The sequence below is a fragment of the Haliotis cracherodii genome, unplaced genomic scaffold, assembly GCF_022045235.1.
Source record: "Haliotis cracherodii isolate W230 unplaced genomic scaffold, xgHalCrac1.p SCAF_24, whole genome shotgun sequence".
Lineage (NCBI taxonomy): Eukaryota > Metazoa > Mollusca > Gastropoda > Lepetellida > Haliotidae > Haliotis > Haliotis cracherodii.
Window position 1 is genome coordinate 7,602,820 of NW_027266280.1, and position 56,156 is coordinate 7,658,975.

The 56,156-nt window shown below is 39.9% G+C and overlaps 3 protein-coding genes and 1 pseudogene across 3 annotated transcripts; 2 read left to right on the forward strand and 2 right to left on the reverse strand.

The window, feature by feature from the left end:
- Window positions 1-6,014: 6,014 nt before the first annotated feature.
- On the forward strand, window positions 6,015-20,991 carry LOC139472232 (aggrecan core protein-like). The gene is made up of 4 exons (XM_071254611.1): window positions 6,015-6,072; window positions 15,048-15,186; window positions 18,205-18,425; window positions 20,690-20,991. Exons 1-4 carry the CDS (start codon window positions 6,015-6,017, stop codon window positions 20,917-20,919), a joined length of 648 nt encoding a protein of 215 aa, XP_071110712.1. The 3' UTR covers window positions 20,920-20,991.
- Window positions 20,992-23,714: 2,723 nt separating this feature from the next.
- Window positions 23,715-29,263, reverse strand: LOC139472198 (uncharacterized). Its single transcript, XM_071254574.1, has 4 exons — window positions 29,139-29,263; window positions 26,480-26,712; window positions 25,016-26,224; window positions 23,715-23,794 (listed from the first exon to the last, which is right to left on the reverse strand). Exons 1-4 carry the CDS (start codon window positions 29,261-29,263, stop codon window positions 23,715-23,717), a joined length of 1,647 nt encoding a protein of 548 aa, XP_071110675.1.
- A 115-nt stretch (window positions 29,264-29,378) lies between these two features.
- Window positions 29,379-33,426, reverse strand: LOC139472199 (uncharacterized). The gene is made up of 4 exons (XM_071254575.1): window positions 33,357-33,426; window positions 30,466-30,758; window positions 29,835-30,305; window positions 29,379-29,663 (listed from the first exon to the last, which is right to left on the reverse strand). Exons 1-4 carry the CDS (start codon window positions 33,424-33,426, stop codon window positions 29,379-29,381), a joined length of 1,119 nt encoding a protein of 372 aa, XP_071110676.1.
- Window positions 33,427-45,976: 12,550 nt separating this feature from the next.
- On the forward strand, window positions 45,977-46,889 carry LOC139472200 (uncharacterized; annotated as a pseudogene).
- The last annotated feature ends 9,267 nt before the right edge of the window (window positions 46,890-56,156 follow it).

The following is a 56,156-nucleotide window of genomic DNA, read 5'->3' on the forward strand; positions in this document are numbered from 1 at the left end:
TTTCTGCTCAGATATTGATGGGTGCAGGTACTGCAAAGGACCCTCTATTCATACAAGTTGATGATGTAAATCAATCTCTCACTCCAGATGTTGTAGCAGCTCTACCAGCATTCCATGCGGTCATGGTTGTGACACAACAAGCCAGTTCAGTGGTTATGGCAAGACGTCGACCTGGAACATATTTATCGCACAACCAGATTTGTTGTAACCAACAGAAGAAACTGGTGCCTTCAACATGAAAAAGACAGAAACAGTTGTTGTCAAAGTGTACAATCCAGCATCAACTGCAACTAGCATTAATACACTTAAAGCTGACATGTTCCACGGAGTTGGAGACATAGAGGAACTCCCACCACACAACCTCTACTCAGATGTCAGCACTAGTGCATTACATGGTGTTCTGCACACAAAGGAAAGGCTGACATTCACCACCAGAAGGGTATAGTGGTCGTCCACTAAGAACCCATCCCAATGACCCAGAAACGAATGCCAGCACTGTGTCTAGAATTGCTCACCTGTAAATGCACAACAGGCAGATGCTCCTCATCCAGGTGTAGCTGCGCCAAGAACATCATGGGATGTTCCCTTGGATGCAGTTGTGCTATGTCATGTCTAAACAGAAACAATTTACCTACCTTTCCAGAAGAGATGGACTCTGACGGTGACTAGAGGTGGCATTATTTCACAGCCCATGACTCTGTGATAGAATCTTTAATACTTCATAATATTAGAAGTATTCTCATGTTTTTTTCACTCAAACGATAAACTAGTGAAATGCTCAGACAAAATTGCAGTATATCTACAATTATGAGTGAAACGATGTCCATCTTATTGAAATACAACTTTGGAGGTTGGTTGGTTTTGCTAGAGAAATTAGCTTTTGATGTATCATGTGTTGTATTATTAGGGGATAAGATTACCACAGAAGTAATTGAATAAAGTACATCATTGAAAAGACAATGTAAAAAAGCTTTCATGTGATATATTACATGACCATGTTGAAGAAAAGTGCTGTATATCTACAATTTTGAGTGAAAATATGTCCATTTTAATTTACATCTAAATTTGGGTTTGGGTTGAAGTTGCGAGAGAAATTAGATTTCAATATTTCCTTTTTTCATTGTTGGGGATCTATGTACCACAGGAGTCAGTGAATTATGTACATCATTGAAAAGACAATGTAAAAGGCTTTCATATGATATATTACATGACCATGTTGAAGAACTATATAAGATCTTGATTTCGAAAACAGGTCAAAATGGCGGCCATCTTGATATTCAAGATGGCCACCATAAATGCTCACAGAAAAACTTGAAACATCATTTTTCTTTATGAGCTTACTATTTCGGTGTTTTTAAGCATTGTTGAAATTATCCCACTCATCCACTACAGCGGCATCATCTACCACCATATCTCAATAAGCAATTTTCGTCAAATTTGTTTTTTTGGGGGGTGGGGTAACATTGTATACAATATCTCAACCCCTATGTAATATATTTTCATTTTGTTTTTTGTATAGGACAGTACAGTGGTTAAGGCAAATTTTAATACCCAGTTATAGTGGTTTTATGGTCACAATTCAATGGAATTAGTGTTTTACCTACTCACAAGATTTAAAAATGAAGAAAAAAAACATGATTTTTACCAATGTTTCCAATGATAATTAAAATAACAATTAAATGAAACAAAATGTTTGCCAAATTCAGATAACCGAACATATTACCTGTAATCAAAGACATAATTGGGATAGTTTAATGACTTAATAAAAATGTTACAGCCAATTTTGTCAAATTATGCATTTTTCCTTCAATTTATGCAATTTTGACCCCTTGAAATTCCTGCACACACTTGCAAGCTTACTACCCAATGAAAATTGTGTACAGATACCTCCTTTATGCAATAGAAAAGGTTTAAGGTATACAGGAAAATGTGGGAACGAAAATCTAAACTAAGCCTCTTTTCCGCTGGTGGCCAACTGACTAAGAAGGCAATTAGAATTTATCCGAAATTTCAATGTTTATCGATATGGAATGGCAGTTGATAAAACTAGACAGTAGCAATGGATCTCATATTTACATATTTTATAAATAGAAATGTAATTATTACTAATTATTATTAAATTATATGATATTAAATAATATTGCATGTAAAACATTATTTTTTTGTGTCACATGTTGAATCTTCAAGCTACTCCACTTTTTATTTGCAAGAATTAATGTGTCAAGATAATAGTTCATGTGGTGTTAATACTGAAATATCCTTATGTAGTCAACTATGATGTTTTAAATTTGCAGAAATGTCATTCTTATTGCTTGTGCCTAGTATGACAGGATAGTAGTCTCTTTTGAAAATGGTCCGACAACAGAAATAAACACTTATGACTTTGGTGAAACCCACGAGTACGAGAATGACCAGAGAAAAAAAATATAATCAGGGATGTGAAAATCATATGGGGTTTGAAGAGGGTGGTTTCACACCGGTTTCAGCAATATTCCACAATATGGAAATGTGCTTTGTCGCTTTTATTTTACTTTTAAACTTCGATCAATTATTTCATGCATTACGAAAGCTATGGTCTTTGACGAATTCTGATCTCCAAATACATGAAGAATATTTTGTACATCGGCTCGAAGGTAACAGTAATATTACAATACGTTTTTTAGAAAATAACAGTTTTGAAGGGGGTAGGGGTGGAAGTCTTACCTGTATGCTTCAGTTTGTTTGTTTGTTTGTTGTTTAACGCCGCACTCACCAATATTCCAGCTATATGTCGGCGGTCTGTAAATAATCGAGTCTGGACCAGACAATCCAGTGATTGATATCATGAGCATCGATCTACGCAACTGGGATATAATGACATGCATCAACCAAGTCAGTGAGGCTGACCACCCGATCCCGTTAGTCGCCTTTTGAGACAAGCATACTTCAGCACAATAAAGTAATATTGCAATCATGTAACACAGTCAAATAGGCTCAGCCATGAACTGGACTATGGTAAATAACTGTTTGTATATAGATTCTCGTAACTCAGCAGGGTACAAATAAGCTAAGCGGCAAAAGAAAGTATAGGTTGGCAATTTGTAATTTTCCTAAAAACAGCGATAACTAGTGGAAAGTGGGTATTGGGAATATGACTGCCCAGGAACAGGTACCAAAAAACACCTCACAAGAACGCACCACCTTTGACGGCGCTCGTGCGGTGACAAAACAATGGTGAAACAGCTTTCTCGCGTATGGCATGAACTGCATGTGCATGTTAGCTGTATAAATGCGTTCGTCTGCAGGGTATAACCACACGTAATGAAAGCACACAAAAGAAATGCCACGACTGTCACAGGAGCAGAGAGAGAGAGAGCCATCGGTATGGCCGAAATGGGGGCAACACAGGTCCAAATTGCCAGAAGGTTTGGTTGTACACCATTGACAGTAGCCAGGCTGATCCAACGGTACAGGCAGACAGGGAGGACACAGAACAGGCCTAGAACCGGATGACCCTGAGTGATAACACCACTGGATGACAGTCAGATACGGCTCATTCACCTGCGAAACCGATTCGTAACGGCGACGGCGACGGCAGCAACAGCGTTGGGACATCCCATTAACCAACGTACAGTTCTACGACGACTTCGTGCTGCTGGAATCCGAGCGTATCGTCCTTTCCGAGGCATGGTACTGACTGCTCAACATCGACGCCTGAGACTGCGATGGGCGAGGCAGGTACGACGCTGGCAAGTGAGAAATTGGCGTCGTGTGCTGTTTACTGATGAAAGTCGGTTTAACTTGTTTCGAAATGACGGCAGAGAACGAGTTTATCGACGCAGAGGGGAACGTTTGGCTCCGGCGTGTATTCGAGAGGTCCATCCGTTCGGCGGGGGAGGTGTCATGGTGTGGGGCGGTATTTGTGGAGATCGGAAGACTGATTTGGGGATTATACAGGGAAACCTGAACACTGTGCAGTACAGAGACCAAATGTTGCAGCTAGTTTTGCTTCCGTTCTTACAATACCAACAGCAGGGACATTGTTTCAACACGACAATGCCAGGCCCCATACTGCAAGACTGACTCGGAACTTTCTAAACCAGCAGAACGTTGACGTTTTGCCCTGGCCTGCCCACTCACCCGATATGAATCCTATTGAACTTCTTTGGAACCATCTGGACAGATAGATTAGAGCACGCCATCAGGCCCCGTCAACAGACAAGAATTGCAGCAGGCCCTGAGAGACGAGTGGCAACGGATTCCAGTCCACGTACTACGCGTCATCAGAAGACTGACATCATCGATTAGGCGTCATATCACAGCATGCATTGAGGCAGCTGGACGTCATACACGCTATTGAAGGCAACTGTGTCGACAATGAACTTGTAGGGTGTCTGACAATTTTTTGGTGACATTTCAGACAACTTTTGAAAATTAAATTTCTTACCCCTCCTTTGTTTGCCTTGAGCTAACATTACCTGTGATTGCACAATTTCATTCAAACTGTGGTTGATCAATCATTTGTTACCTCTCCCTAGATTATATTATAATTCACAACAAAATCTCTTCTTGTTATTTTTTTATCGATCATGGAACTCGACCTATACTTTCTTTTGCCGCCCAGTTTAGATCAGCACAATAAAGCAGTATTCCAACAGCATATAAATAAAAGCGACAAAAAACATTTCCATATTCATATGGATTATCGAAACCCGATATGGCTAACTCAGCATGAGCCATCTACAAATGTGACCTTCTACATGTACGAACATCGATTAATAAGTTGTAAAAATATGAATCATATATGTGCAAAAAACTCAAATTATAATCAATAAATAATGCTGAAGAAATAAACACAACACACCCAGCTACGCTGTAGTACGGATCATATTGAGCATTTCTGTGTAGTCAATACTGAAAACAATATTATTTCAGTTGTGGTCTAGTCAGAGATATCGGCAATCTATAGTTGGTCCCTCAATCGTACATATTCACGCTTTTGAATGTATCAGCAACTCAATATAAGTCGATATAGGACAACCCAGCGTTCCGGTAAGACAACTCTCGGCCTTCACAGCTCATGACAGACGATTTCAACTATATATCAGGGTACATGTTTGACGTCTCACGTCAGACGCTTACTGATGTTGAATCTGTGTACCCTAAAGATACAGAAGCGGTTCAGCGTACCACTGCGGATACCGAAAGCGGTTTTACTTTGCAACTGTGGATAACTGAAGCGGTTCTTATCACAACTGTTGGTAAAACAAGGGATTCATTGAAGCACCCTTCAGATCAGAAAACGATCGTTACCAGTGGCTCCTCAGATTGCACATTAGTTTGTCTGGTTTTCTAATTTTATATAGCTATATCATACAAGACCAAATTTCAACGTCCATGGCAAGACAATTATCTTTGGCAACACTTATCCACTGCTTGGTACCCGGTACATCTGAAGTGGCACGGAACCACTGCAAGATACCCAGTATATTTGAAGCACACCTTAACCGGTGAACGGTACCAGTTACAGCTTGGATAACGCCTCAACCACTTCAAGGTATCCGACAGGCTTAGGAAAGACCCGAACCACTTCAAGGTATCCGACAGGCTTAGGGAAGACCCGAACCACTTCAAGGTATCCCACACGGCTTAGGGAACACCCGAACCACGCCAAGGTGCCCGGCACCAATGAAGCAACACTTGAACCGTGCAGGTATCCAGGATAGATTACGAAAACATCCGATTCAACCTAAGTAATCCGACGCGACTGAAGCAAAACCCTAACCACTTCATTGTACCAAGTACAGTTCAGGGACCACTTGAACCACTGCTTGGTACAAAGTACAGTTTAGGGAACCACTACAGGGTGCCGGGTACAATTGAAGCAACACCTGAACCATCGGAGCACTCAAGAGACCAGGAGGAGCAAACCACGGGTTAGAAAACCGTCCAGGAGGTCACTGGGTCAGCTGGACTGTCCTGTGTTCCATTGTGGCCAGCTGAAGTTGCTTCTGTTTCACAACAAAGAATATTGCATGGCTACACATAGCTTGCTGGTGGTTCTGTACCATGCCTTTCAAATAATGCAGACAAGTAAGTGTATATCTTTCTGGGTTTATGATTGTCATTATACATTTACACTTAAATATTATGCAAGTATAAATGAAGGTGTACAGAACTACCCAAGACAAAGAATCGGAACGGTTATATTAGGCTTATCAAATATATGTAAAACTGCAACAAAGATCGGAAGATTATATAAGTTGAATACATTTTAGTGAAACAAACGAAAGTTTTAAGGCCGAAATGTCTTAAGGTCGAAAGGTTATAAAGGTTATAAAGGATGCAAATGTCTAATTGTAACAAAATGAAGAAGGTTACACGGGCAAATTATTTATATATCAAAACCCATTCCATCTTCACTAGAAATCTCTGTTAAAAGCAGACTCGAGTCAAACATCTTTTGAGCACGGGTAGCCGAGTCGTCTAAGGCGCCGCTGTGCAGAGTTGTGTCCCTTGGGCACGCCAGGAACCAATGATCGTGGGTTCGAATCCCGGTTCGCCCCGATTATGTTTCAAGGTTTGTCAGCACCTAGCTTTCTTCCCACATTAAGTTATATAAATGGAATAATGTTATAAGCGGTGTTAAACCCAACTCACTCACTCCGTATGACGCTCGTTGAAATATTAAATACCAGATTATATAGGTCGAAAGTTAAAAAGGACCGGAAGGTGATAATAGGTTGAATTGTTATTAAAGCGGGGTCAGATGGGGTTTTATGTCGGGTTTGATCTTATTTCTATTACATATCGTCGTTTATGCACGTGGGTGGCTTTGCTATACCGGACTTATGTTGGTTTTATTGTGCTACCCCGCTGAAAGACCATGCCGCGGTTTTAACATGGGTAGCTGACTCAGACACACAATGCTGACTCCGAGCCGACGAGTCTGTGTTTTATCGCCTTACTGTCGAGCGTCTGGCAAAAACAAGTGCTATCTTTTAACGCAGCCAGTGGATCGAAACACCGACCTTCCGCCCTTGAATAGTTAGTAATGCCTAATAATAGTAAAGGCCGAAGTTTATTACCTCTAAATAGTTTGCGAAGCCTGAAATGCTATAAGGACGAATGGTTACGAAGCCTGAATGGTCACGAATGCCGAAAGGTTATTGAGGTCTAAGAGGTTCTCATGCAGAATAGTTATAAATGCAGAATGGTTATAAAGCCTGAAAGGTTATAAAGACTGCAAGGTTATAAAGACTGCAAGGTTATAAAGGCCAAACGGTTATAAAGGCCAAACGGTTATAAAGGCCAAACGGTTATGATAATATACTACTCAAAAGACGTCAACGAACACCCATGACATGATAGATTAACTACAGTAATGTCAAAGAATCGTTTGAGTAGTTTTATATGTCTTGAGGTTAGTGTTAGAGCTGTTGTCCTTTGGTTACATTGGATTTATTATTCGATCTAACTGTGTAGTTGTAATTTGGTGGCCGAGGTGAAATAGGTGCAGGTAAATACACATTGATCACAGACTGATATCAGAGGTAAATCGGGTCTAAGTACAGATGTTTCAATAGTTTGGCGTTCATGTGCTAGCTCTTAAATAATGACTGCTTCCTTCGTGACTTCCTGTAAACATGCTGGCTGCAGTCAATCCGTCCATTCCGGTTCCTACATATATACATGGTAAAACATCAATAATCGTAATTAAAGATAATATTCCGTTCAACAAGTAAGCATATTTCTCTGTCCACAACTGCCGAGTGTCAACACTTTCCATCGACTGATTTGTGTTCATAGGCGTAACGTCTACATGGTTTTCATATTACACGCGTTCATGAACATTGCATTGTTTCTTGGGAAAATATGGCTTGCTGAAAAGATGCGTGATCAGGATTACAACATTCAAGGCCTCGAAACGTTGTATGATAGACACCTCGGGGACATTACATATTCCATCAGTGACAAAAATAATGTCCGATTCAATTCCAAATTTTGACTTGTTCCACACGTTTTCCGTGTTTTCAGGTGATCATTTGATTTGCCTTTCCATATATTTGTGACGGGTGCCACCAGTGGAGCTGGACACACCCATCTCTTCATGAACACATGGTATCATCATTATTTAATTGTGATTTATAAACACATGCTCACAATAGGATCTTCTTTTAGTAGAGATTTCCTCTGAGTGAGGAAAGGAATATATATGAGTTGATATATTTTATATCAAAAGACACGAGGGTGAGATTTTATTTATCATCCAACATCATTCTTCCAACTTTTTCAGTTTGTAGACATTATAAGCAGTGTATTAAGTATAAAAAGTACTGCTAACAGCTTCAGTAGCAGAGCCATTAGTGATGTAATTTGATTGGGACGTCATGGTAACCAACGATGTCACAATGGTCTGCATAGCATTGTGATGCAATTTCATTGCAGCGATATCTACAATGTAGATATCGCTTGATCTCACCCAAGCATTATCTTTTTTGGGAGCCTGTTTGGGGTGCTAAAGTCGCTCTGTGTCTGTGTTGGTACCTCTGCCAAAATAATTGGCCTCGTATCACGAAAAGATGGCCTTGCATGGCATGAAAACTTAAATCTTATTTTCGTATAATTTCGAGTATTTGATATTCATACTTTAGTTTATGGGATAGATTTATATTCAAGAACTACAAATATGGTATGTGTGCATTTACAAAAAAATTTATTTTCGTTGATTTATTTTAGCTGTTGTGATATCCCCATGTCCTTATACCACATACCATGAAGTGAGAGAAGCATTAAAACGACTTAAAATTGTCAAGCGTCAGCCTTTGATGGAGTCCCACTAGTTTTTTGCAAACTATCAGGAGATTTGTTTGATACCATATTGTTGCTTTCGTTCAATAAAACCCTTGACACAGGTACTTTACACGATGCATGGAATATTGAAATTGCAATGCCTCTGTATGAGTAAGGAAACGTTAGTCAACCTCACAATTACAAAGGTATATCTGTTTTGAATGTCATATAACTCCTTGTTTTAATAATGGTGGATGTGTTCGACAAGGTTGCATTTTAAGGCACGGTTTTTTTATACACAAACTTGTCACTGATATTTGCAAAGAATGCCTTGTTGGTGTGCTTAATATGCTATTGCTGTTCTCGGATGAAGTTGCTCTGGTGTCCTTGCAGAAACAGCTTATTTTATTGCATTCCTTTTGTATTAAGTAGGGTTTAGAAGTGAACCTTGAGAAAAACCAATATTATTGTTTTAGGAAATGGTAGAATTGTAACGAAGCATGAAAACTGGATATATTGGTATAAACATTTGAAAGTTGTAAGTTATTATCAGTATATAGGACTATTAATGTTCTCTACCTAAATTGGTCCATGGGCTTCTAAATAAGCACTTTGCGCTTCAGGTATCAAAGACATTGTATTTATGATAAATTTGTTGTAAACTGACAGCCAAATTAATTTTTGCCATAGTATAAATCATAATTTACCATAAATAACTTCAGTTGCCCGAAGTTATGTACGAGATCGAGCTGTATGAGGCCTGGCGTTGTCGTGCCGATAAAGTATACCACGTGGCAGTTGTTGTAGAATTTGTAGGACAATCGGACGAAGAATATCATCCATGTAACGCTGAACTGTCTGAACGGCTGGAGTGACTCGTTAAACAACAAACAAACAAACGAGATCATTGTACAATCAGGACTTGGTCACGGGCCAATCACGGACGGGGAGGTGTAGGAAATGTTGTTCCCATCCAAATGTCTCTTTCTCTGTTTTGCTGAAATGTCAGCTTAAAGTTCCCGTATACTTTGTTTTGGTATCATATATTTATTGACCTCTGATTTCATGGAAGTAAAGTAATGAAAAAATCTGTAGCTGACATGTTGTGCTAAAGGTGATTCTTTATATAGTCATAACGTGGGAAAAAGACGAATGAATACGAGACCAAGTTATTTATTGATTGCGTATATGTTATTCAATATTGATTATCAATAACATTAAACGTAGGCATTATTGTTTGCAGTTTACGCATATGTTAGTGATTCTACTATCCTCGTGGTGCTGTTGTTCAGGACAATCGTCACAGTTGTGTGAGAACATCGATCACTTTCTTCACACACTCACGATGGTCTGTTCGACGGGTAATAGCTTTTGTTCATAAACTGTTCGGTGTTAAATTATGCATACAAAATACATTGGGGATATTTACCTTAATTTGCTTGTTAAGTACATGAACTATTTTTGTCAATGGCCTTTACAGCGGTGTACTGCTGCAAAAATACACCTTGCCGTCAAGGATCTGCAATCCAAGCTCCTTACAGCGAAACGGCCTCTCGCAATGTATATTAAGCTTGACTTTAGATGTACATGATGCACAGAGTCTAAACATATGCAAATCATCACCTGGCAAAATGGCAGGACATAGGACAAAACATATTTCTTATGGTCGGAAATTCATTGGGACAATACCAACGAAATTAAAAGAAGGTACAGCCTATGCAACGATACATTATCAGATTTATGACAGTCTGAACCCCCTGGATGCCAGAGGGACATATATGTCCCTACACAAAACGCAGTGGCTGTGCCAGAGGGTCATATATGTCCCTACACAAAACGCAGTTGCTGTGCCAGAGGGTCATATATGTCCTTCTGAAACATCCTGTTAAAGAAATTGAAATAAAATCTATTTTGACTTCCCCAAGCCCATATCAAATGCAAAAATGCAACAAAAAGTACATTTCAAGCACGTTTGTGTCATTTTTACAACTATACTTATATAGAGAGTTAGTCAAATTCCCCTTGTTTAAACTTCCGCTCAAATGTGCCGCCATTGAAATATATTTTTCAGTTTGAGCATATTGCACCGACTGATTGAAAATGCACATGCGAAGGTATATTTAAAACCTTCAAAAATATATTGGTTTAAAGTTTTAAAAGGATCAAATCTCTACGCATCTACTCGTATGTATGTATTAAAAAGGTTATGAAACCTACTAAATGTCCAGTTTATCGATGTCGAAATGAGTGTATTTTGTCTTCACTGTATTTGTACTAGACATCGTTCTTCACATCACGTCACAAAGCTTGATATAAAACAACCAAGCAGCATTACATACTTTCTGACATCTGTAGAAAATAGAAAATACAGTCTGTGTTATGCTTCTTAAACCTCACATTCTGAGAAAACACAGAAAAAGTGCCGCAACATCTTTTAGGCAACTTTACACAAAATGGCGACCGAAGGTGAAGGTCGCTCAGCGGTACTTTCCATGAGAGAAAAAGGCTGAACGCATGTTCCTCAAAAGAAGCTAAACCACACATGATAAACATTGCCCCCCCCCCCCCCCCCCCACACACACACACACACACACACCTTTCGGGTCTGTGTTGTCATACATGTGTTGTGACATATTATTTGTTAGTCACCTTTCTATATGTTTAAGGAGACGTATAATTTTTTTACAAATGTTGAAAAGTAATGATCTCTTAACAACGGCATATGTACAGTGCTAAATATTGAATATTTATTGGTCATGTCAGTGCAACAACAACTTAAATGTGAATTATGAACGTGTAAATGTGAGTTAGAATTGCTCAATAAGTATATTTGTTTCCCATTATAACTCATAAATATATGAATAACGCGGGATCTGGTGGTCAGGCTTGCTGACTTGGTTGATACATGTCATCGAGACCAATTGCGTGGATCGATGCTCATGATATCAACAACAAAACACTATATTTACATTTAAGATGTACCACTTACTATTTAATCATTGAAGTAATTCATATAAATTATGTGTACATGTATATAAGGACATACTTGTATCTTTGTCTTATATATCTGATTCTTCTCATCAGTTTGGTGTCTGTCACTAATTGTGTCTTTTTCACAAAATAAGCATAATTGTTAACACAATCGAAGTAGGAATACTGTGACTAATTGATTAAAAACCTTAAATGCCTTTCAAAGACTTGATTAAAAATTGTCTTCAATTTCTTAAAAGTTGGAAGTGGTTGTTTATTAAATTGAAAGTAATTCGGTTCTCATTACGAAAACTGCGAAGTCAGTTTCAAATTGATGGACTGCGCATGTGTGCAATATAGAACTTATCTATCACAAAAAACATTTAGATGCAAATTTCAAAAATATTTATACATAGTGCCGAAATTAATTATATACAACAAAAAGCATGTATTCTATGAGGAAACCATTTTCTAATTATGTTTTATGCATTAAAAATATAACTTATTATTATAACCAATCACAATTGTTTCATACATTATGACGCGCTGTCATTGTGAATGACTTACAGAAGTAGTTTTTCACAGACTTTTTTTCATCGCAAGCTCCAACGTTCATACAGTTTGGCCCTCACTCTATGAAGGTTCATACTCCAATGAACTCACACAAAGTGAAAGTCAATTCTTAATTATACATTCACTATTTCATCTTCCACATCGTAATTTAAAATCACAAATCAATCCAACTGTTAAGTTCTGTCAAAGTTTTAATTATTGGTGCCTGTCGTTTTCATATCGCGTGATAACCACGCCGTGGCATGATGTAAGCAGTGACGGTGAGTGAGTGAGTGAGTGAGTGAGTGAAAACACGACCAGATCGCGACGTAAGAATGATGGGAATTGTTGCTTTTATCGTCCACAATTTTACGACAGATAACAGATCATCACTATGGTGGTCGAGAGGGACATCGCCTTCAAGCCCTTAATTACGGCCGGGAGAAAGCGATAACACGAAACGAGAAAGCGATATACATATCGCATTCTCGTCTCGGGTTTCGTTTCTCGTCTCTTGGTATCGCTTTCGCGTCTCGTGGATTGATTTCGCGCCTCGTGTTATCGCTTGAACGCTTTCTCGCGATAAAGCGATGTTCCATCTCGACCACCATACCACAAGCACATTCAACCTACAAGGTCATAAAATGGTGTTCATGAACTTACTTTCTCTTGTCTTACACGAAGAAATCCGGAGAGATAGTAAATCCAAAATCCCAAACACCGCTGAACACGGTCGAAGACATTTTGAAAATATACAAAGCTGTCGACAACGCGAGAGGCCTTTTCGAATTATTTCTGTTTCACAAAAACAATTTTGGGTTCTTTTATTTGTATACTCCTTAATAGTTACAAACTAAAATAAAACAACGTTATTCAGGATATATATATATAGATGCGAAACTAACTCTTTCATTCACCCGTATGCAAATTACGTCGACGTGCAAATGGAAATATCCGCCATCGTACAGTAAGAGTATGATGGAGTGAACCGATTTACATGAGCCGTGAGGAATACATTGAGATGAGAGACGAAAAAACTACTATGTATTCGTTTCAGATAATCTAAGATTTTTTTCCTTGAAATGTAAATAATCACCGATAAAATTCAATATTTATTGAAAAAAGAAAACACATCAAAGCGTAGAAATTTTATTTTGAAATGTTTCGTTTTCTTGTCTTATTAAAGTGTGTAACCCCTTACTTCATTGTTAACGTTACACGTCCAATTGATTTGAGCATGTTGAAAATAGACCACATATTTCAGGAATATGATTTTATTTATGTATTTTAAAATTATTCATTAATATGCTTTTCCCGATATGATATTCAACAATAACGTTGTAGTTTTAACTAATGTATGACAAAAAGGGGGTCACGCAAACTTGAGCAAAGTCTTTGTCGACAATTTGGTGGCTACTTTAAAGGGAGAGGTGTCATTTTCCCCATGGAAATCGCGAAACAAACAAGGTTTTGTATGATGTTTTTGGTTTTGACTTGAATGGAGATTTACTAAGGACCCAATGCGTATTGTGAACAAAATAGTCGCCGAGGACATATTGGAAAAATTCGCATATTTTATACGTTTACCGAGCTGTTATATACTCATAATCAACACAATGCTTTATAATATTTACATAGTCAGTTATGGATGTTACTGAAGTTTAATAGTGTGAAATGTGGAAATTGTGGGTTTTGCCGTTATTACGTTACGTGGTTTCTAGACGAAAGTTTGAAGTGTTCACATCGTCACTCTAATACACAATATTACACTGGCTATTTTATGTGGCAGACTAATGCTTAACGCTAATACCGATTTGTTGAACTGGGCCCATGGCCTCCCCCTTCCATACTTTGAACATCAGTCTTAGCTGATGTCTTAGCTCTAAGTTAGCATTCATGCATTGATTGATATGCATTGTTTGAGAAAAAATCAGCAGGCCTATGCAGTAAGGACGTGTAGAATCGAAACTACATGTCACATTGACCTAATAAACTAAATTGTGATAAAATGAAATCAGTGATGAAACCAGGTGTTGACGATAAGGGCAAGCGTGTTCTAGCCTACCGGTAGCATCCGTGAATCACATAATGTGCTTTAAAACAGTAATTTAAGCACACACTATGTTTGGAATAATGTGTGATTGAGACTGTAGTAAATTCGATCGTGTTTGCGAAGCATGTCCGAAGGGGAGTAACTGCGTAGTTATGTAAAACTGCATACCGCTAATAGAAATAGGGTGGGGTCGGATTTAATTATTTTATTTTTTATATTGTCCCTTATAAATTAAATCTAAAACACACTGGAAATTATAACAAATGATTGCAGATGAGAACAAACCTATTTACAACCGCGTATTCGGCTGTATTGGTAGTTTTAAGAATAACTGTTGACTTCATCATTGAAACTCAACTTCGAAGAAAATTCTAAAAATAGCAGCTTATGAAATACGCACGCAACCTTTACCCTAGTTTGTGATGTGCGCTGATTTTCCCGCTTTCTGCGTTAATCAAGGAGTTTGGAGATGGGATTTTGAACCGACCCTCCGAGGTGTGGTAAACTAGCTTTGAGAATAAGTGCAGGAAGAGTTACCTCCTCTTGCCATGACCATTGCTATATGAGAGATCGACAAGTCGGGAAGAAGGATGCTGACATCGTGTGACAGTGGCTAATAGTTACAGTTTTGCCACATTTTGTTGATTGGTGTGATCCCTGGCAGATGAAAAGGGTATCACAATGTACTGAGTTTTTTCAGGTGGCCTGGCGATTCAAGAGTTTCCCGGAACTCTCACGTATAGTGACGCTGACGCCTTCTGTCGGTCTCAGGGCATGAGACTTCCGGTTTTGACGTCGCCATATTCTCAGAGCCTCGCTTTGGGAGCCCTTGGACCATCGTGAGTATTGACGGGATTTATTATTTCTTTTCAGTTGACAAGTTTCGACGATTATCTACCGACATGTTTTTATGTATTATAACTAGTGAGATTGTTCTTCTGTCATTTAAACAAATGAGTATTTTCAATGCATCCATTTTCAAACTTAAAACATTCATTGACGTTTGAGAAATGTAGCACTTAGTCACGTGAATGGCCCCTCTAACACTTTGGTCTCGCTTGAAATAGGGGCGGTCGGGTAGCCTAGTGGTTAAAGCGTTCGCTCGTCTAGCGGAAGACCCGGGTTCGATTCCCGACTTGGGTACAATGTGTGAAGCCCATTTCTGGTGTCCCCCGCCGTGATATTGCTAAAAGCGGCGTAAAGCCATACTCACTCATTCGCTTGGAATATTAAATTACGTAAGACATCTTCTCCGATTGTCCTGCAAGACATGTCCTAAGTTACAAAATATGCATGTCAGGAAGGATTAATATTGTAACTTTAGTGTCTTACCCTTACTGACATCATACAAATGGGAAAGGAGACGTAGTATAATAATTATCATTCATGTTCACACGAGGTCCCTTTCTTACACTCGCATTTTTGGAACTTCTGACATGATTAAATACCAAGTATGTCTACAATGAGTGGCAAGAGACGATTTTTGAAACTTCAAATGAACGCGACGCGTGTTTTACCACATGTTTGTTCAGTTTCATTCTCCTATGAAAATCAGCTTGGCTCAAAGACTTGCTTATGTACAAATATTAGAAACGCGCATTCCGCAAACATCAAACATCAGACTATTGAACATATTTTATCCTTACCTATGCATTTGGTGTTGTCATAAGTGTTGAAATGAGCAAAGCCTCGCACTGTTTCATAACAGTTTGTCCTTTCAAAGCTGCTAAAATGATTTTCAAATTCTTACAAAAGTTTTCGAACATGTTTCTGTGACTGGCAATTATTTAATCAGTATTGAAGCACGTTATAATATGGACAAATGTATATTGCTAAAACTATGTCAAAGTCAATAGTCAAAATAGTGTATTTGTTGTAATAGCTACAACAAATCCCTGCTAAAAGCTGAGTCGATTGTACGATTCCGATCGTATATATAATATAAGCATGTGTATATGAATCACGATTCCCCACATGAGTACAATGTGTGAAGCCCATTTCTGGTGTCCCCCGCCGTGATATTGCTGGAACATTGCTAAAAGCGGCGTAAAACCATATTCATTCACTCACTAATACATCACATATCGGATGCTATTGTTGAATGTTGACAACCGGTTTTAACGATAATCATCTACAAACGACGTTTATAATACCCTAGTAAAAGTTATATTGTCCGAAACAGACTGTTTTAAACATACAAATCCCAAACCATGTAAAAATAGAATGATACCAAGAGATGTTACCCACGTATTATGCCCAATGCTGTCGAAATTAATCAAAATGTTATATATATTGTTGGGAGGATACGTACTTCGTGCATTCTGGTTAATTTTAACAAATATTTTATAACAAGGACCTACGTATTGCCATATAGTAGGTAGTGACATCATTCACATTCGTTTTCCCACCTTTAATAATATACTGAACCGCAAAAGAAACGTCACCCCAAGTAACATTGCATAAAAGGTTGTCATTTAATTATCTGGGTAATGTTTGTCAAAGTTTCTAAAATTCAAAATTACCTTGTCTGGAAAAATGAAATTTGATGATAAAAAACAAAGCAGATGACAATGAAACCGATCGCCCAAACGCATCACGGCAACGGCCATGGTAACCCGATGCACGTGAGTTCCGTGCAAATTGAAATGCACATGCGTTCCCCCATTTCTTCAAGATTGACAAGAAATATGCGACACCAAGCCCTTGGACGATTGCAAGCTGGACAAACCGCCCGGCAAGCAGCCAATGCATTTCAAGTCAACGTAAGGACCATAAACAGGCTCCAGCAACGGTACCAGACCACCAACACTACAGATGACCGACCACAGTCACCACCCGACGTCAGGATCGTCAGATTGTGCGACAGCATCTTCAAAATCGCTTTGTTACTGCTGCGGAAACTGCTCGACAGATCATGGGGACACACTAACGACACATCAGTGCGGACACCGTGCGTCGACGATTGACGAGCAGACACCTCCACTGTCAAATAAATTATTATTAAATACAACTAACTTTCCTTAAGAGAATATTTAGTCTTCGTGCAACAATCAGCAACGTTATTAATGTACTTTGGTAATACAAAACTGAAAACGATTAAATATTAGATACAAATCAGTCGTTGAGCGATCAATTATCGGTATATTTCGGCATCAGCGCGTAATGTAAGAACTCTTGAACGGAACAATTGTTTCTTCAGGGTGCATAGCTTATTTCGCCATCGGATGAATCGATTTCCAATGAAAGCCTTAGGGTTTTGCGTCAAACCAATGTCCGCGCGACCAAACCGGAAGCTACTATCACGGAAATGCAATATGGATTTTGGAGATTTCGTGTACTCTTGGTGAGAAGGCAGTTTTCTTCACAATGATACGATTTGGCAATTTCTCTTTTAGAAATGTTGCCATACTTTCTGTTAAATGATAGAGAGCTGACTAGTAGGCAATGAACATACAACATGTGAAAATAGGTAATTTACCAACTGAATGCTTCTTTACATCATGTGAGTTATTACATCATCCAGACGTTTTTGACGTAAAAAGTAATCATGATACGCCCGAAATCTGCGTTTTTTAAGATTTGTTACTTAATACCAAAGACATACATCGTAATAAAGGCGTCTTTGATAATACTTATAAAAAATTGTATTCATACACTCTGAAAGGTCATCGCATCCACCCTGATTGCGACAGACTCTGCCAATAATTTTACAGTGGGATTGTACAGCCACAAACTAGATGCCCTCGGCATAGTTATGACTCAAACAGTTCTTAAAGCCAATTCCCCATCAACCATCAGCCATCGAGTGTTCAATCTAAACAAGCAGCATTATTTCAAGCACCGTCTTCTATTCCCAGGCCGGAAATCGAATACTGGATCGGACTCGACTACATAACGGGCGACTTCCGGTGGGCAGATAATTCTCCCCTGTGTTGGAAGAACTGGTTTGTTAGTTCTACTAACGAACCCAATAACCTCAACCATGAGCTGTGTGTTGCCATGCGAGGAGGCGGGTCCGCGCCGGGGTCGTGGCTCACTAAACATTGTAGTAGAACCTTCGGTGTGATCTGTGAAGTAGGTGAGTTATGGATAACGTTAGACCTCTGGTCAAATTCAGCTGAGCATGGGTATTGATCTTAAACATTTCTTTTTCACGAAGATTCTACATCAGCGAAATATATATGATTAGATAAGATTGAGCTGTCGTCATGGAATCAGATTAAATCAACATATTGTGTTAGAATATGTAGTAAGTTTATATGGTAATTTATAATATATAATTATGTATTATGTATAAATATGACCCGTGAAGATCCGGCATAGAATAGGTCTTCAGCAACCCATGCTTGCCTAAAAAGACGACTATGGTTGTCGAAAGAGGCGACTAACGGGATCGGGTGGTCATACTCGCTGACTTGGTTGATGAATGTCATCGTATCCCAATTGCTTAGATCGATGCTCATGATGTTAATCACTGGATTGTCTGGTTCAGACCCGATTATTTACAGACCGCCGATATATAGCTGGAATACTTATGAGTGCGGTGTTAAACTAACTGTCAGCGCGCATGTTGACGGGGAATTAGCTCTTGGGGGAATAAAGGACAACATCGACATCACTGCCCCGGAACGTTTTATGCACAACATGTAAACAACAAACAACAAATACACAATGAGCGTAATACCTGCCCTGACAACACAAACACAGCGATGAGCGGACCTTCCAGCTCAGGCATACATGAGGTGAGCGGAGCTCCAGCTCAACTTCAGGACGTTTTCTACGAGCGGCATATCCTGCTCGATGTCGTCCTTACACCAACGCTCGGCATACCAAGCTTGACTAACACCGTGTGATGGTAACACATATATAGTAATGAACAACAATGGAAAGACAATGACGTTGCTCTGGACATGGGACTTCTGGGGGTGATGAACCGACACAGAACAGGGGATGAACAGTTAAGGCAATAAATGTCATACTATAACAGTAATTAACGGGAAGTGATATAGTAGCCTAGGTTGGTTGACAGTCAATATACAATGAAATGTTGGTGAGGATTAACAATGGGGATTAGCGACTAATACAAAATGACAATTAAGTTATGGAGACATGCACATGTCATGGCTAAATCAAATGTTCTCCAGACAAAGGTTGTCGTAAATCAGTCGCTATGACACAACAACAAAAAAACAAACATTTTTATTGATTTTTTTTTATCCTACATTTTTAAGAAGACAAACGTGCAAATAGTGTGAGTGAGTTGGGGTTAACGCCGCTTTTAAGAGCATTCCAGTCATATCGCGGCGTGTCAGCTTAATGTGGGAGGAAAGCCCGAAGTGATGCAGGTCTCAGACATTTACCACTTCGGTGAAACCCACGAGCACGGGCATGGTGCTGACAAACCTAGAAACATAATCAGGGCGAACCGGGATTCGAACCCACAATCATAGGTTTCTGGCGTGCCCCAGGGCCGCAAATCAGGGCCTTAGACGACTGGGCCACCCGTGCCCCCCAAATGTGCAAATAATATTCATTATATTAATATACAGTCAGGAAACATAGATATAAGTAGAAATGTAAAAATGTCATCATGAATCAAAAATGTAAAACATATAAAAGCAAGTCATGGACATGCGAATCAAGAAAATTGTCTTGGAGAAATAAATTTTCGTCCACAACTGCCAACACTGCGAAGAGTTTCGTCGGTATTGGACTCAGATTCTTATTCACAGACATGTGAGTAGCACATCAGGTAGATCGTTCGCTATTTGTTGCTGAAGACCCGGGTTCGATTCTGACAGGGTAACCACGTGTGATGCGCTTTCCCGGCGTCCATCGTTATGTAACCTTAATACCATCATCCGCTCACTCTTACATACGCTTCTGACCGCCTCCGGTGTCTGGTGGTAGAGCGTCCGCCCGGAGAGCGGAAGGTCCGGGGTTCGATCCCCGACCGCGTCATACCAAAAGACGTTAAAAGATGGTACTTGTTGCTACCCTGTCTGGCGCTCGGTATAAAGGGGCTAAAACAAGGACTGGTCGGCTCGGAGTCAGTATACTGTATCTGAGTTGGGTAATCATGTTAAACTGCGGCATGGTATCTCAGTGAGCTAGCACTATAAATCGGCATCAGTCCGGACTAGTACAAGCAGACACACAAACACACACACGTACATGCACGTCGCTATATAAGTGCAATAATCTTGGACGACACGTTAAACCCCATTTCACCTCACCTACACACGCTTCTCCCGACATTCGAGACTCAGGGGTGTGTTTCTCAAGATGAAGAAATATTTCCAGTGTACCGGGTATATTATTAATGGTGTTATTTTGTTGCAGCGTCCGCAGCCAGGGATAACCTTTACAATAAAATGGAAGACGTCACGCCTACCGGAACAGCTCTTACGTCATTTCCGGTCACTACGGAAACAGCATGTGTCTGGCTCTGTGAGATTACCCGCGACTGCTTGATGGCAGTGTATGATGGAATGTCAGGAAATTGTTCTGTATATAACTGTCAGAGTCAGGTGACCAGTTTTTTTGGACGGCGCACGTGGATGGGGCAGTAGTGGCTTCGAATAAGACTGGGCAGTAGTCCCTATATATTCCGTTTATATTTTGTATTAGTAATTAAACAAATGAAGTGAAACCGCAGCTACTACTAAAATATTATTTATATCATTGATTTCTCTGTCCCTTTTGACACTAATGTTATTGACACGATTCAGGAAAAACATGGCAAATATGCAGACCTCGTTTACGAAATGTCACACTTGAATAACGAGTACCAAGTTGTCCGATTCCCCATTGTTCTCTGTGCCTCAGGTATTGTACCTCAAACAGTTTAGGAGCATCTGAAAATTAAGAATATCACTAAATTCGATCTATTAATATCTAAATTCACCATTATTTTAAGATTTAATTTGTCTTATTGACATCACTAAATCGAATTTGTGATATCTTAAAATACTTCTGAAAATGAGATATTAGACATTCTATTTTATATTCTTAACATGTATTCATCGAATCTAAAAAAAAAGAATTTGTGATATTAATCTAAATATTATTTGATCAATAATCTTTTAGTCATATCATAAAAATTGAATTTGTGATGTTAATAAATAAATTGTCGATATTGAGGATAGGATTGCCTTTCAAGGAACTGCCTCGTGTCTGTCCAGAAGTTTGTCCTTTGCAAGTCTCTGTGCAGAGAAGCCACCTTTAGTCGTGGCAAGATCCGCTGTTCATAGGTTTGCAGCCCCGATTCGTCCTGATAATGATTCTTACTCGATCAACATGATGCATGTGCCACTTGGGACATTCACACTTTAGACAGGCATGCCGTCTTATTACAGAAATATTGTTCAAGCGGCGTTAAACCCAACTCACTCACTTGAGGACCCGTGAAGATCCGGGTTAGAATAGGTCTTCAGCAATCCCATGCTTACCGTAAAAGGCGACTTTGCTTGTCGTAAGAGGCGACTTACGGGATCGGATGGTCAGGCTCGCTGACTTGGTTGATGCATGTCATCGTATCCGAATTGCGTAGATCGATGCTGATGATGTCAATCACTGGATTGTCTGGTCCAGACTTGATTATTTACAGACCGCCGTCATAGAGCTTTAAAACAAGCTGTGTGGCGTTAAACAACAAACAAACACTTTTGTTTATTGTGTATTTCAGTTAGCCGCAACTCTGTGTGTGCATATAGATATACAGTGAAACTTAACTAGAACCCAATGTATTATTTTAAGACGAAGTTGTTTTGTGGTATCAACACAATTCTTACAAGCGTTATCTTTTATCGACAGACTCGATTATGTACAGATCGCCGCCATGTACACTGTACTGGTATTATCAGCTCTACTGACCTTATAAGAAAGAAACACACCCTCTGAAATCCTCATGACAATTATAAATAGTTTTCTTAATTTCATTAATTATGCAGATGTATGTCATCCCACAAATTGCATCCTTACCTTGTCAGCTTGCTGACTGAGTTAGCCTCTTTTGACAAGGCGTTCGACCTCGGATCAGAGTGTTCTTGGTTCGAATCCCCTCACGGAACTGTTTTGGCCTTTTCACATATCTTATGGGTGTCAGCCATGAGCATACTTCGTTGCTTTCCTTTGATGTGTGTCCATTACACAGAACATGTTAACCAGTACAAACGTACCAGACGTATGTCCTGTATGTGTGGTATGAAAGTAGCCATATATCTTTTTTTTCTCAAGAGGTCTGTTCTAAGTCTATAATCTGCATTCTCCCCCATACAGTGTTGGGGGTACGGTGGCCCAGTCATCTGAGGCACCGCAATTCGCTGCGCACAGGTGAGTCCTTTTGGCACGCTACAAACCTATGATCGTGGGTTTGAATTCCGGTTCGACCCCTTACATGTTTAGGTTTGTCAGCATCATCGCCGTGTTCGTGGGTAGCAGTAATCGTCTAAGACCTGCATAACTTCGGGCATATCTCTCACATGAAGCTGGCACGCTGGAATACTGTTCAAAACGACATTAAAACCAAAATCACCAACTCATACTGTGGTATCCACCTACTCGTTCACGAGCTGTTTTTTTGGAGAGCCAAATTGTCCCAGGCGCTGCATGCGATACACACTCTCTATATTCTTTGTGTCGAATGATCGAAATCCCTGATTATATTTATATGTTTGTATGTCCCCAACCAGTCATTGTGTGTTTCACCAAGATGTTATGACGACAATCTGCATCACATTACGGCAATCTCAAGGTGACAGGTTGGGATATAACTGAAAACAAGAGTCACCAGAAAGATGACATATCCCCCCGGCAGCTGTCTGTAAAGTAACCACTAGTAAATGTGCAATTCTGTATGTAATGAGTCAACAGTTGAATGTTCTTTAAGAAGCATACCTTGTTTACCCACTGAATGGTTTTCGAATTCTGGCCCGGAAACGAACCCATTCCCCAATGGAGTCTAGGTTAAACTTCATTCCATAAAAATTTTAAAAAAGAAAATTAGAAATATTCCACAATATCAAAAGGCACCACTTCAGTATGTGCCTGATAGATTTGCCAAGTTTCGATCAAATACACTGAATGGTATTCGAATTCTGCCCCTGAAACGAACCCCATCCCCAATTGAGTCTATGTCCAACTTCATTCCATAAAAATTTAAAAAAATAAAATTCGAAAAATCCCAAAATATCAAAAGGCACCACTTCAGTATGTGCCTGATAGATTTGCCAAGTTTCGATCAAATACACTGAATGGTTTTCGAATTCTGCCCCGGAAAAGGAAATGATTACGGACGGACGGACGGACAGCCTGGCTGATCGCTATATCCCCCGCATTATACTCATTATACCCCGCACTCACTCAATCAATCATTCACTGTTGGTCTCATTGAATTGTTGTCTTTGAGCAGCAAATCTTCTTGATGTGTACTGATGCTATCATTGTCTTTACAAAGCAACATACGTTATACAACTTTAGTATTAGGTCATGGTTGTCGTCAGCTCACTCGGTCTTTCGGTTTCTACGATCTTGCAATTGCACACTCATTTTACATTTTTTAAAATGTAAACATATTGATTGATTAAACGATGTGTCTGGCGTTTCACATCCTTCAGATGTATTGGCCCATCAACATGAACGGCCAGAAAAATGACCAACGGACAACGCGCCACGTCTTTAGCAGTCACATGACAGGAGTACTGCTGTGTTGCGCTTGGCAAATAAGAAAACATGCTCTTTTTTCAAATAGTGTGAGTGGCGTGCTTACCTTTTTCGCGAACACCTCATTGTCTTCACTGATTTTTAGCGATCCATTCATACAATTTTTAACCACGGTTTGGCCTTTTAGGCCTCATGGAATGCGTTTGGGCGGATAATCAAAACTGATTATTCTGTGTCGTGACCCTCTTTATTCACTAGGACCTTCGTTACTGTTTGTTTGTTTGTTTGTTTGGCGCCGCACTCAGCAGTATTACAGCTATATGATGGCCGTCTGAGTCCAGGGATTGACATCACAAGCATCGATCCACACATTTGGGAAACCATGACATGCATCAACCAAGTCAGAGGGTCTGACCACCTGATCCCGTTAGTCGCCTCTTATGACAAGCGTAGTCGCCTTTTACATCAAGCATCGGTTGCTGAAGACCCATCCTACCCCGGATCTTCATGTAGGTGAACCAAAGCCTCAAGGAGGAAGTCAATAATTGGCTCACCAAAGCCTTAAGAAGGAAGTCAATATGTGGCTACTACTAGGTTCTGGACAGTGGTGCAGATACGTCACTACAATGGTTGTACACGGTGTAACCAACATGTTTGCCTTTTATTTTGTCACTTTTATTTCAACTTTGATGACAACATTGAGAGGATACATAGATTTCAGGAGTTTCAATAGAACTGTACATTGTTTTCACAAAACATTTTTTTCCTCACATTGTTGATGTATAAGCTGAGGCGAAAACATTTTTACAGTATATTCTAGAACAAATTATTTCCTGTTGTTGGTCTGGTCACTTCGTAACGCAAGGTGTTTCTGCTGCAAAGGCATATAGACTCCACACAGAAAATTTCGGCCCTCTGTCGAGTAAACTCCTTCTGAAAGTTTAAATGGATGAAGCGAGTGCAAATATTCATGATAAAAGTCCATATACTTTTGTCGATGTTTACCCCAGAGTATTTCCCCCTGAATCATATAGATGTCAGCATTGTGTGCAAGACCATGCGCGAGAGTTGGAAATGTCAGCTCCACAATTACTCTCTCCTTACGGAAAATGGCTGCCAAATACCGGAACTGGTCGGCCATCTTGGACGGAATATACATCACGTCACATGACCTTTGATACACGTGACTCATATCCCCAGAGTTGATAGTATACGTTTTCACGAATTTGCTCACGTGATTATTTCCCGGTTCGTTGTTGTGTATCCTGACCACCGTGTCCATAGCACGATTAACAGCCTTCTGACTGAAATCATGCTTCCACCAGAACCATCCACCTTGTAAGTTCTCCGCATCCCGTCGGTCTAAACGCCCGTGAGATGGCATCCATATCCTGTCACGTGGTAGGTCCGCGATATTCCACGAGTTCAAGAGAGTGTCGTCTCCGATCTGTAGGTAACCTCTAACGTCAAGGTTAAACTTGGAGGTCAAGGTCAGACACTCCCACATATAATACCATCCTTCTTTAATTCCCTCTATATAGAGAATATTCGATGAGGCGATGGATTCGATGAGCTTGGCCTTGAATCGGTCCTGTCTTGGGCCGCAGTAGATGACGTAAGCAAAGTATCGTCTGTGAATTGCTTCTAGAAGAGGAAGATTGTGATAGAATTTGTCAGAGTTGAAAGTGATGATGAGAGCAATGTCTGTGATGACTGATGTCGCTGATGATGAATACTTGAGTTGCGGGCACAGAGAGGTCATCGTGACAGATATGTTGGAGGTGTCAGACTGACTTGTTGAAAGCAAAGGTGGTCTCATCAGCCCAGAGGTAGCGGGCAATGTCCTCGGACAATGTAATTCAAGATTCACCCTTTTCGGTTCTCTGTACCCAGTGGCTTCAAGATCCGACAGCCAGGCTTGGAGCAGGTCTTTGTCATCAGACGTCATCATATTTTCGTACAGAAGGTACCAAGTCAGCTCTCTCACACATTGGAACAATGTGCTGTCTATCTCACAGTCCCATGGATCCATAACATCTTTCAACAGTGATTTCATAACTCGGGATGTGTTTCTTGTCTGATACAGGTGTTGGTGGTTGTCCCATTTTGGTATAAGTCCTACAGCTCCTCCAACCTCCCACAGCAGCCTCTGTGACAACACCTGCCCCACCCTCAGGCTAGACGGCAGGAACAACATCCCCATGGACCAGAACCCTGCCACATGGTATATAGTGGGAACGTCATCTAAGTCTGTGTACACGTGGTCAGGGAGGAATACAGGTGGGAGTCTGTTGTATACCTGTTTAAGTGACTGCAGGTGTGTTGACGTTTGTGGATTTCCGGGTAAAACGGGTCTTACCTTCTGCTGAATCATGGATCTCACATTATCGTGAGCACAATATCGAAACAGCTGTCGATTTGTGCTATATGTTCTTGTATTTTGGAACAGAGAATGCCTATTTAAGTAACCCTTTCTGTCGGCATAGACAATGCCAGTCGTCAGACGATTCAGGAAGAAGCCACGTGCATTTTCTTCCGTGTTGTGTGTGGCACAGCGGTCATAGATGACTGCAGCTCCCCAAGAGATAACAGTCAAGAATCCCAAGAGCCTCTTCCGGAGTTTATTGTTGCCAATTAGTTTGATGACGCCAAATGTTTCAGCAGTGGGATCACCGAGGCTTACTGTGTAACATGATGGTTTTCTGTGGAGGAACAAAATCTTATAATGGTTAATACCATCCGTAGAGTGGGTGGGAGTGAGAGAATGTGTCAGTTGGTCTTACCGCCACTTTCAAAAGTATCTCATTTATGTCACTGGAAATTACTAACACAGGTATGGTACAGTTAAAACCATAGATTACAATCAATGCAGATCTGTAATTCGAACACATGATATGCGAATCCTGGTGCGATAAAATCCTGGCAACATCTCACATATAGAAAAGAGCTGGCTTACCATATGGCCATGAGTCGTGAGCAGGATGTAACAATTGTTGTACATGGAAATATAAAAACAATGACAGTTGTTGCATTGCTAAACTAAACTAGGAACAATATCTAAGTGAACCCCTGTTATTTCACTAATAACCATCTTGTTGCACGAGACACAGTTAGTGAGTGCGTATATTAAACTGGCTCAAACTTTGCACATGGAACATGTGCAGCATGCAATACACGATGACACATGGTAGTTACTGGCATTATATGTGTATAATAGCAAATGAAGACATTTCTGCAATATGCATCATTGAAGCTGGCCAATCACAGAATGCAGTCGCCCGACTCTTTGGTAAATCTAAAAGTGTGAAATCCCGACTGATGGAACGATATCGGCAAACAGGTTGGTTTGAAGTTAGGGTGAATAGAGGAAGGCCCAGAAAGACTTCTCCTGGGCAGGATCGACAAGTACGCACTATTGCATTGAGGAACAGATTCATTTCTGAGGGACAACTTCAGGGCTGCCACAGGAATCCGACTTTTGACGTCAACGATATGAAACAGATCTGAAATCAAGACACCCTTCCAGAGGAATGCGATACACACAAACACCTCAGACACAGTGGTCACAGCAGTTGGGAGATCGTCAAAAACGACATATGCACGTTTTCAGATGAATCGAGGTCCTATTAACGCTTTCCAGATGGTAGATAATGTCTGCTCCTCTTTGTTACAGGTGTTTCCAGTGTGTGGGGGGCAAAACAACATACAGAGGAAGTAGTGTAGGCAATGGGGTTCTGTCGCAAAGTTGAGAACACCACGTCTGGAGCATGCTTTTGCCCAAATCTAAGTTTTTATCAGGTTCTTTTGGGTGTTAAGTTTGTGTGAATTATGTGATGACTATCCAACTTAGCTAAATTGTAATGAAAGGGGGTCCAGGCTCACCACCACCTTGGACCAGGCTTAGACCCTATCAATGCTTCTACAGACGTATTATCTATAGAAATTACAGGTTCACAGCAACGAACATTAAAACAGTACATGATTGGTTCTGCAATCAAATGCAGTTCTGGCAAAACCAGCTTAACTTTGCTATATGGTGTGCCACAACAGTTTGTGGAGTATCTTTTAGTGATCATCGCGACACACTAAGTAAGCCTGTTTTCTTCAGACTAGACGCAGCATTACAGAAATAAGTGCACTATTACCGAAGGATCAAGCATGGAATGCATCAAATAATCCATACTACCGTCACGCATATGAACGTATTTGTGGGGACTTTGCTATTTCTATGAATAAAGATTGGTGTCTGCATGTTAACCATCGTCTAGGTATTCCGTGCGGTGGCGTGAACTGTTTTTAAGAAGTTAGTGATGATTTCCTGAAAAGAGGTCGACATATTCCAAACTTTGCTCTCGATTAAAGATTGGAGAGACGACCGTATGAACTTTAAGGGTGGTGTTGTTTTCACTGTCCAAAAGGTTGAGCAGCCACAAAATGCTGAAAATGCTTTGAAAAAATTCATTTGAAATAAATCAGAATGTTTTACTCACCCTGGTGTTGAAAGAATTAATGATTCAATCAGAACTTATGTATGGGCTCTCCTTGGAGCTCAGTCACAAACATGCTCAAACAGCTTTCGATGCGCAAAAGCAGTTTAATGGGAATGTAGAGGATGCTATTTCATCACCTGTTGACCTACCTTTGGCCATCAGGCGATACCAAGATGTACTACAGTATGTTGAAACTAAAGTAGACTATGTTTTTGGAATAGGTCTGTACATGTCACTGAGTAACATGCAACTTAAGATTGTTTAAGTGGTAGGTTATAATAATAAAATTGTAGTTGCTACCGATCACCAAACACTAGGTTTCAATTCAGATCTTAACACTGTAGTAATAATGCAACCAAAGGGGCGAAACAGGAATAGTCAAGCCACAGCCATCTTCTGTAATTAAACCAAAAACAGAAGTGCAACAGCCCCATGTTGTGTCTCAAAATCAACAACATATTTATGAAAATACAGTGATTATAGTAGGTGGTGTCACAGTGTGTTTACTCATGATTTAGATAAATAGTCTTTAGCAGCTGCATACAACACCCCAGCAATTGCTACTTTCACTGCCCACAAGTTTTGACTAAGCCAAGTGGTGGTCTTGGCTAATAAATTCACAAGTCAGGATACAATACTCCCTGTTATACCAGGAAGTGCAGATGTAGTCTGATTGGTTGTTGGCCAGGATCTTGATGTTGTTCCACTGGATGTTGATCGGGGTGGGTTTGGGTGTGGTCGGAGATGGCTCATTTTGAGTCATTTTTTTGTACTGAGGTCTTGTGTTCTTTTATTCTAATGGGTAGGGGCCTGGATGTTTCTCCTACATAGGAGTCGCCACAGTCACATTATATGTGATATACGGCTCCAGCTGGGTCTTATTTCATCCATGTAGGGGGCTTGCCATTGGCGCTGAGGATGTTCTGGATTGTCCTGCCTCTCTGGAATACTGTATCAATGTAGGCGTGGTGTTTGAGCAGTCTGCGGATCTGGTGACTGGCTGTTCCTATGTAGGGAACACTGATGACAAACAGGGCTGTGTGTTGTCGTGGAGGCCGCTCTCTAGGGCTGAGGATGCTGTTGATTGTTTGTTCAACTAGGCTGGTAGGGTAATTGTTAAAGTTAGTGAATACATGGTGGAGGTGGTTGAGTTCAGTTTTTAGCTGTTGTGGCGTGGAACAGATGTTGACAGCACGTCGGGCTCAGGTGGCGATGATTCCTCTCTTGATTTGTGGTGGGTGGTTAGAGGAATTGTGCAGATACTGATCTGTATGGGTGGGTTTACGGTAGACACTGGTGTGTAGTTTGTTATCGGGATCTTTCTGTAGTCTTACATCTATGAATGGTAGTTGTCTCTCAACTTCTTCTTCCATAGTGAACTGCATCCTGGGGTGTTGGGCATTCAGGTGGTTGAGGAGGGTCTTGGGGTCATGCTCAGGTTGGAGAATGACAAAAGTGTCGTCGACTTTCCTAAACCAGCAGAGGGGGGTGATAGGTGATGTATGGAGGGCGGTTTCTTCTAGGTCTGTCATGTAGATTTCTGTGATGAGGGGGGACAGAGAGGATCCCATGGGAAGTCCATGTGTCTGTTGGTAGATCTTGTCTTGCCAGGTGAGGTAGGTGGAGGTAATACAAGAGGTTATAAGTTTGAAGATGCTGTCTATAGATAGATGGGTGTCAAGGTCCGGGTATACTGCTTCAATTCTTCTTCTGAGGATGGATAGGGCTTCGTCTTTGGCTACATTTGTGAAGAGATCTACCACATCATAGCTGACGAGTGTGCCTGGCTCGGTGATGGTGCTTATCTGTGGAGTCAGTGATGAATGATTTAGCAGTTTTCCCCAGGGGGGCAAGAAGGCGGGCAAGAAGGCGGGCAAGAAGGCGGGCTAGGTACTGGGCAGTGTTGTAATGGACAGTGTTTCTTGAGCAGATTAGGAGGCGGGCTTTGGCTGGCTGTTTGTGGACCTTGATGGTGGCTCTGGCGTAGGGTGGCTTGGGGTGAGGGACAGTCATCTTCTTGTGGAGGGTTGGGCCAATTTCATTCTTTTCTCGGAGCTCTTTCAGCAGGGTTTTATGCTCTCTTTGGAGTCGGGTGGTGGAGTCTTTCTTCAGCTTTTGGTATGTTGTCTGGTCATCTAGGATGTTGCTGGTGATGGCATTAAAGTCACTGGTGTCCATGATGACAGTTGCTCTGCCTTTATCTGCTGGGGCTATGGTGATGGATGGGTCAGCTTTCAAAGTTTTCAGAGATTTCCTTTCTGCAATGTTTAAGTTATCTTTTTGTGGTTTATTGTTTTCTAAAATATTTGCGATCTGATGTCTCAAATAGTCCACTTTTCCCCCTGGGGCTAGTTGTTGAAGCCCTTTCTCAACATTGGCTATGAATGTATCATGGTTTGGACGAGAGGTGGGTGAAACTTCAACCCTTTGGAAAGAACTGCAGTTTCTCCATGTTTTAGAGTTCTGCTGCTGAGGTTGATGACGGTCTTCTTGGGGTACTCTTCAGTAGATCGTGGTTTCCTGGTTTTTTTGGGTGGTTTCAGTTTTTGAAGTTTGGCAATCTGTGTTGTCTTGGTTGCTGCATCTAGTTTGTGGTTGGCTTCGGTCTGAATGCACCTGCGATTAACAGAGGTCCTGATGTAGCGGAAAAGTTCCTAGAATCTTTACAAAATGAAGAGAGAATAATAAGGGAAAATTTATTGCGTAAGAAACCCATGTGTATGATGAGGGATGTTAAGATGGCTAGGTTAGCTAACGTCGAAAAACTCGTACCAAATGTGATGGATAACAAAAAATATATACAGTCAAGTCTCATTAATCGGACAATCGGCTTTATCCGACACTAATGATGGGAACCGATTAAATTAGTGCTAATTTGACCCCTTAATCTGACATTCTCACTCTCCGACCCTGACACATTTAATTTGCAACGAATTACCGAAATCACTCATTAATCAGTCTCATATCCGACACAGTCATCAGCATACTCCGTGGACAACTGTCCGTGAGTACACAGCCCCGTGTTTGGATGCGAGACGAGTCGTCGAGTAGCTGCATATTTCAATGGTGGCAGTGATAAACTTGCTTAACAATAAACAATTACTGCTTTAAATAAAAAACCCAGAATTAATCACATGCCTCGATTACCTCAGATACAAGTCCTCGCTACCCCTGAGGACATCCCATTACCGGTCACATCAAAACGACCTTTCGTGAACTTTGACAGACCAAGGAATTACTAACAGGAAGTCAACATTAGCCACTAAGAAAGTAGCTTTCTTAAGCATTGCGCCACTAGTTTCAAATTGGCGACTTCCATTCCAGACTTTGCTTTAAAAAGTATTTTGAATCAGTCATACATTGTGTTAAACTTTAGAGGTTGCATGATTAGGAAAACATATTCCGCTAAGAATGTAACATAACAATATGAATATTGACGTTTTCCTCTTTTCTTTTTATTACAAAGTGTTTGAATCGTTATCATATGCAACCAACAATGTCATTAACGGGACTTGACTGTAGTCCACTTTAAAAATCTCCAGTTATATCTATCATAAGGCATGAAACTAAAGAAAATACACAGAGTTCTTAAGTTTGAGCAAAAACCTTGAATGGAGGTCTATATACAAATTTAAGAAAGATGGCTTTTAGCGATTTTGAAAAGAACCTATATAAGCTCATGAATAACTCAGTATTTGGTAAACTATGGAGAAGCTAAGGAAGCATGTTGATGTTAAATTGGTCAGATCTAATGAGGAATAAAGACAAAGGAAACTTATAGCTAGTCCAACTTTTAATAGAAGTAAGATATTTTATAATGACTGTGCGGGATTACATATGCGGAAGAGTAATATAAAATTCAACAGACCAGAGTACATTGGTATGAGTATTCTTGATTTGTCAAAACACTTAATGCATGACTTTTATTACAATGAACTTAAGAAGCAATAGGGTGATAGATGCGAGGTGTCATGTACTTATACTGATTCTTTGGTAATTGAAATACAAACAGAGGATGTGTATAAAGATATGGCAGAAAAATAGATATATGTATGATACGAGCGATTACCCAAAAGATAATCCACTGCACAGCGAAGTAAATAAAAAGATATAAGGTAAGATGAAGGATGAATGTGCTGGAACTCCTATTGCTGAATATGTTGGATTAAAACCTAAGATGTATTCTATAAAGAAGTCTGATAACGAGGAGATGAGAAAAGCTAAAGGGGTTAACAAGAATGTGGTAAAAAAAGCATATCAAACATGAACAGTATAAAGAAGCATTATTCAGTGGTAGAACATTCAAACATGAGATGAATACTTTAAGAAGTGACAATCACAGGATATATGGATTAAGAATCAACAAGACATCATTATCCCCCTTAGATAAAAAGAGATGGATTGATCAGGATGGTGTAACTACCTATGCTTATGGTTACTTAGGGAGGTAATACTGTATCGCTGTGGACTATAAGCATCTCTTCACGTACAAATCCTCTGCCCAGTCCATCTTTAAGATAATATAGAAAATGCTCACCTTCTTTCATAACCAATCAACTAAGATCTTAAGAGACCAAATCGGACAAATTGGCATCCTTTGAGTTCACCGGGCTGGTATAAATATCCTACGCTTACTCTATCCGGAATTTTGTGTTCTTTGCCTTTCCGTGGTAATGAAGATTCTGAAGTCACTGATTTCATATTCACAGCATCAGATGGTTTCTTCCCAATTAATCTTGTCACTTCATTATTCAGCGCTGATACAACAGCTGATAATTATGGCATCTATTCCGTTGATCTTAAACGATCTGATTTTATTTCAATCCAAACTGATATCCAAACAAACGTCTCCTAACGTCCAGTTAAATCTTTCAACAATAGCTTGGCTACGGTGGGCCTCTTTTTCACCACGCCTGATTGCGACATCGTGCTTTGCTATTAGTTTAGTTACTGATCTCATAAACTCACGACGAGGATCTACTTGAAATATCTTGGGTCATTTTAATGGTCCGCGTTTATATATGCGCCTCAGTGCATTTGCTATTTCTGAATCTTTTGAGGTTAGTGGCTCAGCTTCCTTGTAACCACTGGCTTCATCTACGGTTAAAGCCAATTTATATGTTTTGCGTTTTACTTCCTCATGGGAAAGAAACAAGAGGTCAGCCTGATGAACTTCATTCGTTGTGAAAATATCAAACATTTTCCTCAGTATCTAATGCGGGGGATTGTAAGTATATTTGCCATATTGCATATACCTTAGCCGCTGCAGATAGTTTTTGTATTGACCCTATACCTTTCCATTATCCTCATGGGCTATAGTAAAAAACTTTTCATTATTAATTAATATTTATGTTTCTTTAAAACTAATAATGATATGCGTATGAGTAAAAATAATAGAGAATATTTTCATTATAATTTAGCTTGACGATCACTGGATCGCATCGCATAATTCACATAAGAAAGACCTCTGTAGAAGCATTGATAGTGTCTAGGACTGATCCCAGGTGGTGGTGAGCCAGAACCCATTTTCACTGTTATTCGCTTAGTCGCATGAAGATCATTGGATAGTCGTCACATAATTCACTTACACTTAACACCCAAAAGAACCTGATAGAAGCTTAGATTTGGGCAAAAGCATGTACCAGACGTGGTGTTCTCACCTTTGCGGCAGAACCCCCATTGTCTACACTACTGAGGAAAATAAAGCGGCGGAATAACTGAGAGGGTACACGAAAATTATGATTGTGTTTTTTTCAACATTACGAATTTTTTAAAATATCCGTTTGCCATGCTTGGTTTTGTGTATATGTTACATCCGATTTTTATGAACATAATGACTGTACCTTCATTTTGAAATTTGATTTTAATTCTAGATTTATACCGCTACAAGGTTATATCATACATGGCAGTGATAAATATGTACCAGTCGAGGTAAACTGTTACAGTGTGGATTCATTTTGCATTGATCGGACATGAAAAGATTCAGTTTTCAATAACGATGGCAGACAATTTCTCGATTTATGTTCAAAACTTCTTATACACGAAACTAACGGGAGATCAGACTGTGATAATACTGGTGAATTCAAATTATTGCATATTATCAGCAGAAGTATTCCACTATGTCATTTCATGTCAATCCTGAAGTGTTCTCAGACCAAATGCCGATCAAAACAGTGTTATCAGGGCCAAATGAAATCGACCCGCAGACTACAGCACGTGCAGCACAGATCCGACCAACGCTCGTAATTGTTTCTGTGGGGGACATGCATCAACCAAGTCAGCGAGTCTGACCACCCAATCCCGTTAGTCGCGTTTAACGCCAAGCATAGTCGCCTTTTACGGCAAGCTTGGGTTGCTGAAGATCTATTCTACCCCGGATCTTCACAGGTCACACTCGACTAAAAGCGTGCCTTTATACTTGAAAAACAACTCCGTATCATGTGAGCATTATTTTGAGGAAAATAACAGTGATGTTAACAAATGGGTCTCGTATTTCAACAAATATTTCTTCATTCAACGAGTAAAATTTTAAGAACGAGAAAGATGTATGTGTTAGAAATTCTAAACAAAAAAAGAATCCTATGTGGTTCGAAAGTGAAGGCCAATAATTAAAGCGTGAAAACTATAAGTTTTTAAATATAAATATTAAACAGTATTTTCAGGCAGTTATTAAACAAAAGAAGAAAGCACATGACACTGCTAAAATCGATGTGGTATGGAAAAGTTTGGTGATAATGTTCTAATGTAGACATTTGGCATAATTACTTCAAGTCTTTATTAAATCCAAATGTCAAATTTGAAAGCAATTTTGACAAGACTTTTGAGGAATTTTATCTGAATATAATGCACTGGTTTGTGAAGATTGTGCCGAGAGTGACGACATTCTTGGAAATACCATAACTGAAGAAGAAACAAAGCGTTCATTCAATCAATCTTTATTTCAAGTACTGAAAAGGCCATAGGCCTATAGTACATATATACATACAGTAGCAATGGGTGCAATAGGAATTACTTATATCGTAACAAAATATCACATCTATAATGCAGAGGATCTGATGTTCATTGCATGATATATATACATTGTAAGATATTTTGTGACTGTTTCATTTTGGGATGACATGAGGATTTAAAATTTGTCTATTCTAGGATTCAGATAAAAATATTTATGTATGTATTCTTTTCTGATATTTGCATACAATGGACAGACTAGCAAAAAATGGTATTCATCTTCTATCTCTTGGCAAGTACAATATTTACACAATCTGTTTTCCCTTGGTATCGCTAAATGTCTACCTTTTTCTATTAGAAGATCATGAGAACTACATCTGAAACGGGATAGTGCTGTTCGAAATTTCTTAACATTTATATCCAGAAGATATTTTTCGGTCAGAATGAATGATTTAAAACAGGTGTAATGCTTTAACTTATTATGTAAGTTTAGTGAAGAGTACCACTTTTGAAAATACATATCTTTTAGCCTTTGTCTTAAATTATATATGAAACGATCTGGTACTGTTACATGTTGCTCTCTCCAAATGTACTCATACCCGCAAGATTAAGCGTTCATTAAAGGCATTAAGAATGGTAAATCTCCGGGTTTAGACGGCAGAAGCGTTAAAAGTTACAGCTGACATTTTATAACCATATTTAGGTTTGTTGTAACAATAGGCCCATTCCGAGATGCATGAAATGAATGAGTTATTATACCATTATTAAACAGGGACGTAAGGACAATCCAGATAATTACAGTTTACTCTGCTTGATATGTTAGGCAGAGTGTTTACCTCGTTTATTAACACTAGAGAAAATTTTTGGCTAGAAGAACATTCATCTGTTTCTGAGGCGCAGGATGGTTTCAGAGATGGGCATTCCACAGTTTACACATATAAGTATCCCAGAAAAAAACAAGAACAATTTTATTGTATTTTTATAGACTTTTAAAAGCATTTGACTGCGGCGATAGAAGTAAAATACTTTTTCATCTACTGTGAAAGGGTATTCAAGGTAAATTATTTAAACTGTTTGAAAGTATATATAGTAATGTAAAATCATGTGCCAATTTACAGATATGTTACAAGTATCTTCCTCCGGGGGCGTTAAGCAAGGATGTGTGTTGTTACCGATTTCACTTTTGATGTACATTGAAGAATATTGAACTATTGTTAAAAATGACCCGCGAGGTGTATTTGTAGACAGCATTTGTGAAGGAATGTGCCTGTTATTGTTTGCTGATGATGTCATAATGTTTTATTGCCGCCTATTTTAATGTACGGCTCGCAGGTATGGAGCATTCATGTAAGAAAGGATACTGAAATCGATCACACTAAATTCTGTAAATACATATTACGAGTAGAATATCACACTAGCGACTACGCAACATTTTGAGATGAATGTGGATGTCATTCTATAACAATTGAGAATAATTAATTATTGGTTTAAATTATAAATATGAAAAGCAATATATATATATATATATATATATATATATATATATATATATATATATATATATATATATATATATATCATCCAAAACTGGCTCCCACAGGAAATATTGCTTGGGTGAGATCAAGCGATAACTACACTGTAGATATCGCTGTAATGAAATTGCATCACAATGCTTTGCAGACCATTGTGACGTCATTGGTTACCATGACGTCACAATCAAATGACATCACAAATGGCTCCGCTACTGAAGCTGTTACCAGTTCTTTTTACACTTAAGACACTGCTTATTACTGTCTTCAAACTGAAAAAGTTGGAAGAATGATGTTGGATGATACATAAAGTCTCACCCTCGTGTCTTTCGATATCAATTATATCAACACTCGTTGATAAAAGTGGAAAATATCCTCGGCAAGCATATTAAACATATGAAATTGTTGTTTTGACATTGAACAATATTTTTATTTTCCGATGGTTTTGCTTTTGTTTGGATTTGGCAAGAAGTTGTTAATACTGAATTGTTTATGTCAGCATTAAAACAGCGTTTGTTAGATACATACAGGCAAAAATGGCATGATGATCTTAACAATTCCCACCCGTTTATTTTACATTCAACTTCTTGTTAAATACTGATAAATATTTAAAATGTATTGGAACTGACTTGATAAGAAAAAGTTAATCCAAGTTGAGATATTGTTCACGCTAGTTAAACATATTAACACACATAAACATGTGCGAAATTATAATCCGTTAATCAGACCTATCATGTCCATATTGTGGAGAAGGAGGCCAAGACGAAAATGTATGTATGCATGCATGCTTGTATTCCAAACATGTGAAACTTGCCTGATATACAACAAACTTCTCTTCTTCTGACATGCCACCGATTGAACACCTCTGGACTGTTCTGGGCCGGCGGAAGGGAATTTGCATCAGCTTTGGCATACCTTACAAGAACAATGGCGAAGGATACGACGGGAGACAATCTGGTGTTACCCAATATGCCCAGAAGATGTCGTGCCAGCATCGATGCTCACGGAGCAGAGACCAGATATTGAGTTTTCTATGAAGGTTGAATTCCACAACGTCATTTGTAAACATATCATATCTGAATAAATTTGGGGGTTCCCTTAAATATTGTTCCTAGAATATGTACACAATCTGTACATAAATAATCCAAAGGTACCTTTAATAAGATATTAGAAACGGATTCCAACGTTGTCATGTAGAGCGAGCGTTATTCAACAATATTCGAGTAATATCATCGCGGGGACACCAGAAATGGCTTCCATACATTTTGGAATCAAAGTCGGGTTTTTTAAATGAAGGGCGAACGTTGTGTCCAATAGGCAACCCCACCACTCGACAAATAAAAAAATATCAGAAGCTTAATGGAAGAATTCTTCGGCTAACCGTTAAATCTCATTAAAAATTATGCGCGCCTGTCAGGGTTACATAAAACGTTATTTAGAAGTAATCTTTCCCGAAGTACACGCTGTGTTCTGATTTAATATAGAACGTGCCCATCACGCTTCGTGTACACTTACCTGCTACAAGCCGGTATAGAAACACTGTCATCCACGACAACCAGAACATTCCAGGTGTCTTCGTGTCTACGATCCGTTAGAAACCGGTCATTACCGCACATGACTATCCATCTATAAAAATAAAATATAATAATATCAACAACATAATGATATTTGCTTCCAGTCTCATTAACAGTGAAAGATCCAGGGTAGAATAGGTCTCAAGCAACCCATGCTTGCTGTAAAAGGCGACTATGCTTGTCGTAAGAGGCGACTAACGGGATCAGGTAGTCAGGCTCGCTGACTTAGTTGAAGCATGTCATCGATTCCGATTACGTGGATCGATGCTCATGATATCAATCACTGGATCGTCTGGTCGAGACTCGATTTTTTTTTACAGACCGTCGTCATATAGCTTGGATATTGCTGAGTGCGGCGTAAAACAACAAACCAACCAACCAACCAACCATTAACAGTGATTGAATGAAGGTTTACGCCGCAGGCAGTAATATTCTTGTTGAATCGTGTCAATAAGCGAGACTGGGCCAGGCAATCGTGCTGTTGTCATTAGCAACGTCCCACGGCATCAATCAGTGATTGACATCATCAGCATCCATCAACGCAGTAGGCATAAAATGACATTCACTCAACGGAGCCTTCGAGCCTGACCATCGGATCCAATTATGTCACCTTTATTAGATTGTTTATTTGTTTGTTTGTTTGTTTGTCTGCTTTCCAAAGCCGCGCAAATCTCCAGCTATATGACGGTGGCCTGTACATAATTGAGTTTGGACCAGACAATCCAGTGTTGACATCATGAGCATCGATCCGAAACTGGAATTCGATGACATCCATCAACCAAGTCAGCGAGCCTGACCACTCGATCAATCCGGAACAAAGTCCTGAAAGACCCGATCCCGTTAGTAGCCTCTTAGGACAAGCATGGTTTGCTGAAGACCAATACTAACGTGGATTTTCAAGAGTGTCTTGGTGGGAAATGACAATTTTAAGTTGTTTAAATTTTTATTTGCGCACATATAGATAACTCATAACTTAAATAAGTAAACATATTATGATATCAATGATTGCGGATTTTAAACCTTATCCTTCATCGCGTCATGTCTGATCTATATATGCATGTCATTTTGGGGTAAGTAATTAATAACAATGACTTAATACAGAAAAACAGACCTCGTATATGATTAAGTTTTCCAATATCAGACCAAAGCGCAGGTCAAAGATTCTACCGGGAACATAATACATTGTCCATATAATGCGTTCGGGTTACTGAAATTCAACATTAACTTCTTATTTGAAGGGGCGGTAGCTTTGTGCTTAAAGCGTTCGCTCGTCACGCAGAAAGACCGGGTTCGATGCCCCACACGGGTATGTGTGAAGCCCAATTCTGGGGTTCCTTTGCCGTGATATTGCTGAAATATATCAAAAAGCGACGTAAAACCATAGTAAATTACTCACTTTTATTTAAAAAATAAACAACTGAAAAAGAAAATCTCCAGTAGAAAAGGGATAGGATGACTACCCTGAAGAACACATAATTAGTTTGTTGTGGCCTATGTAGCACTGATATTCAAAATGTGAGCATGTAATAATATAATGGGACGTAAATGAAATGCAGGATGACGTCCCACCTGTCTGTGTCCCGCCCCTTGGTTTGATAGCCCTTGTCATGGGAGCGTGATGTTCTGAAGCTTGTCCACGTGGTTCTTGACAGCAGAAACAGCAGCAACAGGACCCCCACCAGCAAAAGTCTGTTGAAGGCTGCAGTGACAGAAGAATGAATGAAAGATGGGATGTCGACACATTAATGATAATCTACAGTGAGTGAGAGCAGCAATGTTGCAGTTACATCACGACATGTTTGTTTGTTGTTTAACGCCTCGCTCAGCAATATTCCAGATATACAACCGCGGTCTGTAAATAATCGAATATAGACCAGATAATCCAGTGATTGACATCATGAGCATCGATCCAAGCAATTGGGATACGATGACATGCATTAACCAAGTCAGCGAGCCTGACCGCCCGATCCCGTTAGTCGCGTTTTTCGACAAGCATAGTCACCTTTTACGGCAAGCTTGGGTTGCTGAAGATCTATTATACCCCGGATCTTCACAGGTCACACACGACTAACAGCCTGCCTTTATACTGTCACTGGACAACAACCCGGTATCATGTGAGCATTATTTTGAGGAAAATTACAGTGATGTTAACAAATGGGTCTCGTATTTCAACAAATATTTCTTCATTCAACTAGTAAAATTTTAAGAACGAGAAAGATGTATGTGTTACAAATTCTAGATAACAAAAGAAAACACGTCCCATTTTAATTCTGGAAACCCAATAGTCCAGAAACTCTACGGTCTTTGCCCAGTCTCGGTCTAAGGTATTTACAAAATTAAACATGCTGTTTTCATGGAAACATACCAAGGAAGAAAAAATGAAAAATAAATTGTTCAAAAACTCAATATTTTCACTATGTCGCCCATGGGTAGGCCAATGGGCAGGCCCATGGGCGAGAATATGTTCCTTTACTTAAAACTCATGTTTTTGTTTCGCAAATACATAAATGTATTTCTTTCAAGTATCATGACACAAAATTTAACTCATTTTAACTTAATTCAACGATTTTAGAGCAATATTGAAATATTTCGCCCATGGGCGAGAAAAAGGTTTGGCCCATGGGCGAGAATATTTTCCTTTGCTCAACAGTTTTAGTTTCGCAAATACATTAAGGGATTATAAGCATGACACATGATTTAACTCATTTTAACTTAATTCAATTTATTTTTGGCGTTATTAAAATATTTCGCCCATGTTTTCGTCAGTCCCTTTAAAGCATCAACTAACTGTGTGCAAAGTATATTGTATCATGTGAAATATACTTTATATTATATCATTACATTACTATTTAAAAAGGCCTTTGGTTGGATGTTTGCTTTATAGAAGTTTTACAAATTTCACCTGTTTTACATATTGTAGTGATCTTTAATGAACCCGGCCTTACCTCTCAAAACGTTTTGACAGTTTATCATACGAATTCATGCGCGTGTACTCCAATTCATTGAAGTTATTTTCAACAACATTAGAGTTTAGTTAGTTTCTTTTACATTTCCCATTTTATGTCCCGTTGATACATCACCCTGGGCCATTACGTGACACTAAGTATGCAGTATACAGGTACACGTGCGCGTATTTTAATGGAAAAAAAATATTTGTCTTTTATTGCATAACGTCTGGCTGAATATCTCACATTCTAACGAAATCTCGAAATAATTATTTAGTTACATGCGGTGTCTAACTGGCCAGTGGGAATTATGTTTCAATGCGATTGAGGAAAACATGAGTGAATATTGTGACACTAAAGCAACTTTTAACTGCATTGTCACTTTTGGTATGAAAATGGTAACAGTTAAGAAAAACGCAACAGCCTTCTTGTGATATTTCGGTGTCTAGCCGGGAGAGCCACATTTCAGAAATGGTTATTGCCGGTAGAGCCACATTTTCAGCTGAGTGCATTTCACCTATTCTAGCGGGTAATTAATTAATCCGATTACCGACACCTGTATATGAGTGTCCCACATTTTAATTATACTCCTAATTTAATACTCCCAGACTGAGGGAGGCGACCAGTTCCTACACCGTGTTAGTGACGACATCCTCATCTTCACCACAGACAAGAACATTGAACATTTGTGTACTGCAGACATTGTATTTTGTGATGGTATATTTTATGCCTGTCCCAAGTTGTTCGATCAGATTTATTGTTTACATGCTGAGGTGTTTGGCCATATATTTCCATTAGTTTACTGTTTGTTGTCCAATCGAACAAAAGAGTGTTGTGTCAACATGTTTCAGTACCTATGCGATTTTGCTAGTAGAGGAGGTCTAGAGTTTGCCCCACTTACAATTCAGTTGGACTTTGAACGTGCAGCTCACAATGCCGTGACTGATGTCCTGGGACATTAGTTAGAGGGTGTTTCTTTCACTTCACCAAATGTATCTGGAGGAGGGTGCAGAAAGAAGGTCTGGTGATGGACCATAAGGAAGATGAGGAGGTGAAGAAGCTGGTGAGAAGAGCCGCTGCCCTCTAGTACCTCGTGACAAAGTGGATGATGTGTGACTTGATGCCATTGCTGACTCTCCTGCTGGCCCTAAAGTGACTGCCTTCATGGACTACGTGACAACCAGTTGGGTTCAAGGAGGGGCCTTCATGCCAGAGATTTGGAACCATTTCGAAAACCAAGGCCACCGTACCAACAATCCCCTGGAAGGGTGGCACAACAAGATAAAGAAACTTGCCAAGAAGTGCCACCCGAACATCTACGAGGTAGTGAAGCTATTTCAGCGAGAGCAGTCACTCAAAGAGGTTGCAGTCCAGAGACTCTCTCACCAGCGGTGAGAACCTTCACGAAGAAAGAAGTACAAGGCAATCGATGCACGTATTGCAGTAATGCAGTAATGACATTAAATCCATTATGATATTCATATGCTATTCATATTCATCAATGTAAAGTTTTGATGAATATGTTATCCTTGTTGAATAATAAATGAGAAAACAAGACTTGTTTTGTTATATACGGTAACCTGTTAGAATCACAAAGCATGTTTTGACAGCATAGCCGCGAGAGCCACATTATACAATCACGCAACCATAACCATTGCCGCGAGAGCCACATCAATATTTCTCATATTCTCATTAGTACGTTGTATCTAATTACAGTGTCGGCCTTATTTACAGGTGATTCTACAATACCTGCTTTCGGTCAAATACGATCTACCACACCGCGCGTGAATAAACAGTTATGCAGGTGTTGCTGTGGGTAAATACCTAGCCTGTATATGTATATTGTTTTGTGGATACATGTATTACATATTTTCGTTGATATGTGGATATATTAAGCACAAAGACAAAAAATGTTTATGAAAGATGAATTAGTGCCTTGATATATTCAACGAGATGTGTATCATCGTTTAATTGGTCATTCAATAAAAGTATGTTTGGAAGAGATATCAAAGGAGCCGCCCAATATACACAGTGCCGTCCGGTGAACTACCACCTCACCCTGTCCGTAAAAGTAATCGGTACACAAATATATTTGATGCGGTGTCAGTGTAGAAGGAGTTTGAATTACGTCCGCCACTGGCCACAGAAATCCTCAAAGTATAGTAACAATCAACAAGGTCAATGCCGTACTAATTACCTGGTGACGCACGTAACAACGACTGTCAATCTGTCTACTACAGCTACCATACCATCATCCCTAGGCCTGTCACAACTGGCATATTAACGGCTTATTCAAAATATTAATTGTAGAAACGTCGTTAAGAGACTAACGTATGTCGTATACAGTCCTCATATTTGATTTTAAAAAAGTAAATACGTCAACTGGGAATTCAACTGGATGTTACCTCCCTTATATCAGCTAACAGCCCTGTTTGTGAACATTTGTACTAGACATAAGATTTAAAGACTAATAAAACCAATTGTAAGACCGCATAGACCATAAAACCGAATTAAATATATCTTGGTATCATCTCTTGTGTATTAGATGATGGTAATGACCTGAAATGTTATAACGTTAGATTAGGAAGGAGAAACATTAAAGTGTTTTATAATACTTGGGAACATGAGCAATAAAATGTATCAACATAAACATGCATGGAATAGGGAAAATGGTGAAAACAAATTGAAAAGGATTTTAATACAAAATTATTGAACTAAATAACTTGCCTGAACACAAGGGGTACACAAACTTGTTTGACAGTTATTCGTGTGTTGTAGACTGTCGAATGGGACTCGTGTGTGTGCGTAGGGTACAAATATCTATTGCAAGTTTTAGTACTCATCATACACTTTCTCTTTTTGTGTTGATATGATTTCTATTTTCGTACATCATATGATTTCATTTTTATCTTTGGCTGCTCTGTTAATATACATGTATGTTCGAGTAGTTGTCTGTTCCTCATAAATAGACATCGTGCTGCCTCGCTATTGCATCTCTTGACTACGGGAGATCTACAACATATAGCGGATCTAACTGCAATTCTTGTTTTAACCAAGCCCGGATTTGACATTCCAGTAACTGGATTCAGGTTGATTGCAAGATATGCATACCTCGTCATAGTGATTGTTGTGAATTCCTGAAAGTTTTGTTTGTTTGTTAGTTGTATAACGCCGCACTCAGCAATATTTCAGCTGTATGACGGCGGTCTGTAAATAATCGAGTCTGGACCAGACAATCCAGTGATTGACATCACGTGCATCGATCCAAGCAATTGGAATACGGTGACATGCATCAACCAGGTCAGCGAGTCTGACCACACGATCCCGGTAGTCGCCTCTTACGACAAGCGCTGTCGCCCTTTTACGCCAAGAAGGGGTTGTTGAAGATCTGTTCTACCCCGGATCTTCACGGGTCCATTGACGCAGGGATTTGTGTAAAGTCATTCCGACAGCATACAATGCCCACTCACTGTCTCCTCAAAGTAATATAGTACGGTACTTAGAGTACATGTGAGATTATACTCAGGTTAGGGAGATGTTTAATCTATTTCTATCTAACAATGCATTTAATGAAATGAATACAAAACAAACTCAACGGTTAAAAGGTTTCATTGAAAAAACTACCCCTGGTCTTGCCTAATAAAACAACTGCAAACCGACACAGATCAAAAGCAACTTACAAACACAATCATAATCTGGTTAATCTGTATCACTCAACGAGTTGGAGTAGCTTACTCTGCCCACAGTATGACAGTATTGGGCAGCTCAGTAATTAGGAGGTAAGACAAGGCAGGTACACTGGTCACACTTGACTGGTCTGTCTGATGATTAGGTCGTCTGGCAATTGGGAGTGAACCATAGCAAGTACAGCGGGATGGTTCACTCCCAAAACTTCTGCATGCCAAAACGTCTACATGCCAAAACATCTACAGAGAGTTGTCATGGCTGATTGAGTTTACCTATTGTTATAATGGTATAGTCCTCCTGTAATTAAGAAGACTCATTAGCTTCTTTATGATGTTGTTTTAGAAAGGCAAGGAAGGGTACTTTGGGAAGATTAAATAGTTACAGATGTACCTAATGAAAACAACTTATTTGGAGATAAAGAAGATTATAATAAAAAGACCCGTCACTTTCAATGAAATTAACTGGTTTAGGAAATCACAATTATACACTGTTTAAGATCAAAAGGTTTCATGTGTATGTAGGAAAAGCAACTTACAAGTTGTCGGGCTGAGAGTAGTTTGAACCTTAAATTGGGTTTACTCACTTTATTGTGGATTAACACTATAGTCCATCAGGATGACAATCAAGAAATCATATCAATACAAAAACAAATTATGTGAACACCAAACTCACAATAGATATGTGTACCCTACTCACACACAGGAGTCCCAAAGAGGGACAGGTCAGCCGAAATTGCCAAGGCAGAAGGCGACCTCTTAAACACTTAATGCAACAACGATGACAATTTATCACTATGGCTGGTATCAGGAAAGTGGAGTATGTCATGTCACAGAAGGGTATTGTGCAGGTATTCCTAGATGGCTATCGTTATAACAAGAATGTTGTCAGACAGACATGCATTCACTGGAAGTGCGTAGACTCCACTTGTAAGGGCAGATGCACCACTGTAGGTGACTTCATCAGAAATGTCTCTGATCACACTCATCCACCTGAAGACAGCAGTAGATTCATCAGTACCATGAGGAAGAGGGCCAGAGAAGAAACCACGTCGATGCGTACCCTGTACAACGATGAGGTAGCTACAGAAGACCAGCCACAACTGCTGCCATCGTTCCCATCCATGAGCAGTGCCTTGTACCAACACAGGCGGAAGAACATCCCAGCACTCCCACAGACAAGAGCTGAAGTCCAACTTGAAGGAAACTGGACTGAAACAACAGACAGCCGCCCATTCCTGCTTTTCACTGATGGAGATGCCGACAAGATTGTTGTATTTTCTACCCATGACCAACGCCAAGCTTTGCAGTCTGCAGACACTGTATGCAGGCAACTCCACCAGTTCCGAGAGCTGAAGACTTCAATGACTATATGGTCATCAACTGGGTTGACGATGATGCTCGGTTTCCAATACCTCTGTGGAATCACCACCAGACAGACGGCCAGAGGGATTTCACCATCGCCTTAACAGAACCTTACCCCACCGCCACCCGAATATCTACCGATTTGTAGAAGTGATTCAGGAGATTGAGTGTGCAGATAGGACAAAAATCGCACAGTTAGACTTTGGTGCCACCCCACCTAGCAGGAAGCGAGTTTACAGAGAGACTGAAAATCGCCTTAGACGTCTCAAGGACATGTTGACTCAAGGGCAGAACACCCCTATCGAGTTCTTTGATGCTGTTGGTCATCTTCTCAAACTTGGTTAAGAGACTTGAAATATAGTAATTTTAGTGCAGTATGTGACAGAGTGAGGCCAGTTGTGACATTAAATTAGTGTGTGTACTATTTATTTATACCAGTACTTACATTAAATTAGTAAGTAGTCTAGTGCATAAAGTGTGTGTACTATTTATTATACCAGTGCTATATTGTCTTCATATTGCTTTGTTTTGTTGTATGTTGTACACTTAATTAATTGGACTGTTCCAATCAATGCCCAACAGGTAATAAGCTAGGAGATTAGTGGTGCAGTGGACCATAAACTTTGTTGTTTGAAGCTGTAGAAGTTTTGGCATGTAGAAGTTTTGGGAGGACACCAGCGGGATATCTGCGAATCTTGTTGCTCCTTTAATGGGACCGATGAGTTTTATGACCACGGGCCTCGGCACAAGCGTGGTGCTTGAAGACAAGTTATACATGTACGTCCCATATGTTGACTGTATTTCGCTATTCATATTCTCAATTCATTCATAATACCACAACATTTTAGTACTTCTTCAAACTTTACAATCACTTCAATATGTACAATAGATTGAACGAGAACCAATGATATATTGCAAATTATTAAATCATTGACTCTATTATCAGCCGCTACGTTTGTATTGTACAAAGAAATATTGTGTCTGTCCTTTTGCAGATTTAGCCCCAGAATGTGCTCATTCGAATTAGGAACGAAAATAATTGCTTATCATGAGTATATATGATACAGTTAAAAGTTACTTGTACACTGTAGATGTATTCACTTTAAAGTCGTATACGACCTTCGCGAGCGAGTTGAATGATCCAGGTTAATTGGAACGAAGTCTAGAAAGGGTTATAAAGTTTTGTATTTGGTAATGTGTAGGTTTGTTAAATGTGATTTTTTAAATTCCTTTTATTAAAAATGTAAAAAAATAATTATGCGCTGAAAAATAGAGCTGACTTGATGGGAGATATGGCGTTAGCCACCTGAGGTTTTCTAGTGGACACGGTTTAACCTTACTGTGCCCTCATCCTGGTTGTTGTTGTCGTTGTTATAAAGGATTGAGAGCTACAGCTCACTGCATTTTTGGTTACAGTGTCTCACTAAAGTGGACATGTGCAGGTGAACTCTGTTCAATTAGTATATGAAATGTGAAATCCAGGCAATAATAACCTGAGAGTAAATCCACGTGCGTCTGCCTTTCCCCTCGTTCACCTTCGAAATCCTTGATCATGACAGAGTTCTGAAATTCAGTGACAATGTTGCTAAACAGTTGAATCTGATGGACGTATTGTGCAGAACCTGTTTGGCACTATTGGTTCCAGGACCACTAACACTGGGAAGAAAGGCACTCTGAGCTGAAAAAAGTTTGGTCCTAACCGCCCCAACATCTACAAGTTTGTAAGCTTGTAGACATCATTAAGAAGAAACTAACAGTCCCACTCAGACCTTTCTCAAAATTCAGGCCGAGGGCAGGCTTCATACAAAATGAAGAAAATATCGCAACGTCGACACAAGTGTGCTCAGTCAAACAATGAACTTACGACCGGCAGAAAACAACTCCAGTTGTCATTTATCAATGATAATAATAATATTAAGACAACTAAATCTGTATACTTCAATGACACTCATTACTGTGCTACCGAAATACTAATTTGAATCTCATGAGAAGATTTCTCATTATTAATTAACTCAAAACACCTCATAGTCAACTCTCCCAACTCTACTGCAATCTAGTCAAGTAAATGAAATATTCTTGTATTCAGAACTGAACTGTCACTTGGAGTTCACATAAACCACTATGTTCGTATAAGTCACTGGTCATCAACATTATCATACAGATCAAGTAAAGTCCACAAAGTTTACACTCGGTTTCTCCAATGGAAGAAATACACATCTCAAATATTAGCAAATTTACAGTCAATGAAACCAAGCACATAATCTTTGTACGCATCTAGCGCCCCCTGACACTGAGAATCACACGTCATGTCTGTCACAGGTGGTGACAGACTCAAATCACTGCCAGACACACTAATGGACTTGCCAAAATACTTTTTGACATGAGACACATTCCTTCTGTATTGCACCCCGTCAGATTCAAGTGCAACAGAATTGCCAAATTTACCCAACATATTAAAGGGCGTAGATCGATATGAAGTGGAGAACTTATTTTCCCTCTGCTGCCGAAGAAGAACTTTATCACCAACTTCAATATCTGTGTCTCTAGCATGTCGCCTCTGGTCACCATAAACCTTCCCTTTCTCCTTCTGTTCAGAATCATGGTCTCTAACGACTGTATCATCCTCTGAAAAATCATTTAGCTCTGACAACTTCGTCCTAAAGTACTCACGGAAATGAAAAAAAACCCCTGTTTTTTCGACCTCAGATCTTAAATTATTGCAGTTAATATACAAAATATGTAAATATTCAAACAACTAAATTAGTACTAATTGGGCCGTGGCACAAATACAGCGTATCAAATGTTTTTTATGCCTTTTTACACGTAAAAGTGTGTAAAAATGTGAAAAATTGAGGACCATTATTCAAATTCTGTCTTCAAAGTTAGAGGTAATCCATGAGTAAGGAAGATCTGAGACAAACATCCAATGAGTGCCTCGGCAGTGGTTCAAAACATCAATTTCAAAGAATCTGCTGTAATAGTCAATAACGACAAACACATAGTCGCCAGATGGAAGCGGACCCATGAGATCAGCAGCAAAGTGTTGCCATGGCGATGTTGGTAATGGAGTTCAATACATAGGCGTAGGAGGAGTAGACTGTGATACTAACTGACACCCATGACAAGTTTTGCAATATTTCTCCACATCTCCATCAATACCAGGCCACCACAACTTGGTTCAGTAAACAACTCTTAATGTCACCCATCTCTGTGTCGGTGTCAGAAGCCATCTCTACCTCCCTCGTCGTCAGAGCCATAGGAGTAGACTCAACAGCTACAAATCTAATATACTGTTCAGCATCTTGAGATCCACATGTCATGTCAGTTGACAAGTCCATGTCTTCACACAAAAATCTCGACAAACAATCAGCAATATTGTTACTGCCCGTGATATACTTCACAGTATAGTCATAAGGTTGCATTCTCGAAACCCAACGTTCAATCCTCGCGGAGGGCTTCGAACGAGGCGAGTAAATGAACTCCAGAGGTTTGTGATCAGTATGTAGTTCAAACTGTGAACCATAGAGATAAGCATGGAAACGCTCACAAGCCCAAACCAAAGCAAGAGCTTCCTTCTCCGTCTGAGAATACCGTTTTTCTATATCTGTTAAACTCTTACTGGCATAACAAATCACACTGTGCACACCTGATTGTTCCTGTACCAATACAGCACCAAGGCCAACAGGACCCGCATCCGCGATAACCTGTGTAACAGCATTCTTGTCAAAGTATGCAAGTACATCCGTACTAGCCATACACTGTTTCAATTTCTCGAAAGCTTGTTGCTGTTCAATGCCCCACACAAAAGGTACTGACTTCCGAGTCAACCGACGTAATGGTTCTGGGAGTGTCGCAAAGTTCTCGATGAATCGCCCATTGAAGTTAACAAGACCAAGGAAACTCCTCACTTCTCTGGCATTACCTGGTTCTCTAGTATCTAACACAGCCTTCACCTTAGCCTCTGCTGGACTCCATCCCTTTGCTGACAACACATGACCTAGAAACTCTAGTTTCTCCATTCGGAACTGACACTTGTCCGGATTCAGAGTTAGACCTTTCTCTCTTATGACAGTCAAGACTTTGGCCATTCTTCTGTCATGCTCCTCATCACTAGTTCCATGAACAATAACATCATCCATGATATTATGAACACCTTCACACTCGTGAAGTATCTGCTGGAGAATCTTTTGGTACATTTCCGGAGCACAACAAATACCAAACATAAGTCTCTTGTATCTGTAAAGGCCCTTGTGTGTAATGAAAGTAGTAATATGTCGTGACTCGGGGGAAAGTTCAATCTGATGATAAGCCCACTTCACATCCAACTTACTGTACACAGTACTGTGATTAAGGTCCTGTAAGACATCATCAATGGTGGGAATCGGATGCCGTTCGCGCCGAACTGCCCTATTAGCCATTCTCATGTCCACGCATACACGAATGTCTATGCCTCCTCGTTTAGGTACGACAACTAACGGCGATATCCAATCGCTAGGACCATGGACCTTCTCAATGATATCAAGTTGTTCCAATTCATCTAACTTTTTACTTAGTCTGTCTCTCAAGTGATATGGAACATTCCGTAAAGGCTGTATCACAGGTTCAACCATGTGATCAATTGGTATCTTTAACTGATAGTCTTTCAACTTTCAAAAACCCTGGAAACAATCTGGAAAGTCGTTCACAAAGTTCCGAGGCTGAAAAACAACACTGTTCACATTTGGCCCAAGAGCCAAAATTCCCAATTGCAATGATACCTCACGACTCAAAAGTGGAGGCCCATCGCTATCCATAACTACAAACTCAACTTGATTCATTGTCCTATCTCCAACTGAAATATCTGCAGTGAAGGTTCCTGCAATAGGCAATGGTTCCTGTGTACCATAGGGATAAATATCCTTATTGTTCTTGTGAGAAACACACTTTATCCCCTGCTCCTTCAAGTCGTCCCATGTATTTCTGTCAACCATGTTACACGTGGCCCCAGAATCAATAGGTACTGTAAGAGGTAAATCCCCAATGTCAACAGTAATCTTGCCATCATGGAACTCTGAATTCTCACCATCCACAACAAATGCATAAGCACTGTCACTACAAATCTCTGTATCTTGTGAAACGTGTCTCACATCATCTCTCGTCCTATATGTGCGTTTCGACTTCTTATGACCTTTGTCACAGCTTGACTCCTTCATCTTGCATACTGACTCAAAATCTCAAACTTGTTTACATTTGTTACATGTCCTCCCCCGTGCCGGACACTTCAGATCTCTCGCCAAATGTCCTGTGTACCCACATCTATAACATGGCCCGTCAGTTCGTCTACCTGACTGGTTCCCTCTCCACTGCTTTCCTGCATCACGTCTCACTGTTCTGTCCTTGACAGTAAGTTTATTCACATCACTCACAACACCCTCAATAGACTTAGCCTGTTTATATCTTTCAACTGTTCAATTGTAAGGCCACAGCCTTTCTCCAACAACTTCCTTCTCAAATGATGTGAAGTACATTTCTCAATAACCTGATCCCGGATTCTTTCATCCACATCACCAATATTCCCAAAGTCGCAAGATTCGGCTTTCTGTCGCAATCTCGTGATATACTGAATAACTGTCTCAGTTGTAGATTGACACATCGAACGGAAAACATGTCTCTCATATGGCACATTCACATGTGGCTTGAAATATGAGTTAAGAGTCACAACAGTTCTATCGTTCATATTTTCACCAGCCCCTTCCAATTCCAGAGTGAAAAAGATATCCTGCACTGCCAACCTTGCTGTGTGCAATAACAACGCTTTTCGCTGCTCAGTATTCTTCACCCATTTCCCATCGGCTTAAAAGTCGAAAGCACGGAGCCACCTTGTCCAGCGGGGTCCCAAACTGGTTGTGTTGGTACAATCAAACGATTGCAAAAGTCCAATGTCGGTTAATTTAACATTCGACATAGCGTACACAACAACGCATACCAGGAAAATCCTCGTCGCCAACATGTAGAGTCACGATGGTCCAGGCTTAACTTCGTCTTGCATCAAAAACAAACAAGTACCGCATTCAAGCTTCGGTTCTTTTCTTTCGACCCACATGGCGTACAGACCTTCTGCGCTTGCCCGCAGCCAATAATAAACCGGATACACATATCTAGGCAGATCTCAAATCTCCACAAACGTATAGTTTTTCTCATTTCATTGAGTTTGATTAAAAGTGTTGTTGTTGTTGTTGCATTAAATGTTTAGGAGGTCACCTTCTGCGTAGGCAATTTCGGCTGATCTGTCCCTCTTTAGGACTCCTGTGTGTGAGTAGGGTACACCTATCTTTTGTGAGTTTGGTGTTCACATAATTTCTGTTTTTGTATTGATATGATTTCTATTTTCTTATATTGATATGATTTCATTTCTATCCTTGGCTGCTCTGTTTATATACGTTCGAGTAGCTGTCCATCTCTCAGAAATAGGGTTAGTTTGGCCTTCGCTATTGCATCTCTTGGCTTTAGGAGATCTATGACAGATAGCGGATCTAACTGCAATTCTTGTTTTAACCTAGCCCGGGCTGGGGCATGGTCTTGACATTCTAGTAACACGTGATCAATGGTTTCAGCCTGATTGCAAGATGAACAAATGATGAGATGAGTCTGAGGCGTGAGATAGCAATTTCAATTTTCCTTTCATTTGAGTATGAGTTTGGCTTTTGTTGGATCTTGGGTTGAATTTTGCTTAGCCATCTGCCGATCTTACTTGCGTCCCATTGGGCTTGCCATCTTTGGGCTATGGAGGCTTTGCTTTTGCTTTTTATCTCTAGTTTACTAAAGGGGATAGGCTGTATATCCGCTTTGTCTAGTGCTAGCTTCGCCAGTGAGTCTGCTTTTCATTTCCATGAATATCTATGTGAGGGGGGATTCAACACAGCTCCACCTGTTGCCCTTGGTCCGATAGTTTTGTATATTCGTATAGAATATTGTTGACTGTGTTTGGCCTGGAGTTTGAGTTTCTGCCACTGATGGCCTGAACTGCACTTAGCGAGTCTGATAGGATGACTGCCTTTGCGGAATGAGTTTGAGTGCATGATGAATTGCCTCCAATTCAGCCATGAATACTGACGTACCATCAGGCAAGCGAACTGAATGTGCTTGGGGTTTGGAGCTGTGGATATGGATCCCATAACCAGCACTGTTGTTGATAAGATTCTTGGATCCATCAGTGTATCTATGGGCCCAGCTGTCCCAGGTAGAATTTTAGTGATAGCTACTGATCGTAGTAGGATTGGGTTTTCTTTTTTAGTGACTTCTGATGTTAAAGCACTTTGGGAGTTTTTAAAGTCCAGGGAGGGTGTAACCCTTTGTAGTGACTTTCTGGAGGCTGAATGTCATCCCAATTGTGACTTCGAATGAGTTCACGTAGTAATATCCCAGATGGCTTGAGTGAGGGATTTTTTCGAGCTAGGGCTTCATCTCGAGTGTTTTTTGTCTTGCCATATCTTTTTAACCAAAGGAATTGATGTTCGTCCCCAGAACGATAATATTGCCTGCTCTCTTCTTAGTTTCAATGGGAGTTCTCCCGTTTCTACTTGTAGTGCTTCTAGTGAGGTGCCTGTGGTCAGCGTTAGGGTTTGTATTGTATTCTGTCTAGGCACCTCAAGACAGTATTTGATGCTGAATGAAAAGCCTCACAACCATAGTCAATTTTTGATCTGATAAGAGATTTGTAGAGGTCCAGCTGAGTGTCCCTCGATGTGCCTGAAATTGCACTTAATACATTCAGGTCTTTTTGACATCTGTTTTCCACATATTCTATATGTTTGCGCCAAGTGAGGTGTTGATCAAGGATCACCCCAAGAGATATTGTAGATTTTTCGAATTCGATAGGTTTGCCTTTTATGGAGACACGGGGTATCATAGCATCTTTCCCCCAGCGTTTGAATAGAACTCCAACAGTTTTTTTTACTGAATCCCCATTTATTGCACCATTGAGTTTTTTTCTGACTTGTTAAATATCTCTGTGCTTTCATCAGCGAATTTAGAAGTTTGGGTAGGAGAGTTGACATGGTCAAAAAGATCATGGTATTGAACAGGGTTGGGTTTATAATGCTGCCTTGTGGCGTGCCATTGTCCAGTGCCATAGGATCAGATTGATTGTTCCCTATTTTTACTGATAGCGACCTGTCTTGCAGGAAGCTGTCTATAAAGTTTGCCATGTTCCCTTCTACTCCATTTTGTGCTAGTTTTGAGAGGAGTCTGTCATGCCATACCATGTTGAAGGCTTTGCTGAAGTCCAGAAATACGGCGGCTAGGTATTGTCTGTTTTTATTTCATTTTCCAGTCTTTGAATATGATCTAGCACGAGTGTCCCTTCCTAAAGCCACTTTGGTCAGGTTTTATGTGGTTGCCAGTTTCAAGGTGATGCATGAGCCTTTTCGTAACCATGGCTTTTCACATGTTTGAGGTGAGTGAGATCATTTGAAAAGGGTTTGGTAGGGCTTCGTCTTCCGTTGCTTTAGCAGCGGGATAACTGCAGAATATTTCCATGCTTTTGGGACTTCTCCTTTGGACCATATCGTGTTATACAACTCAGTGAGTAAGCTTTTGGTTTGATCAGGTAGGTTTTACCCCTGATTGCGTGTATTTTGCTCCAGACTGTTTCAGCATTTGTTTTCTCATTGAGGGATTTGCAGAAGGTCTGCCATGACTCTTTTTTAGAATCGTCTATGAGTTGTCTTACTTTTGTCCTGGCTGCTCGGACTTGGGCGAAGGCTGATTTATCCCTTTTTGACCTATTTAGGGCTTTCTTTCTCACTCTCCTAGCTTTTGCTTTTTCCCTGTTCCACCATGGTACCGGAGTTTTGCCAGTTTTGTGGTCTTTTTTTGGAATTGATTTTTCAGCTGCGGCAATAATTGCTGAGATTTTGGCAAAAAAAGATCAGGATTATCCGAGGCAATTTCTGAGGACTTGAATGATATACATTCCTTCCTGAATTTAAGCCAATCAGCCTTTGCTTAGTCCCATGTGGGCTGAGGATTGGGCTGTTCCTCTAATGGTGGTGGGCTACCTATGTAGGTGAGTATAGGAAGGTGATCGTCATGGACTTGCCATTGGCAATGTGAGGCGAGATTTTTGGTGGCAATTGTGAGATCAATTGAACTCCACGTGTTGTGGACTTGGTCATAATGTGTGTGACTGCCGTTGTTTAGAGTTATGAGGTTGTCGTCCTCAACCCATTTCTCTACCATTTTGCTGTATTTGCATGAATCATTCCTGTCTTCCCAAAGAGGTCTGTGGGCATTAAAATCACCAAGGATTATCCCATTTTTGCCTACTATTTGAGCTAGTCTTGTAAGCTCTTCCATGTTCGTTGAATCAAAGTGAATCTTCAACAATGTAATATACTGATAATTATGACTACATACCGTGTGTCTTCGTAGAAAAGTCAGTGTCTTGACTGTGTGTTTTCTTTGATGAGAATGTTTTTCACCGACCTTAGCGTGTAGGGGTGTGATGTCCTGGGCAGGAAACCATTTTTTTGACTACTCTTCTTTCATTAATTAACGTGTTGGGCATCCCTAATTAACCTTTACTAATTCACGTTAAACCAACACAGGATGTTTTCTGGAAGTGGATATTCG

Bases quoted from the DNA above. Each gene is read 5' to 3' on its own strand.
- LOC139472232 (XM_071254611.1), top strand. From the start codon at position 6,015: ATGGCTACACATAGCTTGCTGGTGGTTCTGTACCATGCCTTTCAAATA. The intron at 6,073-15,047 runs GTAAGTGTATAT...GAGTTTTTTCAG, and splicing joins CTTTCAAATAATGCAGACAA to GTGGCCTGGCGATTCAAGAG. The intron at 18,426-20,689 runs GTGAGTTATGGA...ATTTTGTTGCAG, and splicing joins CGGTGTGATCTGTGAAGTAG to CGTCCGCAGCCAGGGATAAC.
- LOC139472198 (XM_071254574.1), bottom strand. From the start codon at position 29,263: ATGACTCAAAATGAGCCATCTCCGACCACACCCAAACCCACCCCGATC. The intron at 26,713-29,138 runs GTATTGTATCCT...GTTCCTCCACAG, and splicing joins ACTTCCTGGTATAACAGGGA to AAAACCATCATGTTACACAG. The intron at 26,225-26,479 runs GTTACTTAAATA...ACCATGTGGCAG, and splicing joins TGTCTATGCCGACAGAAAGG to GGTTCTGGTCCATGGGGATG.
- LOC139472199 (XM_071254575.1), bottom strand. From the start codon at position 33,426: ATGTCGCAATCAGGCGTGGTGAAAAAGAGGCCCACCGTAGCCAAGCTA. The intron at 30,759-33,356 runs GTTAGGAGACGT...TAAACATTGCAG, and splicing joins GTTGAAAGATTTAACTGGAC to AAAGGAAATCTCTGAAAACT. The intron at 29,664-29,834 runs GTAAGACTACAG...ACGCCACAACAG, and splicing joins GACAACTACCATTCATAGAT to CTAAAAACTGAACTCAACCA.